Source organism: Bos grunniens, chromosome 19 (genome assembly GCF_055505025.1).
Source record: "Bos grunniens cultivar Pamir isolate PY7600 chromosome 19, Bosgru_T2T1.0, whole genome shotgun sequence".
Taxonomy (NCBI): domain Eukaryota; kingdom Metazoa; phylum Chordata; class Mammalia; order Artiodactyla; family Bovidae; genus Bos; species Bos grunniens.
This window is the reverse complement of record NC_141183.1, coordinates 48999598-49069569: the sequence shown is the minus strand read 5'-3', so window position 1 is coordinate 49069569 and position 69972 is coordinate 48999598. Positions and strand designations below refer to the sequence as shown.

Here is a 69972-nt window from a genome sequence, read left to right as displayed (position 1 = left end):
TCAAGCTAAAATACCTTTGTTTAGCTCATGGGAAACTTCCAGACGGTGCCCCACTTGTGAATGGCTGCCGGACAGGAGAAATTAACACATCTCCTCCGGAGTCTGACCAGAAACAGTACCTTACTCCCTCCCCTTTTAGTGTAAAAAAAGGCTGAATTCTAACTCAGGAAAGATGGTTCACTCGTCCACAGTCTTCTCCTTCTGTGGGTTTTCTGCAGAGAGTCACTATCCCTTGCCCTAGCAACTTGTCCCTTGATTAATTGGCCCATTTGGGGTGAGCAGTACAAGCTTGGACTCGGTAATAAAATCACAGGAAAAGTGAGAGTATAGCATAGATTATGTTTGGAAGAGAGATTGTTTGGAGGAAAGGGGAAAGGGACAGAACTGCAGAGGGCTACATGGGGTAGTGAGTGCAGGGATGTTTGTTATGCTGTTTTTCTTCATTCTCAATATTTGTTTTGTGCGTGTGTGTGTGTGTGTGTGTGTGACTCAGTTGTGTCCTACTATTTGAGATCCCATGGACTATAGCCTGCCAGACTCCTCTGTCCACGGAATTCTCCAGGCAAAAATACTGGAGTGGGTAGCCATTCCCTTCTCCAGGGGAATCTTCCCAACCCAGGGATCAAACCCATATCTCCTGCATTGCAGGCAGATATCTGGAGCCACCAGGGAAGCCCTATTTAATGCCTGCTGCTACTGCTAAGTCGCTTCAGTCGTGTCCGACTCTGTGCGACCCCACAGACGGCAGCCCACCAGGCTCCCCTGTCCCTGGGATTCTCCAGGCAAGAACACTGGAGTGGGTTGCCATTTCCTTCTCCAATGCATGAAAGTGAAAAGTGAAAGTGAAGTTTCTCAGTCGTGTCCAACTCTTCGAGACCCCATGGACTGCAGCCCACCAGGCTCCTCCGTCCATGGGATTTTCCAGGCAAGAGTGCTGGAGTGGGGTGCCATTGCCTTCTCTGATTTAATGCCTACTCAATGCTAAATAAAAGCAATTATAAAGCCATAACAATCAGGTTATAGAAAAGAACATTTAGTATGACCCCATTTTTTGTTTAAAGGTATATGTATTTAATATGTATAATGATTATGTATATAAAAATGACTAGAAAATTGCACATCAAAATATGAATAGTATTAAACAATGAGTTTTTTCTTATAGTTTGATTTTCTTAAAAAGTCTGTAAGAATTATGCACCATTTTTATTGAAAAATTACTTTCAGCCACATGTAGAATTTTATAATGAAATGATATTGCTCACAATATGTCAAAGCCTGGGCTATGAAATTGATATTTTTGTGTATGATTCCAGCTCAGAGAAAGCATTCAGAGACAAAAGAAAAAGATACACCTAAAAGTGATACTGTGTGACCACACAGAATTTCTGTTTAATTCATTTTGCTTAAGTATTTTCTAAGCTCCTTCACAGTACTACTTTTTCAATAATAAATCATGATGAAAGCTTTTTGTTTGTCTCATTTTAAGAAGGATGAGCCAGGGAATTCCCTGGTGGTCCAGTGGTTAGGACTCTGCTCTCTCACTGTGGAGGCCCCAGGTTCAGTAGCTGGTTGGGGAACTAAGATCCCACAAGCTGTGCAGTATGGCCCCAAAAAAGAAGAAGAATGTGCCAAAAGCCTACTGCTTACGTAAACTTTCAGAGGACTCTATGCGTCTTGCTCATGGCTTAATCTCTGGCACCTGGAAGCGCTCTACTCACAGGATGCATTCATTAATTATTTACAGAAAAAATGAAAGAATAAATGAGTGAATTGATGAATAAACAGGTGGAAGGGATAAAGCACAACAATTGGTCTCCAATATTTATTTGTCCCTTCTCTGTCCATTTCCTTCTCTGTCCATTACAGTCGAAAAGGGTATAAATTCCATGGATGAGAAGAAATTGAAGCCCAAGATGGGTAGGAGAGGGTATGGTGTTTCATTCCTTGGCTTGGATGAAGTCCTTTCTAGCAGCCCAGACACCTTACAGACTGACCATCTTTGTGGATTCTTAGGAGGCAGGGAGGTTGTAGAATAAGATGAACAAACAGCAACCGAGTTTCAAAAAAAAGAAGAAGTGGAAAGAAGAGGGATTCCATGAACTTGAGAGGGGTCATCCACCTCTGTTAAGGGCAAGATTCTATGCTTTTGCAATTCTTGGTAAGAAATCCTTTGTTGGCACTTTGAAAAGGAAGTGTTCACTGCAAGTCAGCATGGGTGAAGCTGGGGCAATGAGGCTGGGCCAACTTCACTTCCTTCTCTGGCAGCAATGAACTGCTGAGGAGCCGTGGGCTGGAAAAAGCTGCGAGCAAAGGCTCTGCTCTCCAGCATTTAATAAATTTTCTCCAGCTAGGAAAACAGTAAAACTCAGGAAACTAATGTACTGTCTACTGTGGGCTGGTACATTATCCCATGTGCCAGTGCAAAAAACAAAAACTTTAACCCCCCAAAAGTTACCCAGCCTTAATCCTCCCCAGGCCTCCTGCCTCACTCCAGCCCTTCTTTTCTGAGTAGAGAAGTAGGGTCAGTTATGCAAGAATAAAGCTTCAGGAGGAGGGTACATGCTGTTTACAAAAGCATGGAAAGCTGATACCTGAGTGTTACCAGGAACTTAGATTCAAGAGTCCAGAAGTTGGCACAGGGATGCAAGCGATGATGTGAATGAATCAGCTTCTCCCCTCCTCCTGCCCACGTGTGTCCCCCACCTCCCCCACATCTGACGCTCTGCTCACCAAGGGACAAAGACCAGTGTCGGCCACCTGCCCCTCCCTGGTGCACACCCAGGAGCCCACAGTCAGCAGGGAGGACAAAGGCAGCCATCAGAGGCATCCACTACATGTCTCTCCATCTCTCTGAACTTAAAAAGAACCGGGAGAGGCCCTGCTCCCCACTGGGCTCTGGTTTGCTGGGAGAAATCAGGCAGCTCAGACCCTCTCCATCCACCTACAGTGGGGAGACTGAAGTCTCAGGGGGAGGCATTCACAGTCTTCTCTTCCTGTTTTCCCTTAAAGCAGCTGACAAGAGCTCTTGTTACATCCACCCACCTGTTCTCCAGGATGCAGCTACCTTCAGGGCCCACATGGATGAAAGGGAAAGTAAACTGTCGAGTGACCAGACAGAAAGGACCTGGACAATGGCCCTCACCTCCCTTCTCTTCAGTCACCTGCTCATCTGTGTATTCCTCGAATGCTCCAATCTCATTCCTCCTCTAGGTCTTGGTCTTGCTGTTCCCACTCCTAGGACACACCTCCTCCAGTCTCCCCCAAGCAAGTCTGGCTCATCCTCAACAGGCCAGCCCCAGCAGAAGTGACACTCCCTCTGAAGAGGCTCCCCTGACTGGCTTGGTAAGCAACCTCCACTCGACCCTCAGGTCTATCAGAACACCTTGGTTTTTCCTCTTTCTAACTTCTAATTCCATCTCCTACTCCCTGTTTGTCTGATTCTCCACTATAATTTGAGCATCTAAAAAGCAGAAGCCTTCTTTTCTTGTCTGCCTTAGTATCCCCAGGTTGTAGAAAGTATCTGACATGCAGAAGAAGTTCAATAAAGATCAGTTCAGTTCAGTCACTGAGTCGTGTCCGACTCTGCGATCCCATGGACTGCAGCACACAGTCTTCCCTGTCCATCACCGACGCCCAGAGCTTGCTCAGACTCAAGTCCATCGAATCGGTGATGCCATCCTACTGTCTCATCCTCTGTCGTCCCCTTCTCCTCCTGCCTTCAATTTTCCCCAGCATCAGGGTCCTTTCCAATGAGTCATCTCTTCACATCAGGTGGCCAAAGTATTGCAGTTTCAGCTTCAGCATCAATCCTTCCAATGAATATTCAGGACTGATTTCATTTAGGATGGACTGGTTGGATCTCCTTGCAGTCCAAGGGACTTTCAAGAGTCTTCTCCAATACCACAGTTCAAAAGCATCAATTTTTTAGCACTCAGCTTTCTTTAGAGTCCAACTCTCACATCCATACATAACTAGTGGAAAAATCATAGCTTTGACTAGATGGACTTTTGTTGGCAAATGTCTGTGCTTTTTATGCTGTCTAGGTTGGTCATAACTTTTCCTCCAAGGAGTAAGTGTCTTTTTATTTCATGGCTGCAGTCACCATCTGCAGTGATTTTGGAGCCCAAAAAATAAAGTCAGCCACTGTTTCCACTGTTTTTCCATATATGTCCCATGAAGTGATGGGACCAGATGCTGTGATCTTAGTTTTCTGAATGTTGAGCTTTAAGCCAACTTTTTCACTCTCCTCTTTCACTTTCATCAAGAGGCTCTTTAGTTCTTCTTCCCTTTCTGTCATAAGGGTGGTGTCATCTGCATATCTGAGGTTATTGATATTTCTCCCAGCAATCTTGATTCAAACTTGTGCTTCATCCAGTCCAGCATTTCTCATGATGTACTCTGCATATAAGTTAAATAAACAGGGAGACAATATACAGCCTTGACATACTCCTTTCCCGATTTGGAACCAGTCTGTTGTTCCATGTCCAGTTCTAACTGTTGCTTCCTGACCTGCATACAGATTTCTCAAGAGGCAGGTCAGGTGGTCTGGTATTCCCATCTCTTTCAGAATTTTCCAGTTTGTTGTGATCCACACAGTCAAAGCGTTGACTATTGGTGTAGTCAATAAAGCAGAAGTAGATGTTTTCCTGGAACTCTATTGCTTTTTCGATGATCCAGCAGATGTTGGCAATTTGATCTCTGGTACCTCTGCCTTTTCTAAATCCATCTTGAACATCTGAAAGTTCACAGTTCACATACTGTTGAAGCCTGGCTATGAGAACTTTAAACATCACTTTGCTAGTGTGTGAGATGAGTGCAATTGTGTGGTAGTTTGAACATTCTTTAGCATTGCCTTTCTTTGGGACTGGAATGAAAACTGACCTTTTCCAGTCCTGTGGCCACTCCTGAGTTTTCCAAATTTGCTGGCATATTGAGTGCAGCACTTTCACAGCATCATCTTTTAGAATTTGACATAGCTCAACTGGAATTCCATCCCCTATGCTTGTTTTGTTCTTAGTGATGCTTCCTAAGGCCCACTTGTCTTCACATTCCAGGACAGGTGGCTCTAGATGAGTGATCACACCATCGTGCTTATCTGGGTCGTGAAGATCTTTTTTGTACAGTTCTTCTGTGTATTCTTGCCACCTCTTCTTAATATCTTCTGCTTCTATTAGGTCCATACCAATTCTGTCCCTTATTGTGCCCATCTTTGCATGAGATGTTCCCTTGGTATATCTAATTTTCTTGAAGAGATCTCTAGTCTTTCCCATTCTATTGTTTTCCTCTATTTCTTTGCACTGATCACTGAGGGAGGCTTTCTTATCTCTTCTTGCTATTCTTTAAAACTCTGCATTCAGATAGGTATATCTTTCCTTTTCTCCTTTGCGTTTCACATGTTTTCTTTTCTCAGCTATTTGTAAGGCCCACTAGGACAATCATTTTGCCTTTTTGCATTTCTTTTTCTTGAGGATGATCTTGATCACTGCCTTCTGTACAGTGTCATGAACCTTCATCCATAGTTCTTCAGGCACCTTGTCTATCAGATCTAATCCCTTACATCTATTTGTCACTTCCACTGTATAATCATGAGGGACATGATTTAGGTCATACCTGAATAGTCTAGTGGTTTTCCCTACTTTCTTCAATTTAAGTCTGAATTTGGCAATAAGGACTTCATGATCTGAGCCACAGTCAGCTCCCAGTCTTGTTTTTGCTGACTGTATACAGCTTCTCCATCTTTGGCTGCAAAGAATATAATCAATGTGATTTCGGTATTGACTATCTGGCGAACGGTCAATCAATGTTAACCATTTATCTCTTTATCTTTAATCTGTAAACATAGATTAAAAATTAAATAAAAAAATAATTTTTTAATTAAAATTAAAAATAAGGTTAAAATTTTTAAATCTACTGCATGAGTGAACCTCAGCGCTCGGGAATGTCTCAATGCAGACACCTAAGGGAAATTTCACTCACTTACATTGTTAGGTTGCACACACCTTTCAGAAAGCATGCAAAGCTTTACAAGCTTAATGAAATTACTCAAAAGTTCCCATAGCTTGTACGTGGTGGACTCTGGGACCTAAAACAATGCCTCAGACTAGATCCAAAGTTTCTGCTCTTTCCATGAGAACAGGGGGTTAATGCTTTTACCTTTCAGTGGGAAACTTTTTTTGGACAACAAACTGGAACCCTACTATGTACAGCTGATAAAACACAGGTACTTAACACCACGAACTATCACCCCACATCATTAGTTGGCCACTCTCAAAGATACAGGAAATAACAGTCCCATATCCCAGGAACCCTCTTCAGTTCAGTTCAGTTCAGTTGCTCAGTTGTGTCCAACTCTTTGTGACCCCATGAACCGCATCACGCCAGGCCTCCCTGTCCATCACCAGCTCCCAGAGTTTACTCAAACTCATGTTCATCGAGTTGGTAATGCCATACCCATCTCATCCTCTGTCATCCCCTTCTCCTCTCGCCTTCAATCCTTCCCAGCATCAGAGTCTTTTCCAATGAGTCAGCTCTTTGCATAAGGTGGCCAAGGGTTGGAGTTTCAGCTTCAACATCAGTCCTTCCAACAAACATTCAGGACTGATTTCCTTTAGGATGGACTAATTGGATCTCCTTGCAGTACAAGGGACTCTCAAGAGTCCTCTCCAACACCACAGTTCAAAAGCATCAATTCTTCGGCACTCAGCTTTCTTCACAGTCCAACTCTCACATCCATGCATGACCACTGGAAAAACCATAATCTTGACTAGACGGACCTTTGTTGGCAAAGTAATGTCTGTGCTTTTTAATATGCTGTCTAGGTTGGTCATAACTTTTCTTGCAAGGAGTAAAAGTCTTTTATTTCATGGCTGCAATCACCATCTGCAGTGATTTTGGACCCCCAAAAAATAAAGTCTGCCACTGTTTCCACTGTTTCCCCATCTATTTGCCATGAAGTGATGGGACCGGATGCCATGATCTTAGTTTTCTGAATGTTGAGCTTTAAGCCAACTTTTTCACTCTCCTCTTTCACCTTCATCAAGAAGCTCTTTAGTTCTTCTTCACTTTCTGCCATAAGGGTGGTGTCATCTGCATATCTGAGGTTATTGAGATTTCTCCTGGCAATCTTGATTCTAGCTTGTGCTTCATCCATCCTGGCATTTCACATGATGTACTCTGCATATAAGTTAAATAAACAGGGAGACAATATACAGCCTTGACATACTCCTTTCCCAATTTGGAACCAGTCTGTTGTTCCATGTCCAGTTCTAACTGTTGCTTCCTGACCTGCATACAGATTTCTCAAGAGGCAGGTCAGGTGGTCTGGTATTCCCATCTCTTTCAGAATTTTCCAGTTTGTTGTGATCCACACAGTCAAAGGCTTTGGCGTAGTCAATAAAGCAGAAGTAGATGTTTTCCTGGAACTCTCTTGCTTTTTCGATGATCCAGCAGATGTTGGCAATTTGATCTCTAGTTCCTCTGTCTTTTCTAAAACCAGCTTGAACATCTGAAAATTCACGGTTCACATATTGTTGAAGCCTGGCTTGGAGAATTTTGAGCATTACTTTACTAGCGTGTGAGATGAGTGCAATGTGCAGTAGTCTGAGCTTTCTTTGGCATTGCCTTTCTTAGGGACTGGAATGAAAACTGACCTTTCCCAGTCCTGTGGCCACTGTGGAGTTTTCCAAATTTGCTGGAACCCTCTTACCCAGGCAAACCAGGGTGGTTGGCACCTTCCATCTCGGTCACTAAACCATCCTGGCATCCTGAGCACGGCCCCTGCCGCACACACTTAGGGTGACAAGACACAACTGTATTCTGTGGACAACACTGCCCTGCCTCTGGCTCCCCCAGCTCAGTCCAGAAGAAACTGTCCCTCAGTCTTGTCCTGGAGGCCGGCCTGGCTAAGCAGAGAGCCCAGGCCCCTGCCTGGGTAGCTAAGGGTCTGATGAAGCTCCCTGGGCTGGGCAGGGGGCAGGGCCCTTCTGTTCCATGTAGGTGAAGGTTTCTAATCCACCCTGGCTGGTGAGGCCCAGCTGTCCCCGGACCCCCCTGGACCCTGCTCCCCCTGCCCAGCCCCCATCAGTCGTGGGTCTTGTGCTCGGGGTGAACTTGCACTCACCCCCACATCCCTCTCTGGTGTCCAGCCAGAGCTGCTGATCCTGAGACAGTCACCCAGCCTCTGAGCTCATGGTCCACCCCTTAGGTCGGGCTCTCCGAGGGGGCTTAACCAGCCTCCCAGGGGAGACCAGGAAAGGGGGGCCATTTCTGACATAGCTCCTGGTCTTCGGGCCTCCCCCACCACCACCCTCAAGACATCAGCCAAACGTGAAAGCCAGGGCCACTCTCTGCCTTCCTCTTTTCTTCGTCTAAATTGACTGAGTTCTCATAATTTACATATGTCATTGGTCACAATTCCAAAGAATCAAAACTGCAAGCTTAAAGTTTTGGATCTTATGACTTCCTGAGCAGCAACTTTTTATAAAGGAGGCTCAGAGCCGAGATTTCAAGGAGCCAGAGAACCCAGGAGTCCTCAGCCCAGCCCTGTTCCTGTTGCTGGTCGGCACCCAGAACGATGAGGGTCAGCCTGGCCACCCTGGCCTTCCTCCTCACTCTTGCCGTCCTGCACTCGGAGGCCAATGAAGGTGAGCCTGCTACTCCCACTGCTCTGAACAAAGAGAATACAGGGGCTGGAGACAGAAGGTGGGGGTGGGCAGGGTGTGGGGCTGCAGTGAGGAGCTGTGGGTGGTCTGGAAAACATGGTCTGGGGTTCCTGCAAAACAGTGTCTTTCCCAAGGGTGTCTCCCCATATCCGGTCGGGGCTCACTTCTGCCTCCCCTGGGGTGGGGAAAACCTGCCTCTGAAAACAGCCTTCCTGGCCTTTGGTCCCCAGCCTCGAGAAGCTGACCCAGAGCCCTGCAGGTGTCTGCTCAGCTGCCTCCATACAGGAGCAGAATCTGGGTGAGAGGAACCCACAAAGGATCACGCTCTCTTCACGGTTTAGATGAGGGGTTGACTGTATTTGAATGGTTGCCAGCATTGAAAACTGGAAACGTTAAAAATCCCTATTGCCCATTTCTTTCACAAATATGGAAGACCAAGCAGACACGAGCCCGAGTTTCCACAAGCTCACCTCCAAATGAGACTGAGGTGGAGGTGATGTCCCTTTAGATAAGGGGCGCTGCCCAGGCCTCAGGGTCCCCACTGCCTGCCACACCCAGCTGTGGTCTGCGTGGTCTCGGGGGACTTTGAGCCTGAGACACGCGGGTCAGCTTCCGTCCTCTCCTTGCAAGAACTGTCCAGTGTGTACACAGCACAGAGCCGTGTACGAGCTTTCAGTAAATACCTGTGCTACAGGAAGAGGAGGCAGGGCTAAACCCCAGTGTCCTGACCCCCAGCTCACTGCCCTCAACAGGCCTGCTTGCCTCACTGCGGGGGGCTGGAGCCAGGGGAGAAGGCGGCACAGAGGGACCTGGGAGGAGGCTTCCCAGGAAACAACTCTCCTGAGCTGAATTTCTTTTTTTTTTTTTAACTTTTATTTTTGTATTGGGGTATAGATGATTCACAATGTTGTCAGTTTCAGGTGAACAGGGAAGGGACTCAATCATACATATACACGCATCCATTCTCCCCCAAACTCTTCTCCCATCCACGTAACATTGAACAGAGTTCCCTGTGCTCTACAGTAAGTCATTATTGGTTATCCATTTTAAATATAGCTGTGTGTACATGTCCATCTCAAACTCTCTAAGTCTCCCTTCCCTCATCCTTCCCTCCTGGCAACCACAAGTTCATTCTCTAAGTCTGTGAGTCTCTGTTTTATAAGTTCATTTGTATCATTTATTTTTAGACTCTGAGTATAAGGGATGTCATAGGATATTCCTCCTCTGTGTGACTTACTTCTTAGTATGTTGCTGTTGTTGCTGTTCAGTCGCCCAGTCGTGTCCAGCTCTTTGTGACCCCAAGGACTGCAGCACGCCAGGCCTCCCTGCCCCTCACCATCTCCCAGAGTTTTCTCAGTATGGCAATCTCTAAATCCATACACGTTGCTGCAAATGGTATCATTTCATTATTTTTAAAGGCTTAGTAATATTCCACTGTATATATGTACACATGTATGTATATATGTATACATGTATGTATGTATATATGTACACATGTACCACATCTTCTTTACCCATTCCTCTATCAATAGACATTTAGATTGCTTCCAAGTTTTGGCTATTGTAAACAGGTCTCTTGAGCTGAATTTCAACTGAAATCAGAGACCAAACAATACTCCACACTAGGGCTGTCATCTGACATTCTGCTAGTTCGATGGATGATGGCTATTTTCCAATTTTGACTGTGAAATTTTGACTGCGAAAGAGCTTTTCACTGCTTTCCAATAATTTCAGTTATTGTCATATGACCTCTCATCTGCAAACCAGATCAATGATAACTTCTCAAAGGGTGGTTTTGAGGAAGGGAGATGAGTCACATCGGGAACTAAGCCAGGCACCAGGCCTGTAGTAGAGTCTCAGGGCACATCTTCCTGGACTGATGAGGGGGTTGAGTTGAAAGTTGAAAGTTAAGTTGCTCAGTCGTGTCCAACTCTTTGCGACCCTGTGGACTGTAGCCCACCAGATTCCTCTGGCCATGGGATTCTCCAGGCAAGAATACTGGAGTGGGTTGCCATTTCCTTCTCGGGTTACCTCCCGATAAACACAACGGAAATGGAAAATACCGGAAGTTGAAAATGCATATAATGCACCTAACCTCCCAGACACCATAGCTTAGCCTCGCCTATCTCAAAGGTGCTCAGAACTCACCTTAGCCGACAGTCAGGGAACATCATCCAACATAGGCCTATTTTATGATGGAATGCTGTCTAACACAGGTCATGTTTTTGAACACTGTACTGAAAATGACCCACAGAATGGTTGTCTGGGTCCAGACTGGTGGTAAGTGCGTCAGTGTTGACCCCAATGATCCCATGCCTGACCCAGAGTTGCAGCTGCTCTGCACAACATCTCAGGAGAGGATCTATCCCGTATATACATAAAAAGCCGACTTTGTGCCACTTGCTCGGGCAACACGCTGGAATGCACTGGGAGCAGAAGCAGATCATCTCTCCCCGGGAGCCTGGGTCTGGAAGCTCTGCTCTGGTCAGCCTGTGACCTTCTGTGCCTTGTTTAGTTTTCCGGACCCACAGCTTCCTCTCTGTTCCATGGGGGTAATAAGGCCTTTACTGCACAAAACAATCATCGGTATAAAAATCAATTTGCACAAGGCTATTGCCGCAAGGCTATTATTTGCCATTTCAAGGACAAAGGAAAGGGTGGGTGTCCTGCCTGGAGTCACACAGCTTTCAGGAAAAAAAAAAAACAAGGACAAGTTGAACTTTCCTGCCTCCTAGCCAAAGCCCTGCTCCTCTGAGCCGAGCAAACGTCCGCTTCTAGCAGCAACCCCGCCCCTACCTGTGAGAGAGGGTCCTCTCAGACGCAGGGAACAGTCCCGCCCTGCTGTGGCCCACCCTGGACGTCCACTAGCATTTTCAAGTGGGAATTCTTCTCAGCATTTCTCAGGACAGTATATGTTTTTTCTAAATTCCAAATCCCAAGAAAAGTCAGTTGAGCAATTGGGGAAAACGGGCAAAAGTATTCTAATTCTGTTGATGGAATAAAGCTTAACATTCAACAGAGAGATGTCACTGACTTAAAGGAATTTGCTGACATCAGGCATGAAAGCAGGAAACACTGGCACGTGGAGTTAAGGTTAAGATCAGCACGTGGGGGGATGTGGGCTGGAGCACAAACGGGAGAAGTGGTCTTGATCCAGCTTCTTGAGACCATTGCCCTGTTACACATGGCAGTTCACAGCTCTGTCTGCTGCTAAGAAATGCTGCTGCTGCTGCTAAGTCGCTTCAGTCGTGTCCGACTCTGTGTGACCCCATAGAAGGCAGTCCACCAGGATCCCCCATCCCTGGGATTCTCCAGGCAAGAACACTGGAGTAGGTTGCCATTTCCTTCTCCAATGCATGAAAGTGAAAAAATAAAGTGAAGTCGCTCAGTCGTATCCGACTCCTAGCGACCCCCTGGACTGCAGCCTACCAGGCTCCTCCATCCATGGAATTTTCCAGGCAAGAGTACTGGAGTGGGGTGCCATTGCCTTCTCCGAAGAAATGCTAGTAAGTTTGTAAAATTCATACACCTTCACAATCACTCAGCTGTATCTGACTCTTTGCGACCCCATGGACTGTAGCCCACAGGCTCCTCTGTCCATGGGGATTCTCCAGGCAAGAATATTGGGGTGGGTTACCATGCCCTCCTCCACGGGATTGTCCCAACCCAGGGATTGAACCCAGGTCTCCTGCATTGCACGCGGATTCTTTACCATCTGAGCCACCAGGGAAGCCCAATCACGTAAGAGGAAATACAAAGAGAAAATGCATAAATGTCACAGAATACTGGGACATGAAACCAAAAACATTTGCTAACATTTATATACAATCTAAATTAGCTAAAGCAGGGGACTTCCCCGGTGGTCCAGTGGTTAAGACTGCACACTTTCAATGAAAGGGACACAGGTTTGATCCCTGGTCCAGGAACTAAGATTCCACGTGTTGTGTGGGCAGAATGCAATATCAATTTGAATGAGAAAAACAAATTCAGGAGAAGCAGACCAGATATGTCCATCATTAAAATAGGAAATTAGCTCACGTGAAGGAAGCATTTAGTACTCAAACTCCAACTGAAAATGCATTTAGACATTCTTTCAACAGTTGGGCCAATCCAGAATGGAAAAAATGTTCTATGGAATTACTTGCTACAAAAGAAAGGTAAAGACTACAAGCAGTTTGCAATTGATGCTGCCTGTGTTTTAAATTTTTATTTTTGAATGAGAACTTTAAATATTTTAAATAGTTGTTGCACTTTTTTTGGTTTTTAAATGGTTTTCATTGGCCCTTTATTTTGTGTTAATGTTCCCATCTTTTCATGCTTTTTATTATCAACTGTCTTTAGCTGCTAGAGAACATTAAATGTGTTACTGAGTTTATAATCTTGTCACCATACATAGAAACATCCCTTATTGTTACTTTGAATTTATTTTTATAGAAAACCTTTTTTTGGGGAAAAAAAAAACCTTCATAGAAAAATGATTCACTGTTTACTGTGTAGTCACATTATTTTTAAAACATGAGAATAAAGTGTTATATATTAAAAAAATCACCTAACACAACACTAAATCAACTATACTTCAAAATAAAATAAAACCTTAAAATGAAAAAAAATTAATATGTAGTACAACCTAAAATGATTTTTATCTCATTTTTTAAAAATATGAATATAGAATAATTTATGATCTGAGAATTTCCAGGAATTCTGATTTCATATTCCTGAATCCTGAGGAAAACCAGAAATTTGAAACACTAGGACCACAGAGTCCCATCCCAGCCTTGGAGAGGGTCTGGGAGAAGAGGCTGGGAGGGGCTGGAGAGGCAGACGGAGGGAGGAAAGGACTTAGAGGAGGACAATTTAAGCGGGGATAGGGGGTGGTTGGGGGGGGCCGCAAGGGAGCCTCCCTCATTGTCCAGTAGTTAAGACTCTGTGCTGCCAATGCAGGGGCCGCTGGTTCTATCCCTGGTCAAGGAACCCAGGTCCCACATGCAGTGTGGCTTAGCCAAAAGATTTTTTAAAAGGCGGAGAGAGGAGGAAGAGCAGGCCGTTTCCTGCCAGGTGCTCCCATCTCCTGTCTCCCTCCCCTCCTCAGGGGCTGCGGGGAATGCAGATAGAGGTCTAAGCTTTCTCATGGAGAAGCTTCCAGCATCTTACAGTCCTCTATCTTGCAGAACCAGCTGGTAACATGAGAGTCTGCTGTTTCTCCTCGATAACAAGGAAAATCCCACTCTCTTTGGTGAAAAATTATGAAAGGACCAGTGACAAGTGCCCCCAGGAAGCGGTCATGTAAGTACAGCCCCCCCAACAATGGAAAGGGTGCAATCTCAAGAACCAGTAGGGCTGGGAGAGGGAAGGGGGGCGGGACTCTCTAGGAACAGTGACAAGAGCGGGGTGGGGTGGGGGTGACACAGGAGGCACTGCTGGTGGGGGTCGGGGGAGAGGCTGGAGTGGTGGGACGGACTCTTCTTTGCCTGCTGACTCTCCATTTTTCATTTTCTCCTTCTTGCTCCTCAGCTTCCAGACCAGAAGTGGGCGATCCATCTGCGCCAACCCAGGCCAGGCCTGGGTACAGAAGTACATCGAATACCTGGACCAAACGTCCAAGTGAGCTGGGAACAGTGGGACCTTCACAGTCGAGGGACCATGAGAAGAAGCCACAGAGCCACCTCCCCTCCCCAACTAGCTCCCTCACCCCAGATGGGCCCTGGGCGAGTCCTGGCCCGAATGAAAGCCCGTGCTCGCGTTTCCGTGCTCATGCTCTGATGGTCTGCGCTCTCCTGAAGCTTTGCCGTGAAGCTCCGCCTCCTGGGGCCAGAGGAGACTGTGGCCTCCGGACAGCATCTGTCGTCCCCTTGCCCGCGCTCAGGTCTTGAAATAAATCCGTGCTGCAGAAAGGGACTGGTGGCTTAAATTGGTTCTCCCACAGACAGCCTGGTCATTTCTTTGATTTTACAGACACTTCTATGGTATTTACTGCGTATCCGGGGCTTGTAAACATTTCAATAGGAGTAGATGTAAATAGTGGGATGATGGAGGCGTAGTTAGGACCAGGAGGAGGACGAACAGTAACCCCAGTCAGGGTGCTTAGACAAGGCGGACAGTGTGAATGCAGACGACCGTGGGGGGACCCTCTGTCTGCAAGTGCAGAGCTCAGGTGCACAGCAAACGCACCTGGTCACTCCCTCGTCCAAGTGGGCAGAGCGGCTCACCCTTCCTAGAAAGCTCTTCCCCAGGTCTCTGCCATTCAAAACATTTACTTCTCTGGGCCCTCCTCGACCGCCTGTAAATAGCGCCCCCTTGTGCTCACTCATCAAATCTGTGCTCTCCCCTCAAATCCGTGCTCCATCCACAATCCATGCACCCCAACGCTGAAGTCCTACAGTCTCTTTAGATGCCGCCTGACCCTTATCCTTGACACCTGGGGTAAAAGTGACCTTGGAAATGTGGCCATCCTCCTCGCCACCTCCTCAACTAAAGACAGAGGCAGGTACAGGGCAGTGCTCTGTGGGCGTGAGGAGGAAAGGGAGGCAGGCAGGAGGCGGAGGCTGATGCCAGTCTGGCCGTGTGTCACTGGACACAGACTGCAGAAGGGCCTCAGGGACACCAGTGTGGCCCAGCACACGCCTTCCAACTCAGTCCTTGGGGAAGGTTTGCCATGGCTGTCGGCCTCAACCCTAAACTCCTGGGCAGGAAGGATGCTCTTCGACCCCAGAGGTCAGAGGTCTCTGTCCATCCATGAGTTTAGTGGTGGGGAGCGGACGACCACCTACTGTCAGGGGCAAAGTCAGGAAAAGAGCACAGTCTGTCCTCGGAGCCCACGGCTGCCCTGGCCAAGGCCATTTCCTCACTGGACGGCCCCCTCCTCTTCCAAACTCCAGTCCTCAGCGCCCCTGTGCTCTTGGGCTCACACAAATCCCATCGGAAAACCAGTTCTCTGCACCTCCATCCACACTAAAATGGGATGGAAGCTCAAATCTCAAAGGCAAAGAGACTAGAATGAGTGAGGAGGTGGGGAGACCTGGGGTCTCCGGGAAGGACGGGCGGGAGTGCAGGGGCGAAGGGTAGGGAGGAGGTGGGCACGGCAGGGGCCACTGACGACCTCTGCAGAACAGGCTCTACAAGTGGCATACAGTGGCCGTTCACCCCCGCTGCCAGGCAGGTCGGCTCTCCTCCTGGGTTACTGGGGTGCTCGGGCCTGCGGGGAGCTGGGTGGATACCGAGCGTCCCCTGAATGTGGAGCTGTAACTACCGCGCCTGCGCTCCTTCTCTGAGCCCCCCCTCCTCAGGAATGGAACCTCCATCCTCCAAGCTGCTCAAGATGAAAACAGGAAGTCACCCTTGAAACACTCTCCCTGATCCATCCATCCAATCTATCAACAAATCCTGTCTATCAACAAATCCTGTCAACTCTCTCAAAATCTCTCTCAATTCCAGCCACTTTGGCTTCTCCACCAAACAGGAAGTCACCATCCTCAACCAAGCTCTCACCCGCCTGACCTCAGGATGTGCCTCAGAAGCGGGTGAGAGCTTGGCCGGTGCGCAGAATCCAACCAGGCACCCGGAGTCAAGGTGGAGCACGAGGAAGATCGCAGGCATTCAGAACTGAATTATGTGGGAAGAAATTGCTGCAGGGCGTCAGCTGTAACCTTAGAAGGAGATGCAAGATTCCACCCACACAGAGCACGGAGAATAAAAGAAGGATCTTAAGGGCTGGTGGATTGGCTTAAAGTGTCCTTAGTGCCAGAGGGGAGGGTAATGAATGTTCTGAAAGAGCTAAAGACAGGAGAAAAGTCTAGCATGGCCATTAGGAAAGTTTGCTACACCCTCATTGAAGGTGCTGGCTTTTGTCTACACAAGTCACACAGAAGGATCACTGGAGTGTCTAGTTAGAACCTAGATGACACCAATCGTTTTTTGTTTTGTTGTGTTGTGGTTTTCTTTCTTTCTTTTTTTTTCCCCCAGCAGTGCTGCACAGCATATAGCCCCCTGCAGTGGGAGCACAGAGTCAACTACTGGACTGCCAGGGAAGTCCCCAAAACCAACCCTTTTTAGATGCTCAATATCACCCATTATCAGAGAAATGCAAATCAAAACCACTATGAGGTACCATTTCACGCCAGTCAGAATGGCTGCGATCCAAAAGTCTACAAGTAATAAATGCTGGAGAGGATGTGGAGAAAAGGGAACCCTCTTACAGTGTTGGTGGGAATGCAAACTAGTACAGCCACTATGGAGAACAGTGTGGAGATTCCTTAAAAAACTGGAAATAGAACTGCCTTATGATCCAGCAATCCCACTGCTGGGCATACACACTGAGGAAACCAGAATTGAAAGAGACACGTGTACCCTTCGATGATAAACATCGAAGTACTGTTTATAATAGCCAGGACATGGAAGCAACCTAGATGTCCATCAGCAGATGAATGGATAAGAAAGCTATGGTACATATACACAATGGAGTATTACTCAGCCATTAAAAAGAATACATTTGAATCAATTCTAATGAGGTGGATGAAACTGGAGCCTATTATACAGAGTGAAGTGTTGGGGGCCAGAGTGAGGTACTCCGCCCGTGACAAAGGTCACGAGGAAGGAGGCTCGACATACGCAAAGGCGGGATCGAGCCTCAGGAGTCCCCCTGGAACTCCTCGAGCATCTACCCCCATAACCAGAGCCTGCCTACTTTACTACTTTGTGCTCTTACCTACACCTCTGACTTTATGGGGGGCTGTCCCCCATGACCTCTTTCGGAGAAGGAGTTAACCTAGAGATCCAGTTAATAATAATTCCTGGGCGTGATAAGACTGTTTTAACCTACAAACTCCTCTGAAGGTTCTCTAGCCTGCCTGACAGGCTTGTCCGGCCACATGTGATTGCTCACAGCCTCCCAACCGTGAGAGGCACGAGATGCTTTAAACCTTCTAAAAACAGGTTCCTTAGAAAAGTTAGAAAACTATTAGTATAAGTATAATGGGCTAATTAGAAATTGTGTTGGTGAAGGGTTTTTCATTTGTTGAGCCAATGTTTGTTGCTACGTCTCCACATCCCCTGCCCTTACACACATTAATGAATATATAGAAGAAATAAGTATTAACCTTTGATATTAATCACGTTAGACCTTAGGCTAAGTAAATTCTTTCCTTAACTAAAACCCACTACACCCTCACCCTATAGGAATATAACTTTATTTGGGTGGCGTCTGTTTTGAGAATAATCAGCCCTGGAGAAATAAGTGTCCTGGTTGACTGACCGCTGTCACAAGGAGAGGGTCGTAAATTGTCAGCAGGCCCCCCTGGCCAGAAGATGATGTAACACCCCTAAGACCTCTGTATACATTGGCGTGAAGCACCTGACTTTAATAAAAGTCAGGACTGCTGTCCCCACGTGACTTTTGTATACCATCTCAGTGTATAAAAACAGAGTCTGGAAAATAAAGAATTGGGATCAGTTTCTCGAAATACTGGTCTCCCCATGTCGCTCTCTCTCTCACTCTGGCTCAGTCTCCATCTGGAGCTCGGAACCCACCATGCTTACTAATTATGCCTGGGCTTCTAAGATCCGACCGGGGAGGCCTCAGTGTCTCCTCTCCTTCGGGAGAACGGAAGGACACCTGCGGCCTACGTAAGTGGTGCAAACTTCTTGTCTTGAAGTTTTATTGGTCTCCCGCGTAAACCAAGCTACTCAGCCTCTTTTCTCCACTGAATTTTCCTACTGAGCTATCCTTATTCTATTACTCTTTATATCTTTAATTAATATCTAATTGAAGCTATCGTATCCTGATCCTCGCCTATGCCGTCTCTCCTTCGAATACCCTGGATCAGCCGGGGCTGGTCCCCGGCAGTGAAGTAAGCCAGAAAGAAAAACACCAATACAGTATACTAACGCATATATATGGAATTTAGAAAGATGGTACCGATAACCCTGTATATGAGACAGCAAAAGAGACACTGATGTATAGAACAGTCTTTTGGACTCTGTGGGAGAGGGAGAGGGTGGGATGATTTGGGAGAATGACATTGAAATATGTATAATATCATGAATGAAACGAGTCGCCAGTCCAGGTTTGATGCACCAGCTTGGGGCTGGTGCACTGGGACGACCCAGAGGGATGGTATGGGGAGGAAGGAGGGAGGAGGGTTCAGGATGGGGAACACATGTATGCCTGTGGTGGATTCATTTCGATATATGGCAGAACCAATACAATATTGTAAAATTTAAAAATAAAATAAAATTTAAATAAATAAATAAATCTGCTCCTGAAAAAAAAAAAAACAACCCTTTTTAAAAGATGCGAATTCCAAGCCTCCTATTGTCATTTTGACTATAAAGGTAGAGCTGCGTGTACGCAGTCATAGTGTAGAGATGATCACACTTGAAATGCACAGGCCTGACTCTCAAGTCTCTATTGGCCAATAAGCACTCCCCAATGCTAGGTTAACAGGGACTAGGGGAGATTGCAGCAATGTAGAATGGATACGCCCCTTCCAAATGGGCATGTGTTCCAGTAAATGGCTAAGTGGGAAGAGAGTGTGCAGAATTAAGGACCTAAAGTCCAGTCCATGGAAATCGGATTCATTCCCTTTAAGAAACCTGAAGCCACAAGGCTTCCCTTGTAGCTCAGTTGGTGAAGAATCTGCCTGCAATGCAGGAGACCCGGGTTTGATTACTGGGTTGAGAAGATCCTCTGGAGAAGGAAATGGCAACACACTTCAGTATTCTTGCCTGGAGAATCCACGTAGACAGAAGAGCCTGGCAAGCTACAGTCCATGGGGTTGCAAGAGTCGGACACGACTTAGGAACTAAACCACCACCAATGCTAGGGTAGTGATCTGGTGGCAATTACATATAATTAGCCCAGTAATCTCCATTTCATAAGATAATAACTCTGTAAGTTAAGAGTTACTCTGTAACTGGTAAGCCTCTGGAAGCTTACAATTAAACATAGGTCGTATAGTGTAAATCAGGCCAGGAATATTAGTATTCAAATGCAAAGATGAGTTACAGGTTTGTAATCATTGGAATCATCTATATAGTTTGGAACTTAGAGCACTTATAATACATTTTAAAATTATTTCTTAAAGTACATAACAGATTATTCATGTGATTCCAGTATTAAATGTGTAATTAAATAACTTATTTGTGCTTGTGATTTTGAGCTGAGCAATAAATATAAGAGAATATGGCTAAGTTAACAAAGAACACTGGAGTATTTAACACAACTTGATTTTCCTATAGTCCTAAGTTTAATTTGCTGTTATTATAGGAGTGAAGTGCTTTGGAAGATTCTGAATGGTAGATTGGACATGGAGAATATTCTTAAAAATTTAATGTGCCAAGTCGCTTCTGTTGTGTCCGACTCTGTGACCCCATGTAGCTCGCCAGGCTCCTCTGTCCATGGGATTTCCCAGGCAAGAATACTGGAGTGGGTTGCCATTCCCTCCTCCAAGGGATCTTTGCAACCCAGGGATCAAACCCAAGTCTCTTACATCTCCTACATTGGCAGGCAGGTTCTTTACCACTAGCACCAACTGGGAAGCCTAAAATCCAGTATATTAAGTTAATTAAAACAGCTTAAATTATTTACAAAAATTTAATCCACAAAGTTCTAAACAGGACTGATTGTTTAAGGCTTGTCTAGTCTACTTAATTAAGCATTCATCAGGGACTTAAATTTTGCTAGTTTTATAAATAGGATAAGATGGGTGAGGCACGGGAAGCTATATTTTTAATTTGTTGCTCTACTGAATATTCATTTAAAAATCAAAGTAACTGCAATAGCTTCCTACACACAAAACTTGACCTGCAGACGTGAAAAAAAACCTCACACCGATCCAAGTCATACTCATCTCTTGCCCTGATGACCAAAATATGGTCTACTCAGTCTCTCCACTTCCTCCATGCCCTCCATGCTCCACCACAGCCACCCGAAAATCATACCATTCAGCCACCATACTTCCCTTTATAAACACAACCAAATCCAAAATCTTTATAAGCACGTCCAGCCAAATGCCCCATAACTGGGACCCTGCCTGTCTCCTGAGGCTCAGCCCGCTCCCTCATCTTGATGCTCCAGCCACACAGACCTTCTTTAGTCACCTCAAACACTCACACCTCATTTTTTGCCTCAGGGTCTTTGCATATGCTAGTCCCCTTCTCCTAGGGCTTCTATTCCACCCACTCTTAGCTAGCCAACTCTCATTCATCCTTTAGATCTCTGTTAAAGGTTCTTCTTAGAGCAGCCTTGTGTTAACCTCTAGTATAAGTTTGGTCTCCAGTGACACAGTTTCGTAAAAATCCTAGAAATAACCCATTATAGCTCTCATCACAACTTGTAACTCTGTCTTTATTATATGACACTATTTTGTTAAAGGCTTTCTCCCTCATAAGACAGTTCCATGAGGCCAAGTAGCATTGAGTAGGTGAATTAGGAGAGGCAAACTCTTTGCTGATGGCCCAGACAGCATCACCCCAGCCCTGCCTTTGCTGTAAACATGAACTGGAAATTCCACTGGTGGGTCAGCGGTAAGGACTCCGCACTCTCGCTGCCAAGGGCTTGGGATTCAGTCCCTGGTTGGGGAACTAAGACTGCAGAAGCCATGTGGTAAAGCCAAAAATAAAAAATTAAGTACAATTTTTTAATGGGCTGGATCAGTAGGTTTCTATCAGACTTTCAGGTTAGGGGGTCTCCAACCTATGGTCTTGGAGTTAAATCCAGCTGCTGCCTGTTTGTAAATAAAGTTTTATTGAAACACAGTCATGCTCATTTGTTTTCATGTGGCCTTTGACTGCTTTTGATCTACAAACAAGAGCTGGGCAGGTGTGACAGAGACTTTGTGGGGCCCACTCTCCTCTTTCACTTTCATCAAGAGGCTCTTTAGTTCTTCTTCACTTTCTGCCATAAGGATTGTGTCATCTGCATATCTAAGGTTATTGATATTTCTCCCGGCCATCTTGATTCCAGCTTGTGCTTCATCCAGCCCAGCATTTCACATGATGTATTTTGCATATAAGTTAAATAAGCAGGGTGACAATATACAGCCTTGATGTACTCCTTTCCCAATTTGGAACCAGTCTGTTGTTCCATGTCCAATTCTAACTGTTGCTTCCCGATTTGGAACCAGTCTATTGTTCCATGTTCAGTTCTAACTGTTGCTTCTTGACCTACATACAGATTTCTCCGGAGGCAGGCCAGGTGGTCTGGTATTCCCATCTCCTTAAGAATTTTCCAGTTTGTTGTGATCCACAATGTGGACACACCCAGAACATGCCTCACATTTTGTTGTTCCCATGCCTTTGTCTGAAAGGGTGAGCTCTAGAATCAGAAGACCTCTGTTTGAATCCCAGCTTTTCCCCCTTTCTAGCTGTGTGAGCAAATTATGTCATAGCTCTGCGCCTCTGTATCCTCATCCGTAAAAGGGGACGACAACTCTACCAATGTCACAGGGCTGTAGTCAGGAAATAATTGTAAATATTTTCAAAATAGTAAGTGCTTCCTGTCTTACGACAACTATTATCCCTGTTGGCAGTTACCTTTGAGTAGAATGTTCTTCTGTCTTTCTCTGCATTCTAAAATCGAATACAGTCTCAGTCTAATTTTTGAGACCCAGGCCAAATGCCATCCCTTTCATGAATTTTCCTCCGCATTCTAATCTAAGGAGTTCTCTCTTGCTTTCCTCTGAAATCCTCACTGAACGCTGAGGTCCCACAGCTCTGGTCAGCAGGGTCTTTCTCAGTTTTCTTCATCTCTACCCCAACTAGAATAAAAGCATCTTTACTAATACTTACAGTAATCCTTCTTAACAAGGATTTGTTTAAGTAAAAGAAATAAGCCTAAATCTCCTAACAAAGAAAATCTCTGGTCCAAATAGCATCACTGGTGATGTCTACCAAACACTTAAAGAAGAATTAACACACCAAACTCTTCTAAAAGACAAGAGGAAGAACTACTTCCTAACTCATTCTATGAAGGCAGCATTACCCTGATCTCTGAACATATTTTCACTGAAAAACTTGTACATGAATAATGTTTATAGCAGCATTATTCTTAATACCCACAGGTTATGAAACAAACCAAGTGCCCATCAGGTGATGAATGGATATACAATATGACATATAGCCATACAGTGGAATATTATTCAGCCATCAAAAAGAATGAAGTACTGATCCATGTTACAGCATGGAAGAACCTTGAAAACTTTGTTAAATGAAAGGAGTCAGACACAAAAGGCAACATATAGAATGATTCCCTTTACACATGAAACACCCAGAATAGATAAGTCTGTAGAGACAGAATGCAAATTAGTGATTGCCAGGGGCTGGGAGAGGGGGAAAGAGAGTGGGTTGTCACTGAATATTGTAATACCTTTGTATGTGTGTGTGTTTTATTTTTTATCATTTTCTTTTAAATTTAATTTGTTATGGTCATGTATATTGCAACCAAAGAAAGGCAACGCCAAAGAATGCTCAAACTACCGCACAATTGCACTCATCTCACACGCTAGCAAAGTAATGCTCAAAATTCTCCAAGCCAGGCTTCAGCAATATGTGAACCATGAACTTCCAGATGTTCAAGCTGGTTTTAGAAAAGGCAGAGGAACCAGAGATCAAATTGCCAATATCTGCTGGATCATTGAAAAAGCAAGAGAGTTCCAGAAAAACATCTATTTCTGCTTTATTGACTATGCCAAAGCCTTTGACTGTGTGGATCACAATAAACTGCGGAAAATTCTGAAAGAGATGGGAATACCAGACCACCTGACCTGCCTCTTGAGAAACCTATATGCAGGTCAGGAAGCAACAGTTAGAACTGGACATGGAACAACAGACTGGTTCCACATAGGAAAAGGAATAAATCAAGGCTGTATATTGTCACCCTGCTTATTTAACTTATATGCAGAGTACATCATGAGAAACCCTGGGCTAGAAGAAGCACAGGCTGGAATCAAGATGGCCGGGAGAAATATCAATAACCTCAGATATGCAGATGACACCACCCTTATGGCAGAAAGTGAAGAGGAACTAAAGAGCCTCTTGATAAGAGAGTGAAAAAGTTGGTTTAAAGCTTAACATTCAGAAAACTAAGATCATGGCATCTGGTCCCATCACTTCATGGCAAATAGATGGGGAAACAGTGGAAACAGTGAGAGACTTTATTTTTCTGGGCTCCAAAATCACTGCAGATGGTGATTGCAGCCATGAAAATTAAAAAACGCTTACTCCTTGGAAGGAAAGTTATGACCAACCCAGACAGCATATTAAAAAGCAGAGACATTACTTTGTTAACAAAGGTCTGTCTACTCAAGGCTATGGTTTTTCCAGTAGTCATGTATGGATGTGAGAGTTGGACTATAAAGAAAGCTGAGCACCGAGGAATTGATGCTTTTGAACTGTGGTGTTGGAGAAGACTCTTGAGAGTCCGCTGGACTGCAAGGAGATCCAACCAGCCCATCCTAAAGGAGATCAGTCCTGGGTGTGCATTGGAAGGACTGATGTTGAAGCTGAAACTCCAATACTTTGGCCACCTGATGCAAAGAGCTGACTCATTGGAAAAGACCCTGATGCTGGGAAAGATTGACGGCAGGGGGAGAAGGGGGCGACAGAGGATGAGATGGTTGGATGGCATCACCAACTCAATGGACATGAGTTTGGGTAAACTCTGGGAGTTGGTGGTGGACAGGGAGGCCTGGCGAGCTACAGTTAATTGGGTTGCAAAGAGTCAGACACGACTGAGGGACTGAACTAAATCTAAATATTGCAACTGTGTGAAACTACTACACGATGTTGTTTAGTTTCTGAGTTGTGTCCAGCTCTTTTGCAACCCAATGCCCTGTAGCTTGCAGAATCTTAGCTCCCTGACCGCTGACTGAGCCCACTTCCCCTGCAGTGGAAGCAGGAGTCCTAGCCACTGGCCCACCAGGGAATCCCTGTAACACCTTTTGGAGTGATGAAAATCTTCTGGAACTAGATAGAGGTGATGGGTACACAAACTGTGAAGGTCCTAAATGCCACTAAATTTCACATTTTAAAATGATTAATGCAATTAATATTGCGTTATGTGAGTTTTACCTCAACAGCAACAACAAAAAGCAATAAGCCTCCTCTTGAATGAGGAACTCTTATTTCGCTTTCAGTAAGCCTGTAAAGATGAGGCAATCTTTATTGTCCAAAGAGGAAGTTATTAGTTAGCTTTTACTCATAACAAGTCACCCTAAAATTTAGTAGATTAAAGCCAGTGTTAACAAGATACTGCACACCTATTAGAATGGTGAAAATCCGGAACAGTAACGGTATCAAATGCTGACAAGGATGTGGAACAGCTGAAATTCCCATCCATAGCTGATGGGAATGCAAAATGGGACAGCCACTTTGGAAGAAAATGTATAGATTTCTTACAGAATTAAATATATTCTTACCATGCAATCCAGTAGTTATGCTTCTTCGTATTTTCCCAAAGGAGCTGAAAACTTATGTCCACCCAAAAACCAGCACACAGATGTTTATAGTAATTTTATTCATAATTTCCAAACTTGGAAGCAACCAAGATGTCCTTCAGTAGGTGACTGGGTAAACAAACTGTGTTACCTCCAGACAATGGAACATTCAGTGCTAAAGCAAATGAGCTATCAAGCCATGAAAAGACATGGAGGAATTTTAAAAGCATATTACATATCTTAAAAGTGCAGTCTCAATAGGCCAGTATTTTCAAGTCTTTGTTTGTGTGACACATTCTATTATCTCATTTACCGAGAAGCCAATCTGAAAATGCCACATACTGCATGATTCCAAGTATATGACATTCTGGAAAAGGCAAAACTGTCTCTGGAGAGACAGTCAAAAGATCTGTGGTTGCAGGTTGGGGGTGAGTGGACAGGTGCTAGGGAAGATGAGTAAGCAGAGCACAGAGGATTTTTAGGGCAGTGGAAATACTCTGTGTGGTACCATAATGATAGATACATATAATTTTACATTTGCCCAAACCTATAGAATATACAGCACCAAGAGTGAACTGTAATGTAAACCATGGTCTTTGGAGACTCACAGAGAATGAACTTATGGTTGCCAGTAGGGAAGGATAGGGGGAAGGGATGGTTAGGGAGTTTGGGATGGACATGTAATCACTGCTATATTTCAAATGGATAACCAAGAAGGACCTCCTATGTGGTACATGGAACTCTGCTCAATGTTATGCGGCAGCCTAGATGGAAGGGGAATTTGGAGGAGAATGGACACATGTATATGTATGGCTGAGTCCCTTCACTGTTCACCTGAAACCATCATAATATTGTTAATTGGCTATACTCCAAAAACAAACAACTATGGCCTTTGGGTGATTATGCTGTGTCAGTGTGGGTTCACCAGTTGTGACAAATGTACCACTCTGATGAGGGCTATTGAAAATGGGGAGACTGTCTCTGGGGGTAGAGTATATGCAGGAAACATCTATACTTCCCTTCAGTTTTGCTATGAATCTAAAACTGCTCTTTTAAAAGTATTAATGAAAACATTAAAAAAATTTTTAAGTGCAAGGATTTATTATTTCTCACAAATCTATGGGTTGGATAAATGGTTCTGCTGGTCTGAGGCAATTCAGCTGGGGTTCAATGGTTGAGGATGATCTCTCACCAGGGACAGCTCTCCACATGGTCACTCAACCTTTGAGAGGTTGTTGTGGGCTGGTACACATAAAGGCATAAAAGTTCCTAGCACAAAACTAACACAAGTCTCAACAGGCCAGCGGTTTTCAAGTCTCTGTTTGCATGATACATTCTATTATCTCATTTACCAAAGTCTCATAGCCAAGACTAGAGTCAGTATGGGACATGACTTCCCACATGCATACATACTTGGTGGGGGGGATTCTTGAAGCCCTCTTTTTACATAAGCTACCAAAAGGAGGAAGAAGTTAAATACTACCAAAGGGAGGAAGAAGTTAAATATCTGAACCAAGATCTAATCTCTAATAGCCAAGCTAGAGTTAGGAGAAGTGCTTGGTACAAAAGGGAAGCCTCTCTATTTGACTTGATATCACCAAAGCATATAGGGAATGGTCAGACAGTATCTGAGGAACCCCGTCCATGTGTGACGACAGAATGGTTTCAATTCTACACTGTAGAACAGACTTCAGCTATGGAATCTTGAATGGAATATTATTGTTTGGGGTTGCTGTATTTTTCTAAGGAGGGTGTGGGCCCTGTCTTGTAGACAGCAAGGAAAACAAGAAGACCAGTTGGTTGGATCTGCTTTTCCTCTTACAACTTGAAAAGAAAGATTTTCCTGTGTGCGATAGTGACATAGATTAAGATCATGCATGTGGAAGAAAAATGCACACATAGATTATTTCCAAACACAGATATTTACAGTAAGGACACAGAGGATGTAGCCACCTGCCTCTGTGGGTCCTGCGTCTCTAACATTTACACAACCCACAGCAAGAATCCATAAGGAGTCAGGTGTGCCAATATTCAAAACATAAGTGAGTGAACAAATTTAAAAGTACACTGAATTACTTAATATTGCAACCATATGAAACCATTGCATATTGTCGTTGTTTAGTTGCTAAGTCGTATCTGACTCTTTTCAATCCCATTGACTGAAGCCCGCCAGACTCCTCTGTCCATGGGATTTCCCAGGCAAGAATACTGGAGTGGGTTGTCATTCCTTCTCCAGGGGATCTTCCCCACCCAGGGATCAAACCCACATCTCCCGCATTGGCAGTCAAATTTTTTACCCCTGAGCCACATAAGGAAGCCTGAAACTATTGCATATACAGCCCTAATTCAGGAGTCTATCGCCATAGACTGGAGCACAAAAAAAGCAGCAAGAAACTGAACATGGAGCATTTCAGGGGAACAACTCTTTATTTTACAAGAATGTATCATTTTCACACCATATGAGAGGAAAGATTTTGACAAGTTAGCTGGCTTGTCTTTTCTCTCATCTAAAGTCTTCTGCAGCTCAAATCTTTCCTGCAGTCCAAAGGGGTATCTTCTTCCTGTGTTGGCAGTGGTAACCCATCAGCCTCCACAGCTTTTGGATTCGGGTGTGCTTCCTTCCAAAGACATAGAGCTAGAGCGGGAGAGGTGAAAAAGCATTTTCCCAGGAGGCATGAACTGTGTCACTAGAATGGATGTTTAGTGTTGCAGATCATGCCAAGCCAGCCCTGAGGACCACATACCAAGAGACAGAGGTGTTTTCTGTGTCCTCTGATGAATTTATTTAGTGTGGGCTTACTGTATAAAAGCTTCCCTGGTGGCTCAGATGATAAAGCATCTGCCTGCAGTGCGGGAGACCTGGGTTTGATCCCTGGGTTGGGAAGATCCCCTGGAGAAGGAAATGGCAACCCATTCCAGTACTCTTGCCTGGAAAATTCCATGGACTGGGGAGCCTGGTGGGCTACAGTCCATGGGGTCGCAAAGAGTCAGACACGACTGAGCGACTTCACTTTACTGTATAAAAGGGGCTTCCCAGGTGGCCCTAGTGGTAAAGAACCCACCTGCCAGTGCAGAAGACTTAAGAAATGCAGAGTTTGATCCCTGGGTCAGGAAGATCCCCTAGAGGAGGGTATGGCAACCCACTCCAGTATTCATGCCTGGAGAATCCCATGGACAGAGGAGCCTGGTGGGCTACAGTGCATAGGATCACAGAGTTGTACACGACTGAAGCGACTGAGCACTGCACAGCACGCTGCGATATGAAGAGTGCTGCAAAGTAAGGGATCCAAGCAGGGTTCCCCACTGTCTGCATCTTAAAGTCCTGGCTCTTTGAAAGTTGGGATGTGCTAGGCAGGTAATAACCACTGTCCCAATATGTCAACCTACTGCATGCTTTGTGTCAGATTGCCTCGAAGGACATGACTTACACAGGCCCTGGATGGAACAGTTTACTCAAGAAGAGAAGAGACAGAGCAAGATCAGCTTCAACAGTGAGGGTCAGTCCCCCCACACACAGCCAGTGGGTGCCATCTTGCAGTTGACTTAGGGCAATGATCTGCATGCTCCCTCTTGGGCTGCAAGTGAAGGACCCTTTCCCTCCCCACCAGGAACAGATAGTAGTGGGGTTGGCCTGGTGCCCTATGTCATTACAATTTAAGCAAAACAAAGGAGCACACTCTGAGTCCAAAACAGAGTAAGATAATCCCACACAAGGCAATAAGCCCAGCACAGCTGTGTAGCACTTTATCTCTGGGGAAAGAAGTGTTCCAGCCCCAAGGCCTCTCTTCTTGGGCCCTGAAGGGGTTGAAAGACTGCATATACTAGAATGCCTTTCCCGATGCAGTGTGCAGCTGGCCTGAGGGAGAACTAGATCACTACCTCGCCTTTTCGTGGGACTCAAGGTATTTAACTTGAATTCAAGGTACCTTCCTTACTTCCTTACTTCCGTACCTTCCTTACACAGCCATCAGAGGAGGCCAGACACCTGGGATGATTTCATTTGGAAACTAAAGGTACTCTGGTGTTGGAGAAGACTCTTAAGAATCCCTTGGACAGCAAGGAGACCAAACCAGTCAATCCTAAAGGAAATCAACCTCGAATACTCATTGGAAGGACTGATGCTGAAACTGAAGCTCCCACACATTGGCCACCTGATATGAAGAGCCAACTCATTGGTAAAGACCCTGATGCTGGGAAAGGCTGAGGGCAGGAGGAGAAGAGGGGCAACAGAGGATGAGATGGTTGGAGAGCATCATCGACTCAATGGACATGAGTTTGAGCAAACTCCAGGAGATAGTGAAGGACAGGGAAGCCTGGCATGCTGCAGTCCATGGGGTCACAAAGAATCGGACATGACTTAGCAAATAAACAGCACCAAGAAAGGAACAGCAAGCAGTGCAGGGAAAAACCACTTCAGGCCTCTCTCCTGAAAAGGGACCAGTGCATCTGTGCATGGAACACCATCCTGAGATTTCAAGACCTGCCCAGGATACAGACACATAACACACGGAGTGACAAAGAAAGGAGTGATGGGGAGTTGAGAGCAATGGCAGACAATTGTCACAGGCCAAGTGCAGGTCTGAGAAAGCAGGTGGGCCATCTTAGCTCAAATATGCTGACACTGTAACAGTACACGGCAGCTCAGCTTATGCTAGACAAACAGGTTATGCAAGCCTAGGTCCCGGGATGTGGCAAGACCAGTGTTTACAGGCAGAAATGACAGGGTCGTTGGTATTTCTGCAAGGGAAGAAGCTGCTGGGTGTGCTAGGCAGTATTGTGAAATAGTTGTAGTAAGCGCTTCATGTAGTAAACATCTCATCTCAAAGGAAGTACCCATAACGCAGTTTCGGAGTGTAGTAACTGCTCAGAAAGCACCAGCTGTTGTTATCATCAGCCCTGGAAGACCCCTGAGGTTGGAGCAGCTTACAAGGAGCACAGCCTGCTCCCTCAACCATGCCAAGCTGAGTAACAAATAGAGCTGATGTGATTCTTCAATGTCAACAATGATGCTAGGTGGCATAGGAAAGAAAAATCCATAAAAGACTCAGGAAGTACACCAAAGCCACTCGATTAAAAATAAATAAATTAAAAAAAAAAGAGAAACAGCACTATATTGTGAAATCGTACATGTGTCTTCATCGCTTCTTTTTGCTGAAGAGATGTGCATTCGATGCTGCATCAGACACTTCTTACACTACTTCCCACCCATCAGCCCCATCGCTTCCTCTGGCCACCACTACAACAACCAATCTTGTACAGGCCTTGCCCAGCTCCATGGAGGGGCAGTCTGGCAACATCTCCCCTTTCATAGCCTTCATCTCATCATGCATGCCATTCCTCTCCTGAATCAGGGAGTCTCCGATGCTGAAATAGAGAACCTGCAGGAAACCACTTGGTACTCAGGACTGAGATGCTGCAGCCTGGAGGTACTGGACTCAGGAGCCTCAGAGACTCAAAGACTTGGAAGTCCCTGGGGAGTATCCACAGCAAAGGAGAAAGTCAGCAAGTACATGGATGGAATGGCTTGTCCCGTGGAAGTCAGCCAGCCTCTTCCCTCAGCCACAACAGAGCTAGTGCAACAAGCCCTTGGCCGTGGTGGCAAGGACAGAGGTTAGGCATGGGCCCAACAGTGTGGGCTGTCTCTCGTCAAGACCCATTTAACTGTGGCTGCTGCTGAATGCATAACCTTCCAGCAGAGATAAACATTAAGTCTCACTATGTCGCCGGCCTCCATGGAGAAAACGCAGCCGTACAGTGGCATGTTGATTATCTTGGACGTCTGCCAACCTTAGCAGGACCAACACTTATTCCCGATGTGGGGCTTTTCACTACCAGCAGTACCTTTGCCAGGCCAGTGGTCCAAGGACTTAGAGAATGCCTGATCGTCAGTATGGTATGTGCACAAGAGGGCCTCAGGTCAAAGGATCCATCTTACAAATGGTGTGAGTCAGTGGGCATATGGGATCCACTTGGTGTTACTGAAACAGCTAAGAGAATGGTGAGGGGTTAATAATTTAGCTGAAGCAAAAACAAACTTCAGGGCTGGGACTTCTCCAGAATGCAGTGTATGCATGGAAGCAAAGAATGTTAGATAATGCCATGTCCCTGGAGGCTAAAACACACAGGAATCAAGGGGTTGGCCTCCGTCCTCATATTTCCAGTCATCTATTTGTGATTCCCATCCCTGAAGCATTAGACTCTGCTGGATTTCCGGGGAGATGGGAGAGGTGGAGATGAACAAGTATGAGTGCACAGTGTGGGTTCTACTGAACCTGAAAGAACGTGTGTGTGTGAGTGTGTGTGCATGTGCACACGCACACGCGCTCAGTCACTCAGTCATGTCCAACTCTTTGCGACCCCACAGACTAATACAACCAGCCTGAAGCAAGCTTTGTGATGGATTAGACATAATAAGGAAGTGGCAACCCACTCCAGTGTTGTTGCATGGAGAATCCCAGGGACAGAGGAGCCTGGTGGGCTTAAGTATACAGGGTCGCACAGAGTCGGACACGACTGAAGCTACTTAGCATGCATGCATGCACTGGAGAAGGAAATGGCAACCCACTCCAGTGTTCTTGCCTGGAGAATCCCAGGGACAGAGGAGCCTGGTGGCTTAAGTCTATGGGGTAGCACAGAGTCGGACACGACTAAAGTGACTTAGCAGCAGCAGCAGCAGCAGCAGACATAATAAAGGCACAAACACCTTGGAGGGAAGCAAGGGGCAGACTGTATTATGTATTACGTCACACCTTTGCAACCTCACTCCTTACCTCAGCCACTGCTCAGTCACTGCTTTTCCTGCTTCATGGAGGTGTCTTACCTCGTAACTCTAGCTTACCTCGTAACTCCAGGCTTCTCTGATTCTGAGGTATGGAATATGTGAAAGAACATAACAGACACTCATGAGCAAACCAGAAGTGTGAATAAATTAATGCTTGTATATACGGAATCTAGAAAAATGGTGCAGTTCCCTATGTGCAGGGAACGAACAGAGACAGATATAGAGAATCATGCAGACACGGGCAGGAAGGAGAAGGTGGCACAAACTGGGAGAGTGGCATTGACATATATACATTACCAGGCATAAAATAGACAGCTAGTGAGAAACTTCTACGTAATACATGCAGCTCAGCTCGATGCTCTGTGATTGATGGCCTAGAGGGGTAGGATGCGGCGTGGAAGGGGGGATCCAAAGGGAGGGGATATATGTATATACCTATAGCTGATTACAGCAGAAACTAACAGAATTTTGTAAAGCAAATATACTCCAATAACAAAATAAAATTAATATTTGAAATCCATCCCTGGCCAATGAAGTCTTGCTCTCACAACAGTTTAACACATTGCTGCGTAACAATCCACTTGAAGCTTACTAGTATAAATTGGCAACAGCTGTATTCTACTCACAAATTCTACGGGTCAGAAATTCACACAGGGCACAGCCCGGATGGCTTGTCTCTGCTTCATGATGCCTGGGGCATGCCTGGGAAACACAAAAAGCAAGAAATGACCCAAAGGCATGGGGAACCATCTAGAGCAGGGCTGTCCAGTAAAAATACAATGCAAGTTGCGTGCTGTTGTTGTTGTACTCTCTAAGTCGTGTCAACTCTTTGCAACCCCATGGACTGTAGCCCACCAGGATCCTCTGTCCTGGGGATTTCCCAGGCAAGAATACTGGAATGGGTTGCATTTCCTTCTCCAGGGGATCTTCCCACCCAAAGATCAAAGCCACGTCTCCTGCATTGGCAAGTGGATTCTTCACTGCTGAACCACCTGGGAAGCTCATGTAGTATTTTACATACTGTCAAATACACAGGAGAAAAAAATCAAGACAAGAAATCTGGGCAGAGGGAGGTTATAATTTCAGATAGAGAGTCCCAGAAAGATTAACAAGAAAAACAACATTTGAATGACGAGTTGAAGGAGGTTAGGGAGAAAGTAAAATTTTCTCCCAGAAAAGTTATTGAAGGGAAGAGCAATGTAGGAAGCAGGAACAGAAATCTCTGAGCCAGCCTGCATAATCAAAGCAAAATGAGTGAGGGGAAGAGTAATAAGGACTTGATAACAGAGCATGAACAGGGACCAGATCAGATAGGGGCTTGTAGGCTAGGAGAAGGATTGGGCTTTACACTGGGTTGGGATGCAGGATTAAAAAGCCATCCGTGGGTTTTAAATAGGATTGACTTGGCTGATTTATATTTTAACAGGATCACCCAGGCTGCAATGTTGAGAATGAACTGGAAAGGGGCAAGGGCAGAGGAAGGAGACACATTAGGAGGTTTTTGCAAGAATCCTGGTAAGAGACAGGAATGGCTTGGACCAGGTGGAGAAAGAGGATGTGGTGAGGAACAATAAGGTTCTGGACACATTTTTGAAAGTAGACTCACCCCAGTATTTTTAATGGATCAGATGTGGAGGTGAAACAAACAGAGGAGTCAAGGGTTAAGATTCTATGTGAGGAGTCACATGACCAGGCTCACATGTTAGAGCACCCTGATAACAGGCTCTCTGTGCCCTTGAATGGGGTGAACTCCCAAGGAAAACATTCTGATGAGAGGATTCAGTGACCCTCCTAGAGGAAGGATCCTTCATAAACTGGCTTCTCCCTTTGCCTGTGTCCAGTGGGCAGTTGGAGAAGCCTCATGTCATCCTCGCCCCTTCTTCCTGTTGCCTTCTCAGCCTCCTTCCCTTTATTTAGAAATAGCGTGTTATCTATTATACAACCCAGGAAAGCGTTCTGATCTCTGCCCTGTGACTTCCCACTCCTCCTCTTTCTATAAATACAAGGGCAGAGCAGAGATCCAGGGAAGTCCGAGAGAGCCCCAGAGTCCTCAGGCTGGTCCACCGTCTGTACACCAGGAAGATGAAGACCTCCATAGCTGTCCTGCCCTTCCTCATCCTCGCTGCCCAGGCTGCACTTGGTGAGTTCAGTGAGCCTTCTTCCAGGTGGGCAGGTGGGTGGTAACTTGCAGACCAGGGAGGAGATGCAGAGGGACACCTTTGTCCCAGCGTGGATATAGCTCCCATTTAAAAGCAGCAGCAGTAGGTACAGACCTCTCCCTTCAGCCGCTGGTCTCCGGGGAAAGCAGCATACAGCTGACTGGTCCCACCTGGGGAAACAATTCTCTCCCTTTCATGACCAGAATTATCTGATACTTTCTCTTAGCTGACATAGGAACACTATGGACGAGATCAAGAGAACTGTAGAAAAATCGTAGATCTGTAGAAAGAAGTATAAACTTTCACAATGTTAGAACTATTATATGCCCTCTAGCATAAAACTCTCACTTCAGAGAAGAAATTGGACAAGCCAGGCAAGTGACTCACTCAAGTGTACTTAATCATCTTATTTATTTATGTAACAAATAGATATCTAGTATTTCCTATTTGAAAGCAGGCACTGTTCTAAGTGTCTTGTAGATATTAATATGTTGGATCCTCCTGACAATGCTGTACAGTAGACTATCAGCAAACTATATGGATTTACTTATTATTATTATTAATTACCCTCTTACAAACAAGAGATGAGGCATAGGAACTCTAGATAACTTGCTCAAGATCACACACCCATACGTGGTGGCATTAGGTTACAAGCTAGTTAGGAAGCTGTAATGGGAAGACAACACCCATCCAAGACTTAGTTTTGCAAGCTCCACACATATCATATTAAGCGTATTGAAGTGTATGCACATGCCTCATTTAATATAATTCATATGTAACTACATAAGAATGAGCTAAATTTTAGTTATGCTTGCCTAATTATTCTAGTACAGGTCCACAATCCATTTATCCAAATCTTTGGGGCTAGATGCATTTTGGAATGCAGAATTTTTCAGATTTTAAAAAGGCAATGCAGTATGACCCAGAAATTCCGTTTCTTCTTGATATAGCCAAAAGAACTGAAAGTAGATACATGAAAGAGATACCTACACAACCTTGCTAATAACAGCTTAATTTTTACTTGCCGAAAGGAGGAAGCAACCCAAGTGTCCATTGACAAACAAATGGATTGGAAAACAGGATGTGTGTGTGTATATATATATATATATAGAGAGAGAGAGAGAGAGAGAGTATTATTCAGCCTTAAAAAGTGAGGGAATTCTGACATGTTCCACAACATAGACGAACATTGAAGACATGATGATAGATGAGATAAGCCAGTCACAAAAGGACAGATAATATGATTCCACTCCTACGAAGTACTTAAAATAGTCAAATTCAGAGAGAAAGTAGAGTAGCAGTGGCCCAGGGTTTAGGGAAGGGGGAAATGGGGAGCTATTGTGTAATGGGCACAGAGTTTCAGCTTTCAAGATGAAAAAAGTTCCATGGATGGATTGTGGTAAGTTGCGCAATATGAGAAGGTACTTAATGCTATTGAACTTTTCGAGATGATTAAAATGGTAAAGTTTATGTTTTTTGCATTATGTATGTGCTAACTCTTGGTTATTAGCAACTACAGACTAAACCCAAATTGCTGCCTATAGCTCTTGGTACTTCGGTTGACAGCTCTTAAATGTACAAAATCACCTCCAGTTCATGTCAAACCACGAATACCCCTGTCTTCAGGTCTGCCTGCTAGAGCTCTTGCTTTTCCTGATTGTGATTTTTGTGACATTTGATCTCAGACAATTGCACTTTTTGATAACTTGAGGAAAACAAAAATTACCTGAAAAACTGCCTGACCTGCTGCATTGTAGACATGTAATCTTTGCAAAGATTGTAAATGACAATTGTGAATATTCAGACATGATTATTCTTTCCTATCCATGTTCTGATCACAGGGAGATAGTGAACAAATGATTATATTAGAGACTTTTTTATTTATAAGATCTGATGTAAAACCACTACTTTCAACTTTTTAGATCTGAATGTTGCCTGTTTAATATATTTCTTTTAAAGTTTAAAAGGGGTTAATATCAATTGGATAACATTTTGTCAAGCATTTTTTTTTTCTGATTGTTAATTTTGATGCTAGCTGGAATTCAAGAAATAACAGTGACCTTATTCAAATAAAGAAATATTTTAGTATTTTTTTTAAATTGTAAACTTTGCATTATGTTCATGCTATCATATTCTAAAAGAATGTATTTTTAAAAAGGTAACACATACCTGGGCATTACTTAACATCCCTGGCAGAGTCTGAGACACACACATTAACCAAACACAGTCACATTTCTGCAGCAAACACATTCACACTGATGGAGTAAATAAAGCCTGTAAATAGCCTCACTTCACTTTGGGTGATGTTGTGTCACCAGATCAGTTATAGAGAAATGTTTACTGTTTCCAGAGCCCTGTGAATTCCAGAAATGTGTAGAGAGCATGGTGCATTGGATCGCATTATGGAACTATTCAACTGATCTATTCATGTTGGGTGTGCAGTTAGCTTTTTGTATTCATAGTCAATAGAATGGTTCCCTATCTCGAACTTTTTCAAAAGTCCCCTGAAAAGTCTCAGGGCCTTGATAGAGAAAATGGGCTTGGAGGCACATCTGGGCCAATGGTTCAGTATCCTTGCCTCCCTAGCAGGAGATGGGGTTGAGGAATGAGACAGATGGAGGTGTTGAAACGACGTTGCTTCCCAGTAATTTTTCTCCCCTTCTCTACTGTTTCTCTCAAGTAAAAGACGTGATGTCAAACCTGAAGTTTGAACTCTCAAGTCCGGAAAAGAATCACCACTCATTGTCTCAAGGAGGTAAAGTTTTGTTATGGCATATATTTTAAAACAGCTAGCAGGTACAGATTGGCTCAAAGACTTCAATCCACCTGGTTTACAGGACCTGAGGGGGGTCCTGAGGGTGGTGAACATCTCCAAGGAAGTTCAGGAGGGGCTGTGTGTCCATAGATGGCCTCTTCCAGAGATGGACTCGATTCCACCTGGCTGTCCCAAGAGTTGGCTCACTACGGGGAGAGGGGAAGGGTGCTCTGGGATGCCTCCTACAGGCCTCAGACCCTCCTTCTTCTGGGAGAAATTCTGCTCTGTCGTGGCCCTGCCTGGATGCCCTCAGACACACAGCTTAGCCCTGGGGAGAGCGAAATGTCTCTGGCAAGGAGAGGCCATAAGTGCTGGAAGAGAAGGCAAACATCCCTTTCCAGTCCTGAACCTTCAGGACTTCCCTGGTGGTCCAGTGGTTAAGAATCCGCCTGCCAATGCAGGACACACGGGTTCCATCCTTGCTCCGGGAAGATTCCCCATGCCTCCTTGCAAGGAAGAGTAGTCCCTGATCGCTGTAACTGGAGAAAGTCCGTGTGCAGCAACACAGACCTAGCACAGCCAAAGATAATTTTTTTTAAAGCCCTGCACCTTCTCACTCTTCCCAGTAGGTGGGAGGAAAGGGAGAAAGGATGCAGTTTTCATCAGTTTTGTTTGTTTAGTTGCTAAGTTGGGTCCAACTCTTTTGCAACCCCAAGGACTGTAGCCCTCCAGGCCCTTCTGCCCATGGGGTTTCCCAAGCAAGAATACAAGGGCGGCTTGCTGTTTCCTTCTGCAAGTTTTCCTCCCACTCAGTCCTTAAGTGATGCTTTCTCTTGTTGCAGGTTTTCACCGGCCCACGGACTGCTGCATGTCTTACACCCCACGAAACATCCGATGTGTATTCATGGAAAATTATATAGAGACGAGCAGTGCATGCTCCTGGCCAGCTGTCATGTACGTATGCCAAGCTCACTGGCCGTCGCTGGGGGCAGAGTGGAGAGGGGAAGGGGTGGCACCTGAGGAATGGATGTCCAGGAAAGTCCCACCCTCTGGATCCTGCCAGGTCAGCAGAAGCATGTGTCCTCAGTAGGATCCTTCAGGGCACCAGGTATGAGATGCTCCAGGTGAAAAGGGAAGCTAGGGAAGGAAGGTGAGAGCCGGAGGGAGGCTTCACGAGAAAACTCTGAGTCGCTGAGGGCGTCTCAGCCTGAGGGAGAGTCTCAGAGAGAAGCTGCTCTAAATTCCTGCAGCAGAGAAAGGCAAGAACTGGCTGGGCTGTCAGGGGCCCAAGGCACAGGGAGGATAGGGTGCCCACCCATATTTGCTGAACCTTCTGCTGTTTGTAATCTTTCCCCCCACCTTCTTCCCAGCTTCATCACCAAGAAGGGGCAGCGTGTCTGTGCTGATCCTAACAATGAGGGAGTTCAGAAATGCAAGTCGGAGCTGAGGCTGGGGTCAGCCGTCGAGGACCTGAGATCGCTATTGGTTGAGCGGAAGCGCCTGGACCGGGCCCCCTCTTCTCCGTCTCTCTTGCCTCACCGTCCTCATTGGAGGGCCGTGGCCTGAATTACTTTTTAAAAAGCAACAGTTACTGTTCTTTTCTCATTATAAGCACAACACATTCATCAAGAGTATCCAATTTGACTTCACTCAAACTTTTAGAGGGAAAAGATTGTGTAGGAATTGCTGAACTTTGGATTCGTGGGTTTTTTTTTGGGGGGGGGGAGGGTCTGAACAAGATATCACAGTTTAAACTTTTTTAAGCTAAAAACATGGCATTCAAATACAGACTTAGAGTGTGTATTTAACCCATTAATCACTAAACCGATTCAAAGATCATCTGAGGAACAGAAGTTGATATAGTTATTGGAGATGGCATTCTGAAATGTTTTGTTAGAGAAAAACAAATTCAAATCCTAGAGGGCAATAAATCTGTAACTTTGGGGACTATCTTTTGTACTAGACAGCAAGCCTTTGGATCTGTGCTTAACAATAAAATTACAAATCAGTCTCAGTCAACAAGCAATTTCATAAATTCTGGGTGTTGGTCAACATATATAGACAGTCAATCAAATGTACATTTCCCATACAGATTAAGGAATCCTGGGTGAGTCCTTCAGAAACTGCTCCAATATGACATTGAAAGGCCTATACTCATCCTTCTGCCTTAATGCTACTCTTTGGATTTTTTTTTTCTTACCAGATATAAGTTCCTAAAAGATATCTTCTCTGAAGTTAAAGGACATTAGGAAAACACTTAAAACTAAAGTTAATATCAATTTTAGATTCATATCTATTAAAGCATATACATTTCTATTTATAATTAGTAAATCTTAATCAACTCTCGCATAAAATTCAGAAATAAAGGACTGAATTCTAAACAACAACATTTTTTTTTTAATTCAAAAAAAGTTTAAGATTTTTTTCCAGGCCAAGTTGGCAGAGTAGAAAGGCCCTGAACTCACCTCCTCTCATGAACACACCAAAATCACAACTTGGCTAAAAAGTTTTTTTGGGTTTTCCATAAGATGGTATGGAAAAATCAAAATGAATTATTTTGGCCAACGCAATACTTGTAGAACAACTATCAATGGAAAAAAAGAAACACAAACAGAACCTACCAACAAGAAAATATCTTTTACAACTAAAGATGTTTAAAGAGGAATCACAATAATACGGTGCTGGGGGTGGAGCAGACTCATGATAGGCCAAGTCCCATATTCCCTGGTGGGTTTCCCAGATGGCGCTAGTGGGAAGGAATCCACCTGCCCATGCAGGAGAAGCAAGAGACTCAGGTTCAATCCCTGGGTCGGGAAGATCCTCTGGAGGAGGAAATGGAAAACCACTCCAATATTCTTGCCTGAAGAATTCCACGGACAGAGGAGTCTGGCAGGCTACAGTCCATGGAGCCGCAAAGAGTTGGACACGACTGAGCACACACCCACATTCATCCTCATGGGTGGCCCACAGACTGGAGAATGCTTACATTGCAGAGGTTCTCCCACAAGAGTGAGACGTCTGAGCTTCACTTCAGGCTCCCCAACCCAGGGGCCCTGCCCTGGGAAGATAAGCCCCCAGAGTATTTGACTTTGAAGGCCAGCAGGGCTTATACTGGGAAAGATTGACGGCAGGAGGAGAAGGGGGCGACAGAGATGGTTGAGATGGTTGGATGGATCACTGACTCAATGGACATGAGTTTGAGCAAACTCCAGTAGATAGGGAAGCCCAAGGAAGCCTGGCATGCTGCAGTCCACAGGCTCGCAAAGAAACACAGCTGAGCGACTAAACAACAGCAGCAACAGGGCTTAATTTTGGCAGTCCCAGAGAACTGGAGGAATAGAAACTTCACTCTTAAAGAGAACACACACAAAGTCTTGCAGCCTGTAGGACTCACAGCAAAAGCAGTATTTGATAGGAGCCTGGGATCACACCTACCTGCTGATCTTTGAGGGTCTCCCTGAGAGGCAGGAGTCAGCTACAGCTCACCCTGGGGACAGACACTGGCAGCAGCTGTCCTTGGGAACTCTTACTGCCACAAAGACACCTTGCTGGTGGGCACCACTGTGGAATCCTTCCTCTAGCTTATTGCCCTGGGATCCAGCCCTGCCTGGTCCAGCAGCTTGTAGGAACCAGTTCTGGACTGTCTCAGGCCAAGCAACTACCTGGGTAGGAGCACAGCCTCACCATCAGTAGACAGGCTGCCTTGAGACCCCACTGAGCACACAGTTGCCTCTGGACATGACCCAACCCACCCAAAGACCCAGAATCCAGCTCCACCCACCAGTGGGCAACCCCACGGCTTACAGAACCAACCTGTCCACCAAGAAGCCAGATCCTACTTTGGGACCACCTGGGCCTCTGTCCTGAGCACTAGTAGGCTGACACAAGCTTTGGGACAACCTGAACTTGTACCCAACTGTGTCAGAAACCACTCCACCTCACCAACACTAACGATCTGACACCAACTCTGGGACCCCTGAGCCCTGCAACCAGACTCTAGGACTCAGCTCTCCCTGCCAGTATTCTGGCACTAACCCCAGGAACTGGCTTTACCACCAGTAGGTGGGCCACAGCCCCAGAGTCTTCTAGTCTTGAGTCCACACACCAGGGAGCCAACACGAGCCCCAGGGCCCCTGGAGTTCCGCAGTCAGCTGCTTTGTGACCAGGCCCCACTAACAGCAGCCAACAGCCTCTATACAAGGAAGTGCCTGGTAAGTAAACAGACCAGGGTCAACCAAGCCTATCAAACCGCCCACATAGCCCGCCACAACAAAAGGAACCACACAGCCCTCATGGGGGGAGTCCCCAGAGCATGCAGCTTGGACGACAAGAGGGGTGTGCACTGCTGGAATGCACAGGACATCTCCTGTACAAAGCCATTTCTCCAACGTTAAGAAATACAACTCACATACCAGATGCATAAAAATATAAACAGCAACTTAGGCAAAATGAGATGCCAGAGGAACATGCCCCAGACGAAGGAACAAGATTAAACCTCAGAAGAACTAGCTGAAGTGGAGAAAAAAAGAAAAAAGAACTAAGTGAACTGAAGATGGGCAATCTACCTGAGAAAAAAGTTCAGGGTAGCAATCATGCATGCATGTGTGCTAAGTTGCTTCAGTGGCGTCTGACTCTTTGTTACCCTATGGACCGCAGACCACCAGGCTCCTCTGTCCATCGGATTTTCCAGGCAAGAATGCTGGAGTGGGTTGCCATGCCCTTCTCCATGGGGTCTTCCCCACCCAGGGATCAAACCCGAGTCCCCTGCATTGGCTGGTAGGTTCTTTTTAGCGCTAGCACCACCTGGAAGCCCAGTGATCATAACAGTGATTAAAGAACTTGGGAGAAGAATGGATGCACAGAGCGAGAAGGGAGAAGTCTTTAACAAAGAGTTAGAAAGTAAAAAAGAAAACCCCCAAAGAGATGACAGATGTAACCAATAAAGTAAAAAATACACTAGAAGGAATCAACAGTAGACTAAATGACACAGAGGAATGGGTCAGCCAGTTGGAAGGAGGTAATAGAAATACTGCTGCTACTGCTAAGTCGCTTCAGTCGTGTCCGACTCTGTGCGACCCCACAGACGGCAGCCCACCAGGCTCCCCCATCCCTGGGATTCTCCAGGCAAGAACACTGGAGTGGGCTGCCAAATAGAAATAACTGACGCCCAATTCTCTCTCTGGCCCATGGTCCCCTCTGGACTCCCACAGCAGATACCCTTCTTTATTTAGAGAACTGTACTTGCAGCTTCGTCCTGGGTCAAACCCCTGACTGTCCAACAGTGGAGACTGGCAAGGTCCTTACTTGTTTTTTGGGCCCAAGATTCTTCTCCCAACACCTCCCAACTGATCTTTGGCTTCCCCGGGGTCCTGTTGGAAACACGTTTTCTCGATGATCTTCTCCATCACCTATGTAAGGATATACGTTTTTCAGCCACTTTGTGTGTTGCCATCAAATTGACAAAGGTCCTTTATATAGAACAGAAATTTCTCACCTTATGGTTAGCTTTCTGTCATCTTTTCTGAACCTTTACTGTTACTATGAGTTTTTTTTTTTAATAGTGAAAACTTTTATATTTGGAATTAGCCAGCTGGACTTGGTTTAGATGATCCCAATTTTGTTGGCAATAGCCAAAACATCCTAGTCAGGAGCCAGCTTTCTTCTGTCCATCAGGCCTGATCAGGGTGTTGACCTCAGCCCCCTCAATGTCATCGAGCTTCTTCCCAGCCGATTAATCTGATGCTTGTTGCCTTGACAGCCACAGTGAATACCAGTGTGTTTTGGTCTTCTCTTTTCTTCTTGGCTGACTCGGATCGAGGGAGAATTTGATGACGTCATAGTGGTCGAATTCATTTCTCCTAGGGGCAGTCTCCCAAGGGTATTCGGGCTGCCTCCTGAGCTGCAGTGTTTCAGGCCGCCTTTTTTTGTGAACCTTAGCCACAGTTTTTGGGTTGTGGATGCCTTTCAAGACTGCTGCCTTGGCCTTCAGAGCCTTTGCTCTGGCTTAGGCTTTGGAAGGGGCAGGGGCTTCCTTCTTCGCCTTTGGCACCATCTTTGTGAAAAGCGGAATTTATTTTTAGTGTGGTTTTTATCTTCCCACTTATTCTGTCATTTCTATGGAGTTGGGGGAAGCAAAAGAGGCAACACAGATGCTAAGGGTTCTGGCCTATATTTTGAGCCCTGTATGATCTTTCCTATTGCTCTCATTACTTGGGGTGTCCACAGAAGCTTTTGACTTCCCTGTCGAGCATTTTTTTGGTTTTTTGTTTGTTTGTTTATTTTCTGTTTTGTTTTGTTGTTTTAGCAGAGAAAGATTTATTGCAAGCCCAGACAAAGAGACAAGCTGATTCATGCCCTAAAAAGTTTCGAGCTCCCCAGAGGTTTTCGGCAAAGCATTTTAAAAAATCAGGTGAGGGTGGGGAGGGTTGCAGGGTATGTGATTGTGCACAATTGTGCACAACTGTGCACAATTCTCTGATTGGCTGATGATGAGAGCACAAGGTGGTGTCACAAGGGTTAACTTTACCGGACTTAGGCTTCAAAAGTCCTTAGGCTTTTGAGCTACGGTGTTGGAGAAGACTCTTGAGAGTCTCTTGGACTGCAAGGAGATCCAACCAGTCCATCCTAAAGGAAATCAGTCCTGAATATTTATTGGAAGGACTGATGCTGAAGCTGAAACTCCAATACTTTGGCCACCTGATGCGAAGAGCTGACTCACTGGAAAAGACCCTGATGCTAGAAAAGATTGAAGGCAGGAAGAGAAGGGGACGACAGAGGATGAGATGGTTGGATGGCATCACTGACTCGATGGATATGAGTTTGAGTAGGCTCTGGGAGTTGGTGATGGACAGGGAAGCCTGGCGTGCTGCAGTCCATGGGGTCACAAAGAGGAGGACCCCACTGAGCGACTGAATTGAGGCTCCAGGAGGCCTGGGGCTATGAGCTCCTGGTCATCCAGTAGGTAACATCTTCCATCTGATGAGGAGTTTCCACATCTGTAAAACAACTCAGGAAATGTATATCTAGGTATGTGATTATTATGTATTATCTAGGTAAATGTATTAATGTATATAAATGTATTATCTAGGTACTTCAGAGAAGAGCTAAAGCAGAGGATATGGGGGACAAGACCCCAGAGGGTCCTGCTTCCCCCCTTTTCTTTGATACTCTTGAGATTTTGTTTCAGAGTCTTGAAGATCTCAAAGAACTATTGGAGAAAAGCAATGCTAGCCCTAAGGGCAATGTGTGTGGTTTTGACTTGCCAACTGAGTAGAGTGAAACGGTGAGCGCAAACCACTTGGGCTGTGCCAGGTGCCTCACAACAATGGCAGCTGAAAAGAAATGAGAGGTGACATGAGACTTTCCTTCCTGACCAAGCACCTGGTCAATCACAGCTGTTCTCTGAGCTCTTTGAGGAGACGATGCAATGTTATGTAAAGTCAGTTACATGATACTCTTTTCACAGTTCCTCAAAAACAACATGTTCTCTATTGTCTCCTTGCTCTCTGTGGTGACTCCGCCAGAAATGTCCCTTGCTCTCAACCCTCCCAGCAAAACTCAATCCATTTAGATGCTACCATAAAATCTTCCCTCACTGTCCCAGTCAGAACACCCCTCTCCCTTTCTCTAGAATTCTGAAACAGATATTTATCATCACTCAAGCTGACAATGATTGAGTGACTGTGCTGTGCTGTGCTTAGTCACTCAGTCGTGTCTGACTCTTTGCGACCCCATGGACTGGAGTCCACCAGGCTCCTCTGTCCCTGGGATTCTTCAGGCAAGAATCCTGGAGTCGGTTGCCATTTTCTTCTCCGAGGGATCTCCTGGACCCAAGGACCGAACCCAAACTCTTGCATTGGCAGGCAGATTCTTTATTGGTGAGCCACCAGGGAAGCCCTGGAAAAAGTTTAAATGTGGCTCAGTAAGTCTGCCAACCAATTTTTGAATTTTTAAAAGTAAAAATCTTGGGACTACCCTAGTGGTCCCGTGGTTAAGATTCCATGCTCCCAATGCAGGAGGCATGGTTTCCATCCCTGGAGAGGGAACTAAGATCCCACTTACCATGTGGTGTGGGGGAAAAAATAAAAATAAAAATCTTACAAGTGCAAAATAGCTAGAAAAATATGTGCTTTAAAGTTGTAAAAAAAAAAAAAATCCACACATTTACTATTTCGCTTTTAGAACCATAGACAAGATTTTTTAAGTAACGTAGCTCATACCCTTTTTTCTTGACATGGACCAGGGCTGGGGCAGAGGGCCCACTTGATTATGGACAGTGGGGTCTGTATTTGTCACATACAAGTGATGTAGCAAAGAAGTAAACCTTTAATATAAGGGTCCCACCCACCCTTTCAGTATTATTCAATTTTTTAAAATCAATGCAAATGTGTTGATTTGAAAAACTTTTTAAAAGGCACTCCTGCATACTCACCAGTGGGCCACAGAAGAACCTTTGAGGTCTCTGATTATGTTGCCATCAAAGTCCATTCACCCCATTGTTTTGTAATTTTCATTTACTTTTTTGAGTTCCCTCTTCAAGCTATGAGGTCAGGGTCACTTCCAGGCTGAGTCCATAATATTATGACAAAGAAGGGATGTGGTCACTAAACCCATTCTCTCTTCCCACTGGGCACATAGATGACCTATATTTTTCTTACCTCTGCCTTTAAGTTGGAGTCAGGTGACTTCATTCTGGCCCTGGAGTGTAAGTGAAAGTAATTTATGCTATTTCCAGAAATGGGCCATGAAAATCTGCCTATCCCCCTCTGCTTCTCCCCATTGGCAGCAAACTTGGAGGCTCCTTTTTTGAAAATCTTCACAAGATAGAAGATGTGAAAAACATCATCAAGAGGGAAAAGAATTGCAGAAAGAAGAGGCCAAAACCTCTCAAAAATTAAAAGGCAAAGAAAATGAGTGTTTTCTAAGTAAATTACAAATTAAAATTCTGCTTACTCTTAATTTTTACTATTCAGCCATTTTTCTTTTTTTTAATTTATTTATTGATTTTAATTGGAGGCTAATTATTTTACAATATTGTAGTGGTTTTTGCCATACATTGACATGAATCAGCCATGGATGTACATATGTTCCCCATCCTGAACCCCCTCCCACCTCCCTCCCCATCACACCCCAGCCATTTTTCTTGACCTTGCTCTCTGATTCCATACATTCCAGAGTGTTCAATGGATTTGTAACTATTAAATAAAAATAGCTGTCATTTATTAAATCATGTAAAAGTATTAAAATTAAATTTTATTGATTAAAAAAATGGATGCATGAAAAAGCTTTGCCCAGCACACACACACATACACATACACCCCACTGCTGACCCACAGCAGACTGTGACATGAGCAAGAAATAAACCTTCATTTAATGACTCCCCTGAGATTTATGGGTTGTTTATTATAGCAGTGAGCATATCCAGGCTAATGTAGGTAGGAACTCAATAATTGCTTGAAAAATAAAGACTTTCCTCTAAAGATCGAAGCAACAACTTGGCAGGTAGGCTAGTCTCCACAAAAACAAAAAGAATGTCATTATTTTGTCCCAACTAAACATTCTTCCCAGAAACAGCTTGTTTCCTTATATTGTTGCTGGCGACAATTTCTATCACTTGACTCGAGGCATTTAAACAGTGTTATTATAGACAATACAGAAAATTTCGAATAAATGACAGTCTTGGCACCCAAGCATGAGAATTCAGCTATTTCCTGTGAGATATACATACTTAGACCAGCTCAATTCATCCTTCTTCTGAAACATATACTTACAGGAATTTCCTCGATGGTCCAGTGGTTAAGAATCTACCCTGCAATGCAGGGGATACAGGTTCAATCCTTGGTTGGATAAGATTCTGCAGAGCAATTGAGCCCACAAACCACAGCTAGAGAGTCCATATGCTGCAAGGAAGGTTCTGCATGCTGCAACTAAGACCCAACGCAGCCAAATAAATATTTTTTAAAGTAAATAAATAAAACATATACTTACAGATCATTTGCTATCTGCTAGGCCTGCCCCTGCCTTGATGAGTGGAGGAGAGAAGATGGAAACAGCCTTCTAACCACAAAAGCAGAAAGAATGGGGCAAGGGCCCTCACTGGAAGAGCGTGGCCAAGGCCATTGGACTGAGAGAAGGAAGAGTGGATTGGTCCTGCATCCAAATCACTTCATGAATGTGAGCGAGTCTCTGCCCTTCCTGAGTCCCAACTCCTCCTCTGTAAATGGCCCATGTAGACAGATCTAAGGACAGCAAGTATGTAGCACCAAGCTGCCCCTTCACAGAAAGCACATCAGTCACATGATCCACGGATGCAGCTTCAGAACAGTTTCCAGCACTGAGCTCCTGGCCACTGCTAGTCCAGGAAACCTGCCAGCTGCCTGTTAGAGTCCCTTGGACTGCAAAGAGATCCAACCAGTCCATCCTAAAGGAAATCAGTCCTGAATATTCACTGGAATGACTGATGCTGAAGCTGAAACTCAAATACTTATGGCCACCTGAAGTGAAGAACTGACTCGTTGGAAAAGACCCTGATGCTGGGAAAGACTGAAGGCAGGAGGAGAAGGGGACAACAGAGGATGAAATGGTTGGATGGCATCACCAACTCGATGGACATGAGTTTGAGTAGGCTCTGGGAGTTGGTGATGGACAGGGAAGCCTTGCTTGCTGCAGTCTATGGGGTTGCAAAGTCAGACACGACTGAGCAACTGAACTGAACTGAACCCCAAAGAAGGCATCTTCTAGGTTCCCATTAAGCGTCTCTGTCACGAAGTCAGAAACTGGGAGAAGGTCCCTAAGAGATCTCCCTGAACTCAGAAATGTCTCAGACCAAAGGTTTTATAGAGAAGCCAAAGCAAGCAGGACGATTTTAGAGACCGCTTTATTGGGACTTCCATGGTTCTTCTCCATAGCATAGTGGTTAAGAACACAGACTTGGAAGACTTCCCTGGTTGTCCAGTGGCTAAGACTCCATGCTCTTAATACAGGGGGCCTAGGTTCCATTCCTTTGTCAGGAAGCTAGGTCCCACATGCCACAGTTGAAAATTCCTCATGCCACAGCTAAATATCTCATGTGCCACTATGAAGATCGAAGATCCTGCACGCTGCAACTAAGACTCAGTGCAGCCAAATAATTAGATAAATATTTTTTTAAAAAAAGAACATAGACTTGGGAACCAGACTACCCAATTGGAGTTTGAAGCCTGATTCCACTTATCAACTGTCAGAGCTTGGGCAAGTTATGGATGCTTTTTGTGCCTCAGTTTCCTCAACTGCTAATATAATATAATATAAGCTAATATAATTTAAGCCTTATAATATAAGGCTTAAAATGCCTAAATTCATGAAGCATTTGGGACAACAGCTAGTGTGTATTAAAGTGTGTGTGTGTGCACCCGAGGTTGCTTCAGTCATGTCCAACTCTTTGCAACCCTATGGACTGTATCATCTGTCCATGGGATTCTCCAGGCAAGAATACTGGAGCGGGTTGCCATACCCTCCTCCAGGGGATGTTCCTGATCCAGGGATCAAACCCACGTCTTTTATGTCTCCTGTATTGGCAAGCGGGTTCTTTACCACTAGCACCACCTGGGAAGCGCCATATTAAAGTATAAAGCTTGTTAAATAAATTGTCTAGTGAGCACCATGGCACTTCTTCACCCCCAGGGGACAGTGAAGGAGTGAGGATGAGGTTGGGAGCCACAGGTTCTGCTGAAGAGCTTAAGTGAGGATTTCCAAGACTGGAGACCCTATCCTGTTACCCCAAATCCTCTCTGACCTCTGGCCCCCATACAGCCTTGCTCTGGGGCCTGGTACCAGAACTAAGTACGGGACACATCCCAGCCTTGAGATCTTGAACTAAGGCTGAGCCAGTCTTCCCTCCCCATGGGGCTCGTGGTCTTTCTATGACTAAGGAAAGGCGTACGTCAGAGGGTTAAACAGGGCTTCCCAAGTTGCTCAGTGGTAAAGAATCCACCTGCCAATGCAGGAGATGCAGGAGACGTGGGTTCGATCCCTGGGTCAGGAAGAGCCCCTGGAGTAGGACATGGCAACCCACTCCAGTATTCTGGCCTGGAGAAACCCATGGACAGAAGAGCCTGGTGGGCTACAGTCCATGGGCTCACAAAGAGTCAGATACGATTGTGCGACTGAGCATGGGATAAAAAATAAAATATCATATCTAAAATCTGGCAATAGAAAAGGGTTAAATATATTCCCACTAGGGTGGAGGTCAATTTCCTCTCTGAAATCTTGGCTCTCCAGGCTTCCTTCACTCCACCCTCAACACATGTGCAGGATGTGAAATCGCTGAGGGATCTACTGCTTCCTACTTCCCTTTGAAATCCTAGTTCCCTTACTGGAAAAAAAAATTTTTTTTGTCTAAATGAACATTTCTCAAAACTTCAGAAGCCCAGGAAGCCTCTGAAGCCCCTACCAAGCTGCCTCTCCTCCTGCAGCTGCTCCTCCACGGGAGGATGAAGGTCTCCATGGCAGCCGTCTCCTTCCTCCTCCTCCTCCTCAGCATCACTGTGGCCCTTGGGTCCAAGAATGGATCGTCTTCAAGTGAGTACAACACCTTCCAACCTGGTCCCTGTGGGATAGCAAGCAGGAGCCGGGGTGCTGGGATGCGAAGAGAAAGGGGCTCCAGAAGGGGGTCTAGTGTCTTCTTTTCTTTATTACTGAAGTGTAGTTGCTGTGGGCTCCCCAGGTGGCTCAGTGGTAAAGAATCCTCCTGCCAAGCAGGAGATGCGGGTTTAATCCCTGAATCGGGGAGACCCCCTAGAGGAAGATACAGCAACCCACTCCAGTGTTCTTACCTGGAGAATCCCACGGACCGAGGAACCTGGCCGGTTACAATCCAGGGGTGGCCGGTTACAATCCAGGGGTCGCAAAGTGTCAGATATTATTTAGTGACTAAATAACAACGACACAGTTGCTATACAGGGTTGTATAGACTTCCCAGATGGCGCCAGTGGTAAAGAACCCCACGGCCGGTGCAGGAGACGCAAGAGACTTGGGTTGGATCCCTGGGTGGGGAAGATCCCCTGGAAGAGGATACAGCAACCCACTCCAGTACTCTTGCCTGGGAAATCCCATGGACAGAGGAGTCTAGTGGGCTGCAGTCCATAGGGTCACAAAGAGTCGGACACGACTGAAGTAACTTAGCACGCATGCATACACAAGGTTATATTACCTAAGGTGTCTAATATAGTGATTCATAATTTTTAAAGATCATATTCAATTTATAGTTATAAAATATTGACTGTATTCCCTGTGTTGTATAATGTATCCTTGTAGCTTATTTTATACTTAATTGTTTGTACCTCTTAATCCCCTAGCCCAACTTTGCCCCTCCCCCCTTCCTTCTCCCTACTGGTAAACACTATTGTTCTGTATATCTGTGAATCTTTTCTTTTCTGTTCTATTCATTTGTTTGTTGTGGTTTTTAGATTCTGCGTATAAGGATATGATACTGTGTTTATTTTTCTCTGTCTGACTTATTTCACTTAGCAGGCTCTGTTGCTGTGAAAGTCACTCAGTCGTGTCCTACTCTTTGCAACCCCATGGATATAGTCTGTGGAATTCTCCAGGCCAGAATGGGTAGCCTTTCCCTTCTACAGGGGATCTTCCCAATCCAGGGATCAAACCCAATTCTCCCGCATTGCGGGCAGATTCTTTACCAGCTGAGCCACAAGGGAAGCCCAAGAATACTGGAGTGGGTAGCCTATCCCTTCTCCAGTGGATCTTCCAGGCCCAGGAATCGAACCGGGGTCTCCTGCATTGCAGGCGGATTCTTTACCAACCGAACTATCAGGGAATCACTTAGCATAATGCCCTCCAAGTCCAACCAGGTGGCTGCAAATGGCAATATTTCATTCTTTTTACGGCTGAGTAGTATTCCACTGTGTCTGATGTCCTCTTAAACTGGTTTCATCCTCACATTGCCCAGGACCAGTCCCCTCCCTGCCAACGCCATGCAGTGAGGCCAGGTTATCTCTTCACTCCCTCCATTCCTCTCTCTTTGCCATTAAACTAAAGACAGGCCCATCCCATTTGGGCTCGTTATCCCCCAGGAGACTGGGAAGACGTGTTCGGGACCCTCAAGGTCACTTTGTCCCTTTACCCCCTGAGATTTGGATCCAGGCTGCTTCCAGGGTCTCCCTACCCCATGAGTGCAGCATCACTTGGGTATGTACTTGGGGGAAAGGAACAGTTGGGATGGGGGAGCTCCTAGGCCACCATTTTTCAGCTTGTTTCTTCGGAAGAGCTGCCTTTACAGGCAACCCAAGCTATTCGTCACTCTGCAATTTTACCTCGTTTCCTTTTTAGAAACTGAAGGGAAACATAGAAGGCTGTTGAAATGGAGCTAGACTAGACTGGGTGGAATGGGGACAGTTTGCTTTGCTTATCTGAGGAGTCACTGGACAGCTCAGAGGATGCAGTGACAGTGGTTCTCAGGGACCAGGGGGTCCCTTACTCCACTCTTCAGGGGGTGAGAGTGCTGCTGGAGATGGCGCTGCATAAGACGACCAGCCCTTCCCTTGCCACCCAAGCACCTCGGTGATGCTGAGGCCATCGCTGTGCACACCCATATTTCTGTCCAGGTTGGTCACATAACGTGACGGCCCCAATCACTGCACCCCCTAACTGCAAGGCCCTTGATCTGAAACCCCTCCCCTGCTGCCCCTGTAATTCAATCTTGGTGTGACTTTGTTGTCACCAAGGGCACCTCCTACAAGAGCCATGAAATTTTGGAATCAAAAAATAACTGAAAAATACAGTGATTTTTTTTTAAGTGTTTTAGATCAGGAAAATTTTTCTTCCAGCAAAATCTTACACAGGAGGCCCAAAATGTAAAACGGAAAAAACGGCAGATGGGGTCTTATACCCGTAACTCAGCTCCCAAGTGCCTCTGCGCCTCCAGGAAGCTGTGTGTAAAATGCAGTCAGCCGCCAAGGCAGTTAACCGCCTTGTTCACAGATGAGCAGACATGGGGGTGATGGTGCAAAGCCAACAGAGGCTGGATGGGGTTAGATCTGGTAGTCCTAGCTCCCTGGTCATTGTCCGTGGGTCTTGGTGTGGGCATTCTGCCCTCTTGGCAGGGCGTGGGTTCAGTGGGGATCAGGCAGGATGGGGGCACTGGGAGGGACAGGATCTGCATCCCCAATCCTATTGGGACTTTTCCCCCCTAATATCCCTTCTCCCCAGGGTTGTGTGCTCGCTGAGATCTGGACTTTGCTGCGCTTCCATCCAGAGTTCAAAGTCATCAGCCAGTCCTTTGGGGGTGAGGCGGCAATTGTCGTGGTCTATGCGCAGGTTGGAAAAGAATTTCGAGACATGAGGCAGAATGAGAGGAGAAGAGAGTTTACTAGAGCAGGAGATGCTGTTAGGCCAGTGGGCTGGCTCAAGACAGGGACAGTGCCTTTTGTGGGCTGGTAGCCAATTTTTATAGCCTCAAGACAAAGAAACTTCTTGCTAGAAGGGTGGTGTTAGGTGGTTGGTTAGGATGCTATAGGATGGGTATTTTTGTCAATGTGGGGTCAGGGAGCTGCCCGGTTTAGAGCAGGGGGGCTCATGACAACATAGCTTCCCTGGTGGCTCAGATGGTAAAGAATCTGCCTGCGATGCAGGAGACCTGGGTTTGATCCCTGGGTCAGGGAAGATCCCGTGGAGAAGGGAATGGGAAACCCACTCCAGTATTCTGGCCTGGAGGATTCCTTGGACAGGGGAGTCTGGCGGGCTACAGTCCATGAGGTGACTTTGGTAAAGGACTCCACAGGGGTGAGAGAAAGGGAGGCAGGGTGATCGGTGATGAAGGAGGAGAGAAAAAGGAGCCCGGGGATTAGCCTGAGAGGGAGGCCAGGGGACTGAGCTTTTTCTACAGCCCTCTCTCTGAATTCTGGGGTGCTCTCCTTCCTTTCCTCCTGCACCCCCTAGGGTTCCAGAGGCAGTCAGCACCCTGCATCTCTAACGAGCACCCTGATCTCAGCTTGCTCCCCTCTTTCTCCTCAGGAGGACCTTACCACCCCGCCGAGTGCTGCCTCACCTACGTGAGCCGGCCAGTCCCCCGGCAGCGCGTTTCAAGCTATTATGAGACCAGCAGCCAATGCCCCAAGCCTGGAATCGTGTAGGTGAAACCCACACACCACCCTGGGGGATGGGGGGCCGTAGGGCTGGGAGCATGGTGGGGAAGGGCAGGGGGGAGAACGCAGGATGGGTGCTCCCCAAAGTGCTCTCAGGCATGTCCACAGAGAGAAGCAGCATGGGGTGGGGTAGGGAGAAGCACACTTGGGGCTCAGGGGCCGTCAGGGGGGCCCTTCTGGGGCCAGGAGGAAGCTGGGCCCATGGATGAGGATGTGGTGGGGAGAGGAAGGAGAGGCAAGGGACACCTCCTGGGTTGGGCACGGAGACTGGATGGGTCTAAGCAGCCCTGAGGGGCTGGAGGGTGTATCTCCGAAAATACACTGGCCCTGGGCTGCCTCTAACTAAGGAAGGGGAACCGGTCTGGGTGGAATGAGGAATCTGTGAAGAAGGAAGGACTGGCTCTCGCTTCCTGGCTCCTGGAGCCTTGGTTGGTCATCCTTCTCCCCTCTTGTTCCACAGCTTCATCACCAAGAAGGGCCATTACATCTGTGCCAACCCCCGTGATGGCTGGGTCCAGGACTATATCAAGGAATTGGAGGAGTGACCCAGAAGTAATGGAGAAGGACACAGCTCGGGATTTAAAGAGAGGGGGTTGAACCCCACTCCCCTCCTCCCAGCTCAGCCCCAGCCGCCTCCTGGGAGATGCCCTGACTTGAATTAAAGACCAGTCAGGCCCTTCCCTGCCCTCATGCATTTCTACTAAATTTCCCCGCTCGCTGCGGACTTGAGGACACTGGTAAGCCCAGCCATGCCTGCTCTGGCAAGGCAGCTCAGGCTGCCACCCTCAGCCTCATGCTTCACTCTGCAGAAGTTTGGCCAGAGCCTGGTGCAAAAAAAAAAAAAAGGGTCAGGTCTGCCATGGAGGTAGAGAGAAACTGAACAGGAAGTGAGGAAGACACGCTGTATAAAGGCTACCTTGAGACAGTAATGACCACAATAAAAACAGATACTATTTTTGTAGCACCTCCATAGTCCAAGCACTCTGCTAAAGCAGTCTATGTGCATTCATTTATTTAAGCTTCACAAGGAAAGCTTGATTTTGCAGCTAAATCTTCATAAAGGCCTCTCTGTAACAGTTAAGTTCCATAGTCTTTTTCTGTGGTGGTCCCAAGGCCTTTGTCCCCTGCTGGCTAAGATAGGAATGATTGATGGACAAATTTTATCCAATTCTTCGCCATCCACATACACACATCAGGTTGTACTATATTGTTTTATTCATTTTTGTGTACTTCACAAGGCATAGCAAAAAGTCTGGCCCACATCAGGTGCTCAGGAAATGGGTGGATGGGTGGGTGGGTGGGTAGATGGATGGATGCATGCATGCATGCATAGATGGATGGATAGTGGATGGTGGATGAACGGGTGGATGGATGAATGCATAGATGAATGAATGGATGGTGCATAGATGAATGAATGGATGGTACATAGATGGATGGGTGGATGGATAGATGCATAGATGGGTGGGTGGATAAATGGATGAATAGATCAGTGGGTGGATGGATGGATGGTGGATGAATGAGTGGATGGATGCATAAACGGATGGATGGATAGATGGATGGATGGATGGATGGATAGTGGATGGTGGATGAATGGGCGGATGGATGCATAAATGGATGGATAGATAGATGGGTGGATGGATGGATAGTGGATGGTGGATGAATGGGTGGATGGATGAATGCATAGATGGGTGGATGAATGGATGGTGGATGGGTGGATAGACGGAATGAGAAAGGAACCAAGAGGAAGCTTATGTTCCAGCTGACCCCAAAGGCTCTCAGACCCATCTTCCAGGTTCAAGGAGCTCTGCATACACAGAGGAAGAGCACACCCAGTGTAGACATGATGACCACGCTCCCTGGTCTCCAGCCCTCCATAAAGACCAAGGGTGTCTGCACAGCAAAGGCACAGCAGGCTTCCTCATACCTCCTCTCCTCCACACACAGAGGTTAAGGGTTATCTCATATACCTACCCCGCTACCCTCATAAAAAGCCACAGCTTTACCACCACTAACTGCCTTGAACCCACCAGGACTAATTGCATTGCCTGCTTTTCCCTATTTTATAAGCAATCTTGCCAAACAACAAGACCCACAAGGATTTTCGAGATCCTTATTTCCCCACGCCCCGTCCCCCAAAACTGCCATCTCCTGAAACACTCCCTCATGCCTCTAGAGGTCACAGTCCATCAAAGAGCAAATCCCCTCTTTCATTTCTTCTCTGAAAGCTGCCTTCAGCCTGGAACAGGGTTCTGAGGCAGTCTGAAAAGAGAAGATACTGAGGGGCAGGTCCATGGGCCCATGCTGAGTCGCTTTGTAGCCCACCAAGCCCCTCTACTGGAGTGGGTTGCCATGCCCTCCTCCAGGGCATCTTCCCAACCCAGGGATTGAACCTGCGTCTCCTGCGACTCCTGCATTGCAGGCGGATTCTTTATCATCGAGCCGCCAGGGAAGCCCGAGGGGGCAAGTCCAGCTTTAGCCAAAGCCAAGGGCGGAAGCTGGAACTCTGGGACCCAGAAGCAGGTTGTCAGGTTCACCGTGTTGGACAGCCCTCTGCTGGCCATGATTGACCACGGTGGCAGATTGGATTAACCCACACTGAGGGCACCCAGGCTTCCCAGGTGACGCTAGGGGTAAAGAACTCGCCTGCCAATGCCAGAGACCTAAGAGAAGCTGGTTTGATGCCTGGGTTAGGAAGATCCCCTGGAAGAGGATATGGCAACCCACTCCAGTATTCTTGCCTGGAGAGTCCGAAGGACAGAGGAGCCTGGCAGGCTACAGTCCTTGGGGTCGCAAATATTTGGACATGACTGAAGAGACTTTACCCGCACGCACGAGGGCACCCAGGAGGGATCAGCTGATTAGACCTGAAACTGGTTCCCAGTACAAAGTCCAAAGAGGTAAATGAGAGCATCAACAAATGAGACAAACATTTCAGCAAACAGGGACCCAAAGATCTGACCCTTTAGGAATGGGAGAAGAGTATTAGTGGCGTAATCTGCACCAAGAAAGTGTGAGTTCCATCGTGTGTCCTTGGACGGGGGCAAGGGGGACACTCTTTTCCGAGGTCACTAAACCCTACCCTTTCCTCAGTCTGTGCTCTCTCTAACCCTGCTTTCTGTTGGCCTCCCAAAGACTGATCACCTGGGGAAAAGGTCGGTTCAACCTTCCCTCTTCTTTCCCAAAGTAGAGATGGGGGCGGGCAACTCGATGAAGCCACACAGATTCTGTTTCCAGGACTGCCTATCTGGCTCCGTGGTAAAGAATCCGCCTGTCAATGGAGGAGACGTAGGTTCAATCCCTGGGTCGAGAAGATCCCCTGGAGGAGGGCATGGCAACCCACTCCGGTATTCTGGCCTGGAGAACCCCGCAGACACAGGAGCCTGGTGGGTTACAGTCCATGGGGCCACAAAGAGTCGAGTCGACTTAGTGACTAAACAGCCTCTGCCTCCTACCCAGGTGAGATTTATTTAGCCTCTCTAAGCCTCAGGGGCCTCATCTGCAAAACGGGAATAAAGTCTCTACTCCCCTCTGTGAATTTAAGTAAAATAGGGCCTGAAGGGAGCTGACACCCAGCGCCTATTCCTCCCTTTCTCTTTTCCTCCATGCAGATGCAAATGTTAGCAAATTCAACTGTGCACCAGACCCCACCCTCCACTGCCCTCCCTTTCAGCAAACAGGAAGGGAGGACCGTCGTCTCTCTTCCTCCACCCACTCTGAAGTGGTCAGAGTCCAGAGAGCTGAGGGCCCCGCGTGGGTGACCAGCAAGGAAGGAGACTGTGTCCGCCCAGCCTCCCCCCGGAGCCTGACTGCCCACTGAGAGGATGAAGGTCTCCGTGGCTGCCCTCTTTCTCCTCATTCTCACCATCACTTCTGTTGTTCACAGCCAGCCAAGTGAGTCCACCTGCCCCTGGAGGGCGGCACTGAGCCAAGGGAACAGGGAGCAGGCCAGGGTGATGCCGAGAGTGCTCTCAGGCCTCCGTCATCAGCCCCAGGCCCCCACTTGCACCCACGCTGCTGCACACTGGCCCCTGGCAAGCAGAGCTGAGCTGCGCTCCAGAGCTGCTGGGGCTGGGCAGTCTCAGGAAGCTGGGTCGAGGTCACATCAGGAGTCCTGAGGACACAGCAGGAATGATCATTTAGGAGGAAGAGCCAAGGAAGGAGCAGAAGGGACAATCACAAACATATGTGATGAGGAGGAAGGCGAGGCAAGTGGGTGGGAAAAGCCACGCCTGCTCTGGCAGGGCAGGACCGAGGGAGTCAGGGAGGCCGGCGGAGGGAGATTTGGGGCTAAGCCCAGAACGGGGAGTCTGAATCTAGACACCCCTTGCGGGCAGGATCTGTTGTAAATTTCTGGGACTGCCATGGCAACCAAGAGACACCCCAGTGGGATGCCCACATGTGCCATTTGGGGATTTCTGGGCCCTTGGCTCCATCTCCCAGCCTAGGGCTAAAAAAGTTTGTAGAAAAGAGAAAAGGGATTGAAGGAGATTGAAAGGCTTTGTAGCCATGAGACAGATGCATGGGCTCTGCCTCTACCAGCATTTATGAGGGCTGGTGACAGGCAAGGGACCAGAGACTCAGGCCATCTCTCAGTACATACGCGCCTTTAATGGCCCCAGCCCTTCCTTTCTCCCTAAGGCTGCCCTTGGCACGTAGTCTGGCTGGATTCTGCCTTTGTGAACCCTCGGGGGAGCGAGGGTCACACACACCATGTAATCTGCCCACATACTCTCAGCACGCCCCTGATCCCTGTAAACGTCGCCTTAAAGAACCAGGGCCACTGTGGGTAGAGGCGCCTCCTGGGGGTGGGAGGGGGCAATATTGCCCTTCGGGAAGGTCAGGCAGGAAGAAAAATGGCCCAGCCAAAGCATGGATCAGCCAAATGGTGCCCTGGAGACGTCTCAAGTTTTGCCACCTACTGGTCAGGGATTTGCACTCTGCAGGTCTCGGGGCTGGGGAAGGTGATATCCTTGAATGATGAGCAGTCAGGGGAGCTCAAGGGGGACACAGTGCTACCAACCAACCAAGTCTGGCCTCCTGGGAGTGTCAGAGAGGGAGAGAAAATACTTTCCAAGCCAGTAGAGTGGCCATTACTACCATTACCTCTTTTAAAAAAAAAGAAAAAGTTTTTATTTTGTATTGGAGTGCAGCCATTAACAATGTTGTGATAGTTTCAGGTGCACAGGGAAGGAACTCAGCCATGCTTACACATGTATCCATTCTCCCTACCATCAGCTCTTAATCACAAGCGCTGACACTTTCTACACCAGACTCTGAGTTAAGGGTTTTGCAAGCATTTTCTCAACTCATCCTCACCACGATCCTAGGACATAACTTCTTTTTATTATTATTGATTTATTTTTATTGAAGTATAGTTGATTTACAATGTTGTTAATTCTTGTTATACTGCAAAGTGATTTGGTTATACATACATATGCATTCTTTTTAAATATTGTTTCATTATGGTGTAGCATAGGATATTTTGTTACTTGCAGAATAACTGTTTTACAATGTTTTGTTCGCAATGTGAATCAGCTGTATGTTTGCACACATCCTCGCCCTCTTGGGCCTCCCTCCCACCCATCATCCCACCTCTTTAGGTCATCACAGGGCACTGAGCTGAGCACCCTAGGTTATACAGCGGCTTCCCACTAGCTCTCTGTTTTATACATGGTAGCATATATATGTCAATGCCACTGTCTCAATTCATCCTGCCTTCTCCTTCCCCTGCTGTGTAGGATGGAGCTTTTTCACCTTCATTTAATGGGTGAAGGCATCCAGAGAGGTTAAGAAATTTGCCCGTGATTCAAGTCATTTAGTCAAGACTCCAACCCATGCTGTCTGGCCCCAAAACTTAAATACAAGCCTTTTCCCCTTGCCCTGACATCTCCTGCTCATCCCTGCATCTCAGCTTCCCCCCTACCTCAGCTTCTCTGGTGCCTCTAGGACAGAATGCAGGCTCCCTGACATAGTTCAGAAGGGGTGCAGCCCTCCCCGCCCTCTTTAATATCCTCTTCCTACTTCTTCCTTCCCACCTTGCACTGTGGCTCCTGGAACTGCTCCATCCTCCCAGACACGCTGGGCTTCCCCCACCTCAGGCCTCCATATATTTCTTTCTTCCAGATCCCATGACCCCTCTGTCTGCCTAAGTCCTGCTCATCCCTCAGGAATCAGCTCAGACATCACCTGCTGCAGGACTTCTTCCTCAACCTGCCAGGCTGGGTCAGGTGCTCCTCGTTCTGTTCCCATGGCCCCTTGCGTCAAAATCTACTCTATCCCATTGTAGTGCTTATCTGTTCACTTTGCTTTTTCACCCAGACTGGTCTATAAGGGGACACAAGAGTAGTGACTGTGTCTTCCACATGTTCTAACTCCCATAGAGCCTGGCTTGTAATAGGAGCTCAATATATGTTTGCCCAGTCAAGTTCATCAGCAAATGTGAATCCCCCAGTCCTTTGTACTTGATGAAGCTCAGCCTCAGATGAGGCTGAAAGATCTGCAGAAGATTCATCTTTTTCTCTTGTCTGTTACCCATCAAGCTACCACCAATCCCTGCTGACAGATGGCTTTGCCATCAGAAGAACGGACAAAATGCAAGAGATGGGAGATGGAGGTGGGCAGCCATGGGCTTCCTCTCTGCCTTCTTAACTCAGCTTTCAATGTCATCCCCTCAGAAATTCCTGAGTCGGTGAACACCCCACCCAACTGCTGCCTGAAGTATCATGAGAAAGTATTGCCGAGGAAACTGGTGGTGGGATACAGACAGGCCCTCAACTGTCACCTGCCGGCAATCGTGTAAGCACCATCCTGCAGACATTTACAGGCAGCAGGAAGGGGAGCCCAAGGCTGGATCGGGGTACACAGAACCAAGTCTCCATGCTAGAACAGGGGAGCAGCAGTTAAGGGCCTGGGCTTTGACTCTCATGGGACAGGCCTGGGGTTTGTTCTAGACTTTGCCACCTTACAGAGGCACGTGGCTGGTTCATGTGGTCCAAGAAACGGTGGCCATAATGGAACTCAAGCCTGAGGGTCTAGGCTGAATGGAGAGGGGCTGAAAGAAGAGACGATGAGGTCTAGAGGCCAGAGAGGGGAGTTTTTTGAGGGGACCCAGACAGAGGGAGGCCTAGGGAGATGGTACAGGGCATGAGGCAAGCCCCCAGTGAGCTAGAAGTGAGGGGGAGTGTGTGGACTGGACCCCTAACTGCTCCAGGGCCCCTGATGGTCTAACTCTGCCCCCACAGCTTCATCACCAAGCGGAAACGAGAGGTCTGTACCGACCCCAACAATGACTGGGTCCAAGAGTACGTCAAGGATCCCAGACTTCATCCGCGGCATTCCAGGAGGTTGGCCTAGGTTAACATCACCAGATGGGAGGAAGGTCAAGCCCAGATCCACAACTCGCCGTGGTGGTCAGGCCTCCAACAGAGCCCAAGTTCAACGGGGGGGGGGGGGAAGGCGTAATCCCGTGAAAACGCAGGCAACCTTGCGGTCTGAATGACAAGAGTCACCTTCAGAGAAAGAGGCCAGAGATTCAAAAAAGTAAAGCATTTCGAATATATTCTCAGTCTCCGGAGGAAATGCCAAGGTTGAGGGGGAGGGCAGGGGTACATCCTTAACGCTCAGCACGGCACTTTCACATCCTCCTCCTTGTCCTGCTTCAGACCCTCACCTCCCTCCGATGCACCAGCCCGTCCTGAACGATCACGTCCTGCCTCCCAACAGCCAAACCACCTCTGGCTCTCTCTGGCCTCGCACTCATTAAAAGACTCACGGGACTCTTGACTTTTCCTGTCTACCCTTATCCTTTGTCTAGATCTCTTTTTTCTTCTATTATGCTTTTCTTTTAAAACCTAACCTTTTGGGACTTCCCTGGTGGTCCAGTGGCTAGGACTCTGTGCTCCCAGTGCAGGGGCCCAGGTTCAATCCCTGGTCAGGGGACTAGATCCGACACGTTGCAACTAAAAAACCCCTCATGCCGCAACTAAGACCCAAGGCAGCCAAATAAATAAAAATTAAAAACAAAAAACCTAACCTTTTCTTATGGGAATCGTCAAATGCTAATGATTTTTGTCCCTGTTGCTGAGGCTTTGCTGAATTCCCCAATATTGGGTCTTCCCCAGGGTGATGTGGGTACAGATGGTACTGAAACAAAAGAGGAGGTGTCAATCCCTAGGTCCCTCCCACTGCAAGCTGGAAGGGCATTTGGCTAGGCTGGGGGTGAAAATCCTGGTCCCAAACTCAACCATTCAGTAAACACAATTTCCTTTATTACCAACTTCGTTTCTAACTCCCTGCCTCCTTTCTGCTGGGATGGCAGAAACTTAATCTCAGTTTTTTCAGGGTCTTCACATTCCCCTGAGAAATTTCTCCATTTGGGGAACTGGAGCTTTTATATAGCACTGAGGCCAGAGGTGGGGGGCTTCCCTGGTACATCAGATGGTAAAGAATCTGCCTGCAATGCAGGAGACCTGGCTTCGATTCCTGGGCTTAGGGAAGATCCCCTGGAGAAGGTAATGGCATTCTACGCCAGTAGTCTTGCCTGGAGAATTCCACAGACGGAGGAGCCTGGTAGGTGACAGTCCATGGATGGCTAAGAGCAGGACGTGACTGAGTGACTAACACTTTCACTTTATTTTTTTTCCAGACGTGGATTATTTTTTCCCCTCCTCCCTACCTCTCTGTCCCCAGCTCAACAATAGGGAGTGGACTCAGACAAAGTCCAACATTCCCCCAAAATGGTGTTGTGAAGGCAAAGCAAAGTCAGGCAAAAGCCCTGACTAAAGCCCTATAGAGAAACGAATTTGGTGAAGTGATCATTGGGAAGACTGGTCTTCCAATGACTTGGATTCTGCTAAACTGACCCAAGCCTGCCCCCAGTGGCCGCCCGTGGTACTACATCATCCTGCCTGCCTGCTCCCCGACCCCAACTGATGCTAACCCACCCAAACGCCACCTGACCCCAGCTGACCAATCAGACTCTCTCTTAGATGAACTTCGGACCTGAGAAACCAGCCCTGGAGCATTGTCCAAAGGGAAGAAGTCTGTGTACTCGTCTGCCGAAGCCCCTGGAGCTGCCCTGTCCCTCCTCCAGGCTTGGAGGTTTGGCTAACCTCAGTTGCATGAGGTGCCCCAACATTCTTCCCACTATTCTTGTTTGTTTTGTCCGTTTGTTTGAATTCCTAGAGGACCGTGGTGGCATTTAGCACCTCTGCAATAACTTTTTGCTGGTTTAGGTCAGTTCTGTTGTGTGTGTGTTCACACGTACCCAACATTTTTACCATATTTAAGTGTACAATTCAGTGGCATATTGTCATGCGACCATCACCACTATCCATCTCCAGAACTTTTCCCTCACCCCAGACTGAAACCTCTCTTCCCCATAAACAATAACTTCCCCCTCCTCCCTCCCCCCAGCCCTTCAGTTCAGTTCAGTTCAGTTCAGTCGCTCAGTCGTGTCCGACTCTTTGCAACCCCATGGACTGCAGCATGCCAGGCCTCCCTGTCCATCACCAACTCCTGGAGTTCACTCAAACTCACGTCCATCGAGTCAGTGATGCCATCCAGCCATCTCATCCTCTGTCGTCCCCTTCTCCTCTTGCCCCCAATCCCTCCCAGCATCAGTCTTTTCCAACGAGTCAACTCTTAGCACGAGGTGGCCAAAGTACCGGAGTTCCTAGCCCTTAGGAACCACTATTCTGCTTTCCGTCACTATGAACGCGATTCCTCTAGGAACCTCTAGGTACCTCTAGGTACCTATACCTCTAGGTATAAATGGAATCATCTCGTTATTTGACCTTTTGTAACTGTCTTATTTCACGTAGCACAATGTTTTTAAAATTTATGCATGTTGTCAGGATTTCATTCTTTGCTAGGCCTGAATGATATTTCATTGTCTGTGTCTACCCTGTTTTGTTCATTCATTAATGTGTCCACGGGTGTCTGGGTACCCCCTTTTCCTTACACGAGCTCGAGTTAGCAGGTCTTAGCTTCTGTCGTTTGTGCCAAAAGCACTTTAACTCCTGTACTGACCTGTCAGTCACCACGCTGGCCAGGCAGGAGCTTGGGGCAGGTAAGGGCCTCAAACTCTGACCCTCCCCTTTGTCCCAGACAGAGGTCAATGCTCCCTTGTCGTCCCTCCAGGCTGTGAGCTCCTACTTTTGGATCCAGGGATTTCTCTCCACAATTCCTGCAATCAAAGCTAACTGTGATCAAACATCCTCCAGGAGCTCACAGCCCAGGGATGACAGAACCACCGACAGATACAACATAGCCAGGCTGGACCTCTGCTTGCCGGAGCCAGAGTGAACACGGAGAAGTGGCAGGGCTTGGATTGACGCAGAAGCCAGACCACGATTGGTGTGCACAGCCAAGCAGGAGGTTTCAAAGTCCTTAGCCAGCACCAGGGTCATAATCAGGGAACTCGAGTTCAAAGGCCTGAAGGACAAGCTTCCTGAAAACAGGAAGCACAGGCGAGGCCGGGATTCCAGCAAGCTGGAATGGAAATGTCATCATGAGTCTTTTTTTTTTAATCTATCAAGAGTTCAGAGTTGAGATGTCAGTCCAAAAATCTAATTGAAAAATCTGTATACAAAGTCAAATTCTTATCCCGGCACATAATAATAAAACTTGTCAGAAACTCCCAGTGGTTCAGAACCAAAAGTAACTTATCTCAGGTGCAATCAGCTGTTTTGTTGTTTTTGTTGGGGTTTTTTATTTGTTTTTTATTGAAGTATAATTGCTTTACAACATTATGTTAGTTTCTGCTGAACAATGAAGTGAATCAGCTGTATGGATACGTATATCCCCTTCCTCTTGAGACTCCCTCCCACCCCAACCCCATCCCACCCTCTAGATCACCACAGAGCACCAAGCTGAGCTCCCTGCGTTACACAGGTTTCCACTAGCTAGCTATTTCATACATGGTCGTGTATTTATGTCAAACCTGAACTCCCAGTTCATCCCACCTTCCCTTTCCCCGTCTGTGTCCATCAGAGGGCTTTTCCTAATCTTTTCAAGGTAGATAAATGCCTGGCTTTTAACATAACACGCATGCACACAGAGGCACACACAGGAAAGACCTCCTCATTCTGACCCATAGGTGTCTCCCAACCGTGATCAGCCTGATCAATCAAAGTGATTCATTCACATTACTGTATGCCTAGCTAGCTTATCAGAGAAGGCAATGGCACCCCTACTCCAGTACTCTTGCCTGGAAAATCCCATGGACGGAGGAGCCTGGTGGGCTGCAGTCCATGGGGTCGCTAGGAGTCGGACACGACTGAGAGACTTCACTTTCACTTTTCACTCTCATGCATTGGAGAAGGAAATGGCAAGCCACTCCGGTGTTCTTGCCTGGAGAATCCCAGGGACGGGGGAGCCTGGTGGGCTGCGGTCTCTGGGGTCGCACAGAGTCGGACACGACTGAAGTGACTTAGCAGCAGCAGCAGCCAGCTTATGTGACTGTCAGCCTTGTGGAACCAAGATGACTGGTAGCGGGTGGACAATAAGGCCTGGAATAGCGGGGTTTTCACTCATCTTTCAGAGAAAAGGGTAGAAAGGGGTGAAGGCCACACACAGCAACGTGAGGGGACCAGTGGGTGGGACAGGAAGGGAAAATAGGAAGGAAGCAGCCCTGGGCAGTACAAGGAGCATTCTACCCGGCATCTAGGAGCCTGGCCGGCACATCCCCTCTCATGGATCCCCTCTGCACCCCATCCCCACTGTGCACCATGAGAATTTAGACGAGATGACCAGATGTCCTGCGGCTAGCTCTGGCTGGCCTGTAAGAAATGCTATTTAGCCTTAGAGGCAACCTCCCAAGGCCAGCCAGAAGGGCAGGCACTTTCCCTCTGTAGGAAGAACACGTGGGCATGCACCTGTGTGCAAGCAACGGCTGAGAGTCAGCAGCAGCCTGAATGAGGATCTGCGGGACACAGTGATGTGCTGGTTTAAAAGCTTTGTCTCGGGACTTCCCAGGTGATCCAGTAGCAAATTCTCCTCTCACAATGCAGGGGCCTGGGTGCGACCCCTGGTGGGGGTACTAGATCCCACACGCCACGACTAAAAGTCCGCAGGTCAAAATTTTAGATCCCCCAGGCCACAGATGCAGGGAGGTAAAAAGCTAAATTAAAAAAAATAAAAGCATTCTCCACACTCAGGCAAATCCAGGTTCAGATCCCAACTCTGTCTCTTAACTGTGATGCTAAAATGTCGCTATTCTGTTATCAGCTAGGACGAGAATCCCTCTCCTGGAGGGAAAAAATCATGTTTAGAAAATGTGTCTGCAACCCCAGTGAAGGCAAGAAATGCCCCCAGGACATGGACGTGTGTATGCATGTGTGTGTGTACACGTGCACGCGTGTGTGTGAGCCGCTCAGTCATGTCCAACTCTTCGCGACCCCACGGAGCCCACCAGGCTCCTCTGTCCATGGAAATCTCCAGGCAAGAATAGACTGGGGTAAGATTTCAAGGGGAGGGATGAAATCACTCTGAGTAAGCCAAGAAAAGAGACCACTTGGTCTTTGAAAGCCAGAGATGGGACACAGGGCCCGCATCCCTGGACCGGAGACCAAAACCTGTGAAGTAAGTCATCAGGGATTCACAGAAGTCTTGTGGAAGCTTTGATCGTCTCTAGACTGGAGAACTGCAGGAGTGGAAAGACTTCCAGGCAGCTCTCAAGATCAGGGAGGTGACTCAATGTCTACTTTAGGTGGGTGGTGAGGAAAGGCATTACCAAGGAGGTGACATGCCCCTTGAGAGCTAAATGACCGGCGGGAATCAGCCACACAGGGAACCGGGGGAAGGAAACTTTGCAGGCAGGACTTCCGCAGTAGTCCAGCGGTTAACAACCCGCCCGCCAGTGCAGGGGACATGGGTTCGATCCCTGGTCCAGGAAGATCCCACGTGCCTCAGGGCAACTAAGCCGTGCTCAAAAGCAATGAAGAGTAGCCCTGGATCCCTATAACAAGAGAAAGCCCATGTGCAGCAACAAAGACCTAAAGAAAACACAAATAGATAAAACTTTCCAGGCAGAGGGCACAACCAGGGCAAAGCCCTAGGCTGGGGACAGTCCGGCTGGAGCACAGAGGTGAGGAGACCAGCACAAGCCGTGAGAAAGTCAAAGGCAGGGAGGGAGTGCTTTGTAAGCCCGGGCAAGGAGCATGCAGTTCATTTTAAGGGAGGTGGAAAGCCATCCAGGACATTTTTAAGCAGCTGAGGGAGAGCATCTGATTGACCTTTGAAGAATCACCTGCACAGACAGGGATTCCTGGGGGGCAAGGGAGACCCCCGCAGCAGTCCTGGCTCCAGGGGATGGTGACTTGGACCAGGAAGGAAGTGGTGGTGGCTGAGGAGATTAGGGACATCTCAGGGGACAGAATTGAAAAGACGTACTGAGAAAGATGGGCTTGAGCTGTTGGTGCAATTTATAGAAACGGGGATGTCTGGGAAAGAGTAAATTGAGGTGGGGGATCAAGAGTTCTGTTTGGCCTGTGTTTATTTTGAGGTGCTAATTAGGTGTCCATGAGGCCATGTGGAGAAGGAAGTTGGCTATGGGAGTTTGGAAGGCCAAGGAATGGTCAAGCTGGAGTATATAAAACCCTAGGGCCAGACGGAGTCAGCCGGGGAGAGTGTGGAACAGGTAATGAGTAATGGGCTCGGGGGCGTTCAAACATTTAGAGACCAGAGCGGGAGTGACACGTAGATGGGCTGGCACAGTGGCCAGGGAGATGGCAGGAAAACCCAGAGGGCGTGGTAACTGATAAGCCAAGAAAATCATTTAATCAAGAGAAAGTTATCAAATGTGCTCAGTGCTGCCAAGAGATAAAGGAGGAGCAGAGACGGGCTTCCCTGATGGTCCCGGAGCTAAGACTCCACACTCCCAACGCAGGCAGCCTGCGTTCGATCCCAGGTCAGGGAACTGGATCTCTCAGACTACAACTAAGACCTGGCATAGAGGAGGAGGAGACTTTTAAAAGAGCAATCTTGGGCCGGAGCCATTTCAGAAGTAAGGAGAGTCTTCATTTTATCAGCCTTGACCTTTCTGAGCATGGAGAGCAGAAACAAGGAGAACAACTCCACAGAGAAATCTGAAGAACCTATGAGTTGCAGACTTACATCAGTAGAAGCTGAAAAGGGACAGGGAACTTCTGGTGAAGCAGAGATAGCAAAAAATTCAGCAAAGGGAACCAAACGAAAAAGAGATACAAAAAATAGCACAGCTTGCCGTCCAGGAGACATGTCACAGCGTTGTGACTGTGTGAAACCTCCGAAGACACCGACGCAGATCCCCATCCCCCCTCTACCTGCTGTCCTGCCGCCTGTCAACCTGGTCCATAGGGACGTCATTCGTGCTTGGTGCCAGCAGTTAAAACTGAGCACCAAAGGCCCGAAACTAGATGGATATAAACGACTCTGTGAATATGCTTACCCTCATCAAAAAAACATTCCTGCCACAGCACAGGAGGCCAGGATCCTGTCACTATCGAAAAGGATAAAGATAGAAAAGGGGGAACTACCACTGGAATGCTCTGTTGAGAGAACGTCTTCTGAAGGGGCTGCTCCTCCTGCACGGGGGCCGCCTGCCCTTGAGGGAGCTCCTCCGCCTCTTGAGGCAGTTGTATCAACTTCTGCCCCCGACTCGGAAGCTGTGTTTGCCGCCTGGAGCAGAATGACAGCCAGGGCCGTGAAGACGGAGTCAGTGCGATCGCAAGAGACTTGTGAGGTCCAGTGGTGTGTGGTCCACGGGAGAAGTCTCCCAGCTAACACAGAAGGCTGGGTTCGTTTACAGTTTCACACTGGGCAGGCCTGGGTGCCTGGAAAACGAAGGAGGGTGTCTGCATTCTTCCTGATACCATCTGGTGACTTTCCACCCCCACACCTGGAGGACAATATGCTGTGCCCTGAGTGTGTACACAGGAATAAAGTATTAACAAAAAGCCTGCAGTGAGATCATAATGCCAGTAAAAGTGTACAGCTATGATTATAATTAATGATAGAGAAGTGACTACAATCAACTCCACGGTGACTTTAGACAGCTGAACTCTGGGCCGCTCCACTCTCTATGCTTCCTGCTCCCGGAGTGCACAGCCTGCTTAGAAGGCTGCATCAAAAAGAAAGCCTGTGAACTTATGGGAAACAGAAGCAGAAGTGACTGTCTCTCCAAAGATGCCCAGCCCTAAGGGAGCAGAGGATAGAGATGGGGACATTTTAAAAATACTAAGTCACTGAGTGGAATTAATTTGCTTGAAAATGCCTCAGGTAAATCTCTACATTGAACAAAATGGGTCTTATAGGCAACAGTTGAAATTTGGTCATATACACCTTAACCAGATGTATCTGGTTAAGGTATTCAACTTTATCGTCACCAGGCATGGTACAAGCAAAAATGTGTTTCCTGACATGATACAATGTATCACTGACAATATTCTTGCCCCAAAGAATCTATTCACAAGGAAGTAATCAGTCCTGATTATGCCTCTTGTCTCAGCGTAATTAGGTGAGCTTACCATCATCTGGGTGTCAGCTACTTAGATGCATCCATCCATATGTAAATATTCACAACCTATGCACTTAAGTTGTCTATATTTTATGTATATGTGAGTTATATATAATTTTTTAAGTGTTCCAGATTGAATGATACATTATAGTGCCTCTAGTAAAAAGGCAACTAGAAAATTTTAAACTTAAAACTTTTATTTTAAAATAAAATACTCTAGGCCAGAGCAGGAGTGAGGTTGGACCAGGGCTGAGGCAGCCAAGGCCCCTCCTTCCCACATCAGTTGATCCTGCCCAGAGTATGCCTGGCTGCCGTTGCAGGCAAGCGGGGTGGAGTATGACTGGGCAGTGCCGCCGCTGAGACAAAGCTGTTTCCAGTTACAAAGCAGGGATCACAGCAAACACCCGCCACAGAAGCACTATGGCATTGCTTCTCCCTTCTGCTTAGCAGCCCCCAAGGAGACTAACTGCCTACTTACACAGAAACTAGTGGAGACTCTGAAGCCCTTTGGGATTTTTGAAGAGAAAGAGGAACTTCAGTGCAGGATTTTAATTTTGGGAAGATTAACCTGGTAAAAGACTGGATACGAGAAATCAGTGAAAGCAATAATCTTCCACAATCTCTAACTGAACATGCTGATGGGAAAATGTTTACCTCTGGATCTTACAGATTAGGTGTACATACAAAAAACTGCCAATATTGATGCATTGTGTGTTGCACCAAGACATGTTGATTGAAGTGACTTTTTCACCTCATTCTATGATAAGTTGAAATTACAGGGAGAAGTAAAAGATTTAAGAGCTGTTGAAGAGGCATTTGTACCAAGTTACCAAACTGTTTGATGGAATAGAGATTGATATTTTGTTTGCAAGATTAGCACTGCAGACTATTCCAGGAAATTTGGACTTAAAACATGACAGTCTGCTTAAAAATTTAGATATGTATAAGAAGTCTTAATGATTGCAGGGTTCTGATTTTATTGCAAATCAATGAAATGGTTTTACGAGATGTTTTACATCTAGTATCAAACATTGACAACTTCAGGTTAACCCTGAGGGCTATCAAACTGTGGGCCAAATGCCACAAAATCTACTCCAATATATTAGGTTTCTTCAGTGTTATCTCCTGGGATATGCTCGTAGCAGGAACTTGTCAGCTTTGTCCAAATGTGATAGCATCAACTCTTGTACATAAATTTTTCTTGGTATTTTCTAAATGATATGTGTTTAGATTATATTAAAATAAAGTTGATTATAGACTCTGAAAAAAAAAAAGACCTGGCATAGCCCAATAAATATTTTTTTTAAAAGAAGAATAGAGAAAAGCTCTTTGGAGTTGAACTTTGAAGGTCATGGGCTTCCCTGGTGGCTCAGAGGGTAAAGAATCTGCCCGCAATGCAGGAGACCTGGGTTTGATCCCTGGGTGGGGAAGATCCCCTGGAGAAGCGGATGGCTACCCACTCCAGTATTCTTGCCTGGAGGATTCCATGGACAGAGGAGCCTGGCGGGCTACAGTCCAGGGGGTCGCAAAGAGTCAGAAACGACTGAGCGACTAA

At 46.6% G+C, this 69972-nt stretch overlaps 5 protein-coding genes and 1 pseudogene across 7 annotated transcripts; all 6 read left to right on the top strand.

Moving 5' to 3' along the window:
• The first annotated feature begins 8491 nt into the window (after positions 1-8491).
• On the top strand, positions 8492-14551 carry LOC147352586 (regakine-1). Its single transcript, XM_086360341.1, has 3 exons — positions 8492-8642; positions 13829-13943; positions 14172-14551. Exons 1-3 carry the CDS (start codon positions 8573-8575, stop codon positions 14263-14265), a joined length of 279 nt encoding a protein of 92 aa, XP_086216467.1. The 5' UTR covers positions 8492-8572; the 3' UTR covers positions 14266-14551.
• A 19342-nt stretch (positions 14552-33893) lies between these two features.
• On the top strand, positions 33894-38801 carry LOC147352585 (C-C motif chemokine 15-like). Its single transcript, XM_086360340.1, has 4 exons — positions 33894-34008; positions 36708-36782; positions 37625-37736; positions 38153-38801. Exons 1-4 carry the CDS (start codon positions 33951-33953, stop codon positions 38346-38348), a joined length of 441 nt encoding a protein of 146 aa, XP_086216466.1. The 5' UTR covers positions 33894-33950; the 3' UTR covers positions 38349-38801.
• Positions 38802-49155: 10354 nt separating this feature from the next.
• On the top strand, positions 49156-54002 carry LOC147352584 (C-C motif chemokine 14-like). Its single transcript, XM_086360339.1, has 3 exons — positions 49156-49340; positions 52791-52905; positions 53382-54002. The coding sequence occupies exons 1-3, from the start codon at positions 49253-49255 to the stop codon at positions 53464-53466; spliced, it is 288 nt and encodes a 95-aa protein (XP_086216465.1). The 5' UTR covers positions 49156-49252; the 3' UTR covers positions 53467-54002.
• Positions 53520-60947, top strand: CCL16 (C-C motif chemokine ligand 16). Of its 2 annotated transcripts, XM_086360337.1 has the most exons (5): positions 55352-55931; positions 56156-56377; positions 56530-56812; positions 59596-59716; positions 60163-60947. In XM_086360337.1, the coding sequence occupies exons 3-5, from the start codon at positions 56743-56745 to the stop codon at positions 60272-60274; spliced, it is 303 nt and encodes a 100-aa protein (XP_086216463.1). In that variant the 5' UTR covers positions 55352-55931; positions 56156-56377; positions 56530-56742; the 3' UTR covers positions 60275-60947. The 2 variants fall into 2 exon arrangements, with proteins under 2 accessions (XP_086216464.1, XP_086216463.1); XM_086360338.1 differs by lacking the exons at positions 55352-55931; positions 56156-56377 and adding an exon at positions 53520-53658.
• A 5934-nt stretch (positions 60948-66881) lies between these two features.
• On the top strand, positions 66882-69691 carry LOC147352581 (developmental pluripotency-associated protein 4-like). The gene has a single exon (XM_086355617.1). The coding sequence runs from the start codon at positions 66969-66971 to the stop codon at positions 67866-67868; it is 900 nt and encodes a 299-aa protein (XP_086211743.1). The 5' UTR covers positions 66882-66968; the 3' UTR covers positions 67869-69691.
• Positions 68171-69691, top strand: LOC147352582 (poly(A) polymerase alpha-like; annotated as a pseudogene). The gene is made up of 2 exons (XR_015148422.1): positions 68171-68179; positions 68785-69691. The product of XR_015148422.1 is annotated as a poly(A) polymerase alpha-like (transcript).
• Positions 69692-69972: the final 281 nt, after the last annotated feature.

Coding starts and splice junctions, on each gene's coding strand:
- LOC147352585 (XM_086360340.1), top strand. CDS start 33,951: ATGAAGACCTCCATAGCTGTCCTGCCCTTCCTCATCCTCGCTGCCCAG. Junction 36,783..37,624: donor CCACTCATTGTCTCAAGGAG/GTAAAGTTTTGT, acceptor CTCTTGTTGCAG/GTTTTCACCGGCCCACGGAC. Junction 37,737..38,152: donor TGCTCCTGGCCAGCTGTCAT/GTACGTATGCCA, acceptor CCTTCTTCCCAG/CTTCATCACCAAGAAGGGGC.
- LOC147352586 (XM_086360341.1), top strand. CDS start 8,573: ATGAGGGTCAGCCTGGCCACCCTGGCCTTCCTCCTCACTCTTGCCGTC. Junction 8,643..13,828: donor GCACTCGGAGGCCAATGAAG/GTGAGCCTGCTA, acceptor TCTATCTTGCAG/AACCAGCTGGTAACATGAGA. Junction 13,944..14,171: donor TGCCCCCAGGAAGCGGTCAT/GTAAGTACAGCC, acceptor CTTGCTCCTCAG/CTTCCAGACCAGAAGTGGGC.
- CCL16 (XM_086360338.1), top strand. CDS start 56,743: ATGAAGGTCTCCGTGGCTGCCCTCTTTCTCCTCATTCTCACCATCACT. Junction 56,813..59,595: donor TGTTGTTCACAGCCAGCCAA/GTGAGTCCACCT, acceptor TCATCCCCTCAG/AAATTCCTGAGTCGGTGAAC. Junction 59,717..60,162: donor TGTCACCTGCCGGCAATCGT/GTAAGCACCATC, acceptor CTGCCCCCACAG/CTTCATCACCAAGCGGAAAC.
- LOC147352581 (XM_086355617.1), top strand. CDS start 66,969: ATGGAGAGCAGAAACAAGGAGAACAACTCCACAGAGAAATCTGAAGAA.
- LOC147352584 (XM_086360339.1), top strand. CDS start 49,253: ATGAAGGTCTCCATGGCAGCCGTCTCCTTCCTCCTCCTCCTCCTCAGC. Junction 49,341..52,790: donor CAAGAATGGATCGTCTTCAA/GTGAGTACAACA, acceptor CTTTCTCCTCAG/GAGGACCTTACCACCCCGCC. Junction 52,906..53,381: donor TGCCCCAAGCCTGGAATCGT/GTAGGTGAAACC, acceptor CTTGTTCCACAG/CTTCATCACCAAGAAGGGCC.